Source organism: Hordeum vulgare, chromosome 1H (assembly GCF_904849725.1).
Source record: "Hordeum vulgare subsp. vulgare chromosome 1H, MorexV3_pseudomolecules_assembly, whole genome shotgun sequence".
Classification (NCBI taxonomy): Eukaryota; Viridiplantae; Streptophyta; class Magnoliopsida; order Poales; family Poaceae; genus Hordeum; species Hordeum vulgare.
The window spans coordinates 298,234,171-298,306,259 of NC_058518.1; the positions used below are offsets into that span (position 1 = coordinate 298,234,171).

At 48.0% G+C, this 72,089-nt stretch overlaps 2 protein-coding genes and 1 pseudogene across 2 annotated transcripts in view; all 3 read left to right on the plus strand.

The window, feature by feature from the left end:
* Positions 1 to 9,632: 9,632 nt before the first annotated feature.
* LOC123432058 (vacuolar protein sorting-associated protein 52 A-like) lies at positions 9,633 to 59,634 on the plus strand. Its single transcript, XM_045115366.1, has 21 exons — positions 9,633 to 9,993; positions 10,388 to 10,414; positions 10,563 to 10,651; positions 10,883 to 10,940; positions 11,365 to 11,460; positions 12,501 to 12,602; positions 34,607 to 34,690; positions 34,933 to 35,013; positions 44,921 to 45,064; positions 45,231 to 45,322; positions 51,671 to 51,752; positions 52,659 to 52,841; positions 53,025 to 53,140; positions 53,214 to 53,272; positions 55,211 to 55,311; positions 56,854 to 56,904; positions 56,988 to 57,167; positions 57,690 to 57,824; positions 57,909 to 57,983; positions 58,824 to 58,881; positions 58,966 to 59,634. Exons 2-21 carry the CDS (start codon positions 10,394 to 10,396, stop codon positions 59,265 to 59,267), a joined length of 2,109 nt encoding a protein of 702 aa, XP_044971301.1. The 5' UTR covers positions 9,633 to 9,993; positions 10,388 to 10,393; the 3' UTR covers positions 59,268 to 59,634.
* On the plus strand, positions 39,856 to 41,556 carry LOC123432042 (annotated as a pseudogene).
* An 11,467-nt stretch (positions 59,635 to 71,101) lies between the features above and the next one.
* Positions 71,102 to 72,089, plus strand: part of LOC123409891 — a 1,361-nt gene continuing 373 nt past the window's right edge. The window contains exon 1 of the mRNA XM_045102768.1: positions 71,102 to 72,089. This exon is cut by the window's right edge and continues 373 nt beyond it. Coding sequence (XP_044958703.1) covers positions 71,152 to 72,057 — 906 coding nt within the window. The 5' untranslated portion in view covers positions 71,102 to 71,151 and the 3' untranslated portion in view covers positions 72,058 to 72,089.

A 72,089-nucleotide genomic window follows, 5' to 3' on the forward strand; every position in this document is an offset into this window, starting at 1 on the left:
ATGATTAGCATAGAGATGCTTACCACTAAAACTATTCTCGACTCACGTGATGATCGGACTTGAGATAGTGGATTTGGATCATGTACCACTCAAATGACTAGAGAGATGTACTTTTTGAGTGGGAGTTCTTAAGTAATATGATTAATTGAACTAATTGTCATGAACATAGTCTAATGGTCTTTGCGAATTACGATGTAGCTTGCGCTATAGCTCTACTGTTTTTATATGTTCCTAGAGAAAATTTAGTTGAAAGTTGATAGTAGCAAACTTTGCAGTCTGAGTCTGTAAAACCGAGGATTGTCCTCGTTGCTGCACAGAAGGCTTATGTCCTTAAGGCACCACTCGGTGTGCTGCACCTCGAGCGTCGTCTGTAGATGTTGTGAGCATCCGACATACACGTTTATGATGACTACACGATAGTTCAGTACAAAATACTTAATGGCTTAGAAGCAAGGCGCCGAAGACGTTTTCAAACGTCACAGAACATAAGAGATATTCTAAAGAGATGAAATTGTGATTTCATGCTTGTGCCCTTGTTAAGAGGTATGAGACCTCCGACAAGATTCTTTGTCCACGAAGTAAAGGAGAAAAGCTCAATCCTTGAGCGTGTGCTCAGATTATCTGAGTACGACAATCACTTGAATCAAGTGGGAGTTGATCTTCGAGATAAGATAGTGATGGTTCTCCAAAGTCACTGCCACCAAGCTGTGAGAGCTTCGTGATGAACTATAACATATCAAGGATAGATACAATGATCCTTGAGCGATTCGCGATGTTTGACACTGCGAAAGTATAAATCAAGAAGGAGCATCAATAGTTGATGGTTAGTAAAACCACTAAGTTTTGAGAAAGGCAAGGGCTAGAAGGGATACTTCGTGAAATGGCAAAGCAGTTGCTGCACTAATGAAGAGACCCAGATTAAACCCAAGCCCGGGACTAAGTGCTTATGTTATGAGGGGAACGGTCACTGAGGCGGAGCAACTCTAGATACTTGGTAGATAAGAAGGCTGGCAAAAGTCGAAAGAAGTATATTTGATATACATGATGTTGATGTGTACTTTACTAGTACTCCTAGTAGCACGAGGGTATTGGATACCGGTTAGGTTGCTAAGTGATTAGTAACACGAAATGAAAGCTACGGCATAAATGGAGACTAGCTAAAGGCGAGGTGACGATACGTGTTGGAAGTGTTTCCAAGGTTGATATGATCAAACGTCGCACGCTCCCTCTACCATCGGGATTGGTGTTAAACCTAAATAATTGTTATTTGGTGCTTGCGTTAAGCATGAACATGATTGGATCGTGTTTATTGCAATACGATTATTCATTTAAAGAGAATAATGGTTACTTTATTTGCTTGAATAATCACCTTCAATGGTTTAGTGAATGTCGATCATAGTGTTACACATGTTCATGATATTGGTGCCAAAAGATACGAGGTAATGATGATAGTACCACTTACTTGTGGCACTGCCGCTTGAGTCATGTTGCTATAAATTGCATGAAGAGGCTCCATGCTGATGGATCTTTATACTCACTTGATTTTGAATCACTAGTGACATGCAAATCATACCACATGAGCAAGGCCTTGTTTTCATTGAGATGAAACAAGATAGTAACTTGTTGGAAGCGATACATTTTGATGTATGCAGTCCAATGGGTGCAGAGGCACGCAGTGGATATCATTATGTTCTTACTTCAATGACGATTTGAGTAGATACAAGAGTATTTACTTAATGAATCACAAGTCTGAAATATTGAAAAGTTCAATTCTGCTTCAGAGTGAAGTTCGTCGTAACAAGAGGATAAACTGTCTACGATATGATCATAGAAATGAATATCTGAGTTACGAGTTTTGGTACGTAGTTAAGACAATGTGGAAATTGTTTCACAGTTCATGCCACCTGGAACATCATAGTGTGATTATGTGTCTGAACGTCATAGCCACACACTATTTGGTATGGTGCATGCTATGATGTCTCTTATCGAATTACCACTATCGTTTATGGGTTATGCATTAGAGATAACCGCATTCACTTTAAATAGGGCACCGCGTATTTCCGTTGAGATGACACAGTATAGACTGAGGTTTAGAGAAATCTAAATTGTCGTTTCTTGAAAGTTTGGGGCTTCGACACTTATGTCAAAAAGTTTCAGTGTGATAAGCTCGAACCCAAAACAGATAAATGCATCTTCATAGGATATCCAAAACAGTTGGGTACATCTCCTATCTCAGATCCGGAAGCAAAGTGTTTGTTTCTAGAAACGGGTTCTTTCTTGAGGAAAGGTTTCTCTCGAAAGAATTGAGTGGGAGGGTGATAGAACTTGATGAGGTTATTGAACCATCACTTCGACTAGTGTGTAGCAGGGCACAAGAAGTTGTTCCTGTGGCGCCTACACCAATTGAAGTGGAAGCTGATGATGGTGATCATTGAGCTTCGGATCAAGTTACTACAAATCTCGTAGGTCGACAAGGTCGCGTACTACTACAGAGTGGTATGGTAACCCTGTCTTGGAGGTCATGTTGTTGAACAATAATGAACCTACGAGCTGTGGAGAAGTGATGGTGGGCCCGGATTCCGACAAATGGCTGGAGGCCATGAAATTCGAGAGAGGATCCATGTATGAAAACAAAGTGCAGACTTTGGAAGAACTACTTGATGGTCGTAGGACTATTGAGTAAAGATGGATCTTTAAAAGGAAGACAGACGACGATGGTGATAAGTCACTATTAAGAAAAGCTCGACTTGTCGCAAAGATGTTTCCGACATGATCAAGCAGTTGACTATGGTGAGACTTTCTCACTCGTAGCGATGCTAAAAGTCTGTTAGAATTATGTTAGTAGTTGTTGCATTATTTTTGAAATATTGTACATAGGATGTCAAAACATTGTTTCCTCGACGGTTTCCTTGAGCAAACATTGTATGTGATACAACCAGAAGGTTTTGTCGATCCTAAAGATACTAAAAAGTATGCAAGCTCCAGCGATCCTTCAATGGACTGGTGCAAGCATCTCGGAGTTGGAATATACACTTTGATTAGATGATCAAAGATTTTGGGTTTGTACAAGGTTTATGAGAAACTTGTATTTGCAAAGAAGTGAGTGGGAGCACTATAGAATTTCTGATAAGTATATGTGGTTGACATATTGTTAATCAGAAGTAATGTAGAATTTCTGTGAAGCATAAAAGGTTGTTCGAAAGGAGTTTTTCAAAGGAATACCTGGATTGAGCTACTTGAACGTTGAGCATCAAGATCTATGGAGATAGATCAAAACGCTTAATAGAAGTTTCAACTAGATGCATGCCTTGACAAGTTTTTGAAGGAATTCGAAATAGATCAGCAAAGAAGGAGTTCTTGACTGTGTTGTAAGGTGTGAATTTGAGTAAGACTCAAAACCCTACCACGGCAGAATAAAGAGAATAGACGAAGGTCGTCTTCTATGCCTTAGCCGTAGACTCTAAAGTATGCCATGCTGAGTACCGCACCTGATGTGTGCCTTGGAGCAAGTCTGTTAAGAGGTACACAGAGTGATCCAGGATTGAATCACTGATCAGCGGTCAAAGTTATCCTTAGTAACTAAATAGACTAAGAAATTTTTCTCGATTATGGAGGTGGTTAAAGAGTTCGTCGTAAAGGGTTACGTCGATGCAAGCTTTGACACTAATCCGAATAACTATGAGTAGTGAAACTGATTCGTATAGTAGAGTAGATATTTGGAGCATTTCCGAATAGCACGTAGTAGCAGCATCTATAAGATGACATAAAGATTTGTAAAGAACGCACGGATCTGAAAGTTTCAGAACCGTTGACTAAAACCTCTCTCACGAGCAAGACGTGATCAGACCCCATAACTATATGGGTGTTGGATTCGTTGAAATCACATGGTGATGTGAACTAGATTATTGACTCTAGTGCAAATAATAATTAGTTATTATTATATTTCTTTGTTCATGATAATCGTTTATTATCCATGCTATAATTGTATTCATTGGAAACACAATACTTGTGTGGATACATAGACAAAACACTGTCCCTAGTAAGCCTCTAGTTGACTAGCTCGTTGATCAAAGATGGTCAAGGTTTCCTGGCCATACGCAAGTGTTGTTACTTGATAACGGGATCACATCATTAGGAGAATCATGTGATGGACTAGACCCAAACTAATAGACGTAGCATGTTGATCGTATCATTTTGTTGCTACTGTTTTCTGCGTGTCAAGTATTTGTTCCTATGACCATGAGATCATATAACTCACTGACACCAGAGGAATGCTTTGTGTGTATCAAACGTCGCAACGTAACTGGGTGACTATAAAGATGCTCTATAGGTATCTCCGAAGGTGTTCGTTGAGTTAGTATGGATCGAGACTGGGATTTGTCACTCCGTGTGACGGAGAGGTATCTCGGGGCCCACTCGGTAATACAACATCACACACAAGCCTTGCAAGCATTGTGACTTAGTGTAAGTTGCGGGATCTTGTATTACGGAACGAGTAAAGAGACTTGCCGGTAAACGATATTGAAATAGGTATGCGGATACTGACGATCGAATCTCGGGCAAGTAACATACCGAAGGACAGAGGGAATGACATACGGGATTATATGAATCCTTGGCACTGAGGTTCAAACGATAAGATCTTCGTAGAATATGTAGGATCCAATATGGGCATCCAGGTCCCGCTATTGGATATTGACCGAGGAGTCTCTCGGGTCATGTCTACGTAGTTCTCGAACCCGCAGGGTCTGCACACTTAAGGTTCGACGTTGTTTTATGCGTATTTGAGTTATATGGTTGGTTACCGAATGTTGTTCGGAGTCCCGGATGAGATCACGGACGTCACGAGGGTTTCCGGAATGGTCCGGAAACGAAGATTGATATATAGGATGACCTCATTTGGTTACCGGAAGGTTTTCGTGCATTACCGGAAAAGTTTCGGGCTCATCGGTAGTGTACTGGGAGTGCCGGGAGGGGTGCCGGGGACCATCAGGAGGGGTGTCACGCCCCAAGGGGTCTCATGGGCTATGGTAAGAGATAAACCAGCCCCTAGTGGGCTGGAATAAGTTCCCACTAAGGCCCATAAGGTTTGAGAAGGATAAAACACAAGGTGGAAAGAGTTTCCAAGTGGGAAGGTGGAATCCTACTCCAAGTAGGATTGGAGTAGGACTCCTCCACCTCCAATTTCGGCCAAACCTTTAGGTTTTGAGGCTGCCTCCTCCCCTCCCTCCCTCCTATATATAGTGGGGTTTTAGGGCTGATTTGGGACAACTTTTGCCACGGCAGCCCGACCACATACCTCCACGGTTTTACCTCTAGATCGCGTTTCTGCGGAGCTCGGACGGAGCCCTGCTGAGATTAGATCACCACCAACCTCCGGAGCGCCGTCACGCTGCCGGAGAACTCATCTACCTCTCCGTCTCTCTTGTTGGATCAAGAAGGCCGAGATCATCGTCGAGCTGTACGTGTGCTGAACGCGGAGGTGCCGTCCGTTCGGCACTAGATCGGAGCGGATCGTGGGACGGATCGCGGGACGGTTCGTGGGACGGTTCGCGGGGCGGATCGAGGGACATGAGGACGTTCCACTACATCAACCGCGTTTCTTAACGCTTCTGCTGTGCGATCTACAAGGGTACGTAGATCGGAAATCCCCTCTCGTAGATGGACATCCCCATGATAGGTCTTCGTGCGCGTAGGAAATTTTTTGTTTCCCATGCGACGTTCTCCAACAACATCAACGTCCAATAGGTCTTGTTTATCCTTTGCCTATACCCGAGTGGAAATTTGATCATGTGGAGATGGATTTCGTAACTGGGTTTCCTAAGTCCAAGAGTGGCAACGATGCCATCTTTGTGGTCATAGACAAGTTGACTAAAGTTGCCCATTTCCTTCCGGTCAAAGCATCTATCTCGGCAGCTCAGCTGGTAGAGCTGTACACTTCCATTATAGTTTCTTTGCACATTATTTGTATGCTCGTTTCTCCAGTTCATGGAAGCATCTTCATTTCCAAGTTCTGGGATTGCTTTCAGACTGCGATGGGCACCAAGGTCCATTTCAATACAACTTTCCATCCTCAGACAAGTGGTCAAGTTGAGAGAGTCAAGTGGTCAAGTTGAAAGACAACTGGTCATTTCTTTTGGCATGAGTGGGAAGACTGCCTCCTATTTGCCGAGTTCTCATGCAACAACACTTATCAAGCAAGTTCAGGCAAGGCCCAGTTCGAGATTCTCTATGGTAGGAAGTGTCGTACCCGCTCAATTGGTCTGAAACTAGTGAGCGTCAAATTCTTGGGAATGACATGATCACTGAAGCAGAAGAAATGTGCCGTGTCATTTGGGATAATCTCAAAGTTGCTCAATCACGTCGGAAGAACTATTATGATAGCAAGCATCGTGACATGACTTTTCAGATTGACGATTTTGTCTATCTCAGAGTGTCTCCCATGAAGGGCACTCAGCGCTTTGGAATCAAAGGAAAGCTTGCTCCATGCTTTGTGGGTTCTTTCAATATTGTTGGCAAAAGAAGTGACCTTGCTTATCAGCTAGATCTTCCATCCAATTTCTCCAATGTGCATGATGTGTTTCACATCTCTCATCTCCCAAGGTGTTTCAAGACTCCCAAGCGCACAATTGACTGCCAAGACATTGATTTCGAGTCAAACATTTCCTATTATGAGCATCCAGTTGCCATTCTCGAAGAGACCAAGCACAAGACTCGCAGCAAGTCTATCAAATTTCTCAAAGTTAAATGGTCACACCATTCCGATAAAAAAGCCACTTGGAAACGCGAGGACCTTCCCCGTTCCGAATTTCCCAAGTTCTTTCAATCCTAGCACTCGGGTCGAGATCCTCTTGTAGTGCTGGAGAGTTGTAACAGCCCAAGTGCAATCCATGCCTTCCTTGTAATATTCCTTGTATGAACCTTCCATCATGTGTGTTGGGTTTAATAAAATTGCTTCATGACATTCATCATTCATCATGACATCATGGCATCATCACATAAATTATTTGTTGCATCATAAGCTTGTGTGCTTGTTGTGGTGTGCGTGTATGTGTGGATAGGTGTGCTTGCAAGTGAGCTTGTGTTTGTGGATCCTCTCCCAAACTATTTTACAAAACTATGCCTAAAAAAACCCTTTTAATTCCAATGCTAGATAGGTGGTGATTTACTTGCCCTTTTCCACTCAGGAAAATGTTGCACTTCCACCTAATAATCTGTAAGGTATTTTAAAATAGCTCTTAGCCATGTGTTGTTATTTTTCCTTTTGTGTCTTTTGCTAAAATAGCTTCCATACCAATTAATTAGGTGGATTAATTATTTTGCTCTAGAATACCCAAACTATTTTTCTTAAATAGTACTCCCTCCGTCCCAAAATAAGTGTCTTAAGTTTAGTACAATTTTGTACTAGAGCTAGTACAAAGTTGAGACAGTTATTTTGGGACAGAGGGAGTGCATAATTTTTGGAGTTCAAAACATGTTTTATTTTTCTCTAAACTTCTCCAAACCTCTTTGACATTTTAATTTGGTTGTTGTTTTATTTAAAAGGTGAAAACCTTATTTGTTTTCTGAGAGAGAGAGCTGAGTTGAGGCCAGCCGAGACGCCCTTCGCGGCCGAGCTAGCAGCTAGCAGCAGCAACACCTAGCGCGGCCCAGGTGATCCCCCAGCCCAGCCGAAGCAGCTTGTTGCGTATTTTTTTACAACAAAGGTTTGTTGCCTATTTTTTGTGCAACAAAGATTCTATTGCGTATTTTTTTGCAACAAAGATTGTGTTGCGGAATCTTTTTTGCAACAAAGGTCTTGTTGTAATATTTTTTGCAAGGAAGTTCTTGTTGTAGATATTTTTATAGCAGAGGTCTTGTTGAACATTTGATTTTTGCAACAACAATGATGTTGCAGAAGTGGACTGAGAGCTCCGGCGTGCACGCTCGAGCAGCCATGGTGACTGGTCGCAAGCGGACACATGAAGATGGGGAGAGGCGGCGGTCGAAGCAGCGCATGGAGGTATCAACTTGATGCGGAGCTCGGAAGAGCACAAGAAGTTCCAGATCTAGGTCCCGTAACATACCATTTATTGCGGTGGGAGGATTGCAACAATGGCTCGATTGCGAAAACTAGTCAAGTAATACGTAGCCCACGAGCCATCATTAAATCCGATACAAAGACCACGAAGTAGGTAGACGTAGATGAGTTATCTGTGGGATGCTTAAAATCATTTCCCTATGTTTTATGCCTTTTTTGATTAGTGATTTGAGTTTTCCAATTCATCCATTCCTTCGGGATCTCGTACATTCTTACTACCTCCAGCTCATCACCTTTTTTGAACTCCAACATTCACATGGTGTGCTTTGTCATCCTATGTGAGGCTTTTCTCTATTGCATGCACCTCTACCCGTGGCATAAATTCTTTTTTGCATCAGGCTGCAAACGAACGCCAATGAAACATGCGAATGCGGTGGTGCCAACATCGCCAACATTGTTAGGGTCGGCCTATCTAGAAGACAATTTTGTCGAACCAATAAAAACCGACAAGAAGAGTGGTTCTACATCCCCGACGTGCCGCTCCAGGACCCTCCTCGGACCGTCATAGTCACACCCTTCACGTCGACAGCTCCGAAGGTGCGATACTCCTTGATGCCAAAGAGTAATGCGCAGTTGAAATCCCCAACGGTAACTAGGCTAGTCAGGAAGGTGACCAACCTTTCCAAGCAAGGGCATGACCCTATTTCTCGAATTTCATGGATTGGTGGTGATGGACTCAAGTGTGTGTGTTCTTCGAGGTGAAAGCATCTACAACAGAAACTTGAAAATCCGGCTCTCAAACGTTTGTGGACGCGTTCGGTCAGTGATCGGGTGTGTCTTTTTTAAGCCCTTATTTTTTCATCTGTGCATCCACATCTTTTATATTTTTTCTCATATGTCCGGTCACTTGCACTTGATTGGGGAGAAGAAGAAAGAGAAAGAAAATAATGAATAAAGAAAAAGAAAAGATGGCTTGGAATGGGGTCGCGTCCTACGTGACGGATTGACGGGGCGTGTCCGAGCACGTTTACGAGCCCTCGTATCATCCTCATATTTGAGATGCATATGAGGGGTGCCGGACAGTCCAGGCGTTTGAAATGAATATGAGAGGTCCCATTGAATCGATTTTTTGTGACCGGTCATTGACCGGACGGGTTGTCCCGACATTTAAGACGGGTTTAAGGGGTCCGAGTGTAAATGTTTTGATGTCCCAACCGATATCCTTCAATGATTATTAAGATCTCGTATCTACTCCCTTCGTTTCATAAAACGTTTTTAACATTAATGATATTAAAAATATTTTTATATTATGAAACGGAGGGAGTAACATCGAGTTACTATGACCCGATTTCAGTGTATTTTTAAGCTCCAAGTACAATCTAATGACAAAGACAACCAAAATGATTTTCAATGTAATTTTAATTGCTGCTCATTTTGTGTCTTATTGTTCTTTTTAAGTATACATATCTACTCTACATCTGCAGAATGTATGAGGCTAGTAATAATCCCAAATAAAATGCAGAATAAATTGTCGTGGCAAATCTCTAAAGAGCGAATAAACAAAGCCATCAGTTTTCCCGCTGAAAAGTGCTACGGCCCTGCTCCCGGCGCTACGCGCTAATCGTGAAATGAAGCTCGTAATCGCGATTTTGCTCACCAGGGTCTTGCCGGGATCGTCGCGCGAGGGCTCCTTGGACCCCCCAGCGCCGCTCGGGATGGATTCCGCGGCGGAGCGAGGAACTCGGAGCGCGGGGGCAGGGCGAGGTCCTCAGCCTCACGTGTGGCGGGCTTCCCCGCCTGTTCGTCCGCCCCAAGTCTCTCGCCACCACGACCTCTTCTCGCCCGAGCCGCCCCTAGTTCCCTCCCACTAGCAACGCCAACGAGCTCTTCCTCGTAGGCGCCCTCCTCCCCGTCCCCGCCGCTGGATTGGCCCGGAGTGAAGTGGGGATCCATCGGGGCCGCGATTCCTTTTGTTGGTGAGGATGCCCTAACTCCGCTTGGGCTGTTGTTCGTTTTTCCATGCCGCCAACAATCGAATCCGATCAGACCCCCCCTCTTCGTGATCGGTCTCAGTTTACCCACTTTTGTTGTTGATCCACTCTTAATACTCCTTCCGTCCCATTATTCTTGTCTTAGGTTTGTCTAGGTATCTAAATACTAAACTGTGACTAAATACATTCATATCTAGACAATTTTAAGACAAGAATTTTGAGACGAAGGGAGTAGTAATTAGTGTATGAACTACTGCTGCTAAGAGCCATTTTTCTTTTCAGAAAACTACTAATAATTAGGGGCTCAACTGCTTTAAACCTTGTGTCTTCCACTACGTTTCAGCCTTGGGTGATTCTTCTGTATTTTTTGTTGATTCAGTTGACTATGCGGTGGACTGTTGATTCAGTTGAGTATGGGGTGGATTAGAGTGGACTCTCTCTCTCTTTTGGCTTTTACATCAGACGAGAAATGCAGTTTACCCCCCGTGACAGAATTTGCATCAGGTATTTATTCCCATTTCTTACAAGAACTAAAAGAAGGGTGATTATTGCAGGAATTGAAAAACAGCTGCATGGCGGGGGTCCAGGAGCAGCAATACGAAAAATTGTTTGGTGGGTTTTTCTTTGATGAAGACGTGTTAAGGTACCACCATCCTAGTAGCATTCATGAAAATGTGTACTGTATATCAAAGGCTTTGGGCTCCATGGATCAATGCCATTAGCCTATAATGCATGCTTGTAAGGAAAGTATAGGACACTGTTACCTTTGCTAAACATATTTGCTGTAGTGAGGGTGTTGCATTGCTTGTTTGTGCGAGAGAAGATTACTTTCTGCAGTCATGGAATCTTCATTGTTGGTTATTTGCTGGAACAGCAAGGATATATCATTGGATGGGCTGGATAAGGAACTTGAGGAGCACAAGAACTATGATGTGAGTCTAAAGCCCACTCATCTTCATTCTCCATTTCCGTATAACACTGGTCTGAATTAGCTGTTCTTACCATTGGAGTGTTGCACTTTAACGACTTTTAGTTATTAATGACTGCACAATTTGCAATTTTGACTTGTTGAAGTACTGATTGCATTGTCTTTATTTGTTATCGAATGGTTTTAACATGTATGCTATATTTTGGACCACCAAATGCCTGTTATCCGATTTCCTTACCATTCTGAAAGATGTCTGCTGTTCTTTTTCCGAAAAGAAAAGAAACAATTCCTGAAATAGTGAGATCTAGGCTATGCACCATTAATTAGCTTCCACTGCTACATACATCGCTCAGGTTATTAGAAGCACGATCTTTCTTTTCTCATGTGAACATATTAAAGGTCATATGGTTCTCTGTCTTGTTTCCCAGGTGCTAATAAGCATTCTAGCCAACGGTGAAAAACAGCGAGACATGGCAACCATAGTGGAAGGCAACCTAGGCCATATTGAACAGGATCTGATTCAAGTACGTGTTTCTGCAAGATTCAGCTATGTCATCAATATGCTGTTAAAACTATACGCACAATTGCTGCACATGCATGCCTTCCAAAGCGTTCAATATTGGCTTATTGTATGATACTGCCGACTGTCTCTTTAGAATAGAAAGATTCTACATTTTCCTTGCTGGAGCTATATTCCATGGAAAGAAAAAGGAATTTGAATGATTTAGTGGCTATGTCAGCAAACTGAGGAGAGGATTCAGGGCAAATATTATTTCTAATGATATGAATCTAGCCATTTTTTCTTTGAGCAGAGCATGATTAAACTTATTTCGAGTCTTTGTTGTCCTGTTTGCTTGCTATATATATGGTACAAGCTAGATCTATATTTATTCCTAGCTTCATTTACCCACATACTGTTTTGAACTTAAAAACATCGGACTGCTGTCTCATCTCTTCAAAAAGACTCATCTATTGATGCTTCCTTTTCTCTTACGTATGACTCTTATGTTACTCAACAACTCAACTCTAAGCTTTAGCAGGTAGACATTAGAGATGCAAGGCGGCGCCCGACCTGGCCCGCTTCATATTGAATATCAGGCAAAATTTAGTTCTAGCTAGCTGTGGTGGTGTTAGCTTAATTTGTGCTAACTCAACACTCTGGCGGGCTCTTGCGGGACCCCGCGCTGCACCCCTTGGTAGACATGGACATAGCAAAAGTCACAAATCAGTAGCGATAGGAAGTTTTGTGTAACAGACCTGGGGAAGTAGGATTTACAATTAGTGCTAGTGCTTAGACATGGCATGGTACCATTTTTAGAAGGTATTGGTTCTGATACTTATAATCTGGAGCCTGGGCCATCTGTTGTGCCTTGTATTCTCCTAACTTTTATGTGGTTCCTACAATGTATGAATAACCAAGGGAAGGTCCTTGCAGTGTTTCTTAATCTTCAACATAACTGCTCTGTGATATTTTGCATATTTCAGTCCATTCGTTTCTAAACTTTTACGTACAAAATTGCATGGAAATATCAAACTCTTAAGAGGATCTTCTTCATGTCTACAGGATTATATAAAAGATAATGACAGCCTAGTTCTGTTGCATGATCAGATTCATGACTGTGACATTGTTTTATCTCAAATTGGATCACTTCTTAGTGGATTTCAGGTATATTCTTGATTACCTGTTTACTACATGCAGGGTCCTTATTTATTTGATAACCTTTCTGTTGCAGTAGGTTACCTTTTTCTCCGAGGGAAAATATGTATGTTTTTTTATGTTATACTGCTTATGTGAACATTTAATTTTCAATTTTTCTTAAACTGATAGGCTGTCAGAATTTATTTGGTAATACACGAGACCTGTTACGTGTCAATGTAGCCCACTGCCCACCTGAACTCTATGTTGCTTAGGTAGGGTGTAGATGCCTTGCCACACTGCACGACTTACAATCAAGCCTTCTGCGGTCTGGATGCCACTCATCCAATGCCTTGTGGTAAGGAGAGGAACAGGAAAACAATGATAGAGAAAGAGGAGTTCAAAGGGGAGGGAGTGCATCTAGAACAATGGCCATCTGAACCCCTGCACGATGGGGCACTTTCGGCGCGTCCTCAACGACCTCGCGCTCAAAGAAGTTACCTCAACGGGCGCCGATACACTTGGTCGAATGAGCAATCACCCCCGACGCTTGTCGATCTTGACCGTGTCCTATGCACTCAGACTAGGAGGAGCTTCACGGGGAGTGCCATCTTCGATGTCTTGCCTCCGTCGTGTCTGACCACAACCCTCTGCTACTTGACTGCTCACAGATGCCACCTACCCATCGGTGGTTGCACTTTGAGGAATTCTGGACCCGGATGGACGAGTAACAAGACATCATCATGGCAGCTTGTCACTCCGTTCATGACGCCGACCCCTTCCGGCGGCTCATGCTCCGAATGCGGGCCACTGCACGCAAATTAACAAACTGGAGCTCACGAACAACTGGCAATGTACGGCTCAAGGTGCATTGCAAATTTTTATTGCTTCCTCTCTCCTTTTCCCCCTCCCGTGACCCGCCTCGCCACCGCGACGGCTGGGCCGCGCCCCCCGCCTCCCGCCTCCTTGCCCCCTTCCCTCTTCCCTCTTGCCGTCGCCGGTGTGTTGCGCCGTCCCTTGGCCGGACGGCCCTGATGGCGGCGGACCTCCGTCCCTCCCCCTCCTGGCTTGGGTGGTGCGAGGCAGCTCGAGGCCAGGTGGTGTTCCTTGGCGGCGACGACTTGGTGTGGCGTGGGTGGCCTAGGTGGTGTAGGTGCTGCCGTTGGTGGCTGGGCGGCGGTGGTAGCGCTCCGGCCCTGCAGGCCCAAATCTAGGCCCCTCAGGCCGGATCAGGGTCAGGACGGGCTTGCCTCGTTGCCTTCGGTGGCCTGCGGCGCGGCTCACGACGGAGATGACAATGTTGGCACCACACCGTTGCAGGGTGGCGATGGGAGCTTCACGGTCCTGTTTGTTTCCGGCTGAGCTTTTGGGCTGATCATGAGGGTAGCGGCGGTGGCAGCCTATGTGCAGCAGCACGACGGCGGGGACTTTACGAGCCCTGGGGCTCGGCGGGCCTGTTTGGCCTGGTGTGTCCCCGCTGCTGTGTTCGGTCGGCACACGCCGATGGTGGTGGAGGACGTTCTCCAGGTGGTTGCGCTGCTGCCGCCCTCCGGTTCCAATGGCTCGGTGTGCTCTTGTCGTGGTGTCCGGACGACGACCGTTTTGGACGGTGGAGGTGGTTCCCTCCTGCGTGGTTGTCCTCCTGTCGGACCTTGTTACGGTTAGTTCGCCTCAGGCTGACCGGCCTTGCTATGTTGGCCATGGTGAGACGTTGATGGTGACTGCAAGACCATAGAGGCGTATGTTGGTGGATGGCATGCTTGGTGGAGCACCGCTGATTGTCCGGTAGGTGGTGTTTTGGGGGTCGGGAGAAATCCTTGTTATTTGACACTGACATGGTGACGCTTGAGAGTGTCACCCTTCCTTCCTGAAGGGCGTCCAGTGTACCTCCCCACTCCTTGGAGCGTACCGAGGGAAACCCTAGGACCTGTCCGGGCAGCAGTGTCGTCGTCGTCGTCACTATCCTTCTTGGAGGTGTTGCTTGGTACGCGATGAATTAGAGTGCTAGGATCGTGGTGGGAATACTCAGGAGGGGACGCAGCAGTTGCGAGTCATTGTTGTTTTCGCTAATCCGCTGGTGTTGGCATTGTTTTCTCTTTCTTTTCTTTTGGGCATGGTTGTGCTGTTTGCCACATTAGTGGTTTCATGTTGTATCGTGTGGTTGCTAGATATATATAGCGGGGCGAAAGCCTATTTCGTGAATGTACGGTTCAAGCTCGCGATATCCAGAGAATTGCTCCTTTGGCTCCACACCGCGTAGGAACAACGCGACCTCTCCCCGCACGAAGACTGGTTGCGCCGGCCGATCAAGGCATCATATCTCGGCCTGGCTTCCCTTGAGCGCACCATCGCTCGACAACGCGCCCACCTCGCAAACCTCAAGGACGGCGACGCCAATACGCCGTTCTTTCATTGACAATGCACGTATTGGTGTCAAAAGAACAGTATCCACGCCTCCTAGTCGACGAGGCCGTGGTCACCGACTCCTCGGACATGGCTGCCGCGGCCTACGCGCATTTTGATGCACTGCTGGGTTCGGAGATGCCCCGTGATAGCACCTTCGACCTCTCGGAGCTCATCACTCTTGCCAGCCTGGAGGACCTGGATGCCGCCTTCGACGCCGAGGAAATTTGGCAGACGGTTAAATGGCTCCCCGCACGCAAAGCCCTCGGCCCGACGGCTTCACCGCGGAGTTCTTGCGCACGTGCTGGCCCACCGTCCTGCAGGACTTCGTCGACGTCTTCCGTCAGCTCTACGAGCTGCGTGGGCGCGGTTTCAGCTGCCTCAACCAGGCGCTACTCACCCTGCTCCCCAAGCGTGCAGATGCCTACGCCCTAGGAGACTACATGCCCATAAGCCTCATCCACTTGGTTGCCAAAATCTTCGCCAAGGTTCTGTCGCTATGCCACGCCCCCAAGCTCAACTCCCTCGTCAGCGTGAGTCAGAACGCCTTCATCCCAGGTCGCAGCCTATATGACAATTTCATCCTCGTACGCTAGTCTGCTCGCCTACTGCATCAGCTCGGCGCCCCACACGCGCTCCTGAAGCTGGACCTGGCACACGCCTTCGACTCGATCAAATGGCCATTCGTGTTTGATGCCCTTCGCCAATATGGCCTTGGCACCAGGTTCCTAGATTGGCTGCCCATCCTATTCTCGTCAGCAAGCACCAGAATGCTCGTCAATGGAGAACTAGGCCCAACAATTTGGCACAGATGTGGGTTTCGCCAGGGCGATCCGCTATCTCCCTAGCTCTTCGTGCTCGCGGTCGACACGCTAGGCCGTCTGCTCTGCCGCGCGACCGAGTTGGGCGTACAACAACAACTTCACCCACGACGCCAGATGCCATCGGTCTCCCTCTACGTGGATGACATGATCCTCTTCTGTCACACGACTTTGAGTGATATTTCCGCCATCAAAAGCATCGGGCCTCTAGGTCAACTTCTCGAAGAGCATGACCACCTTGATTCGCAGCGATGCGGATGCGCCCGCGCCCGTTGTAGAGTTGCTGGGCTGCCCCATCATCGAGCTCCCCATTACCTATTTGGCCACCCCTCTGACGTTGCGCTGGCCTTCAGCTGCCCAGCTACAACCCGCCGTCGACAAAACCACCCACATGCTCCCTTGCTGGAAGGCGCATCTCATGAACAAAGTCGGCCGCCTTGCGTTCGTGAAGGCCGTCCTCAGTGCGACCCCGATACATCAGCTGCTAGCCTTGGCACCCCCTAAGAAAACCAACAAGGCGCTCGAGAAGATCCAGCGAGGCTTCCTCTGGGCTGGGCGCACGGAGACAAACGGCAGGCACTGCCACGTCAACTGGCAATGGGTTGCCCGACCGATCTCTCTTGGCGGCCTTGGCGTTCGCAATCTCGCGCGCACCAGTCTCGTGCTGCGCACACGGTGGTTTTGGTTGAGCCGCACGGACACCACCGGAGCATGTGCGGGCCTAGACCTGCAATTCTCTGACAAAGAGCACGCATTCTCCTTCGCCTCCACCATCATGCAACTGGGAAATGGCACGAACGCCCTTTTTTGGGAGGATCGATGGATGGAGCACGCTCCATCCGTGAAATCGCTCTGCTCCTATACGCGTGCATACCTCGCAAGACCAGGACCGTCGCAGAGGGGTTAGAGGCCAACCACTGGGCGCAAGATATCCAGGGCATGGTGGGCATTAATGAAATCGGACAATACCTCCAACTTTGGCACATGATCGACGGCACGGCCCTCTCTGCCGAGCCAAATTGCCTTACCTGGAGATGAAGTGCAAATGGCGTCTACTCCGCCAATTCGGCCTACACAACCACTTTTCCTGGTTCCACAACTTGCGCCATGCACCTGGAAGCTCACTTGGAGAGACTGGGCGCTGCCGCGTGTCCTGTTCTTCCATTGGCTCACCCACCTCGACAGATGCTGGACCGTAGACCGGCTTGCCCGCCGTGGGCTACAGCACCCCGCGCGATGCCCCCTCTGCGACCAGGCACTTGAGGCCATGCACCACCTAATTCTCACCTGCCCCTTCGCCCGACAGATCTGGCATGAAGCGCTATGCTGGCTATGGATCCCATGCTCCCCACCAAACTACGAGCCCTTGCTTCATGACTGGTGGCATTCGGCACGACAATCTCCTCCTCGTCCCATGGATGATATGGAAACACTGCAATGACCGCGTCTTCAATGGAGGACGCTCATTGGTGAACACCCTACTTACGAAGATTAGGGATGAGGCCGCCCTTTGGGCAAGCGCTGGTGCTCTAGGGCTTAGAGCCATAATCCCCCAATCATGGGATGTTCATTGATTCGGAATCTGTAACCGCCTCCTAGGAGGAATGTAACCACAACTCTCTCTCTTTTCAATGCAATGAAACGTAATCTCTCTTGCGTTTTCTTGAAAAAAATAGAACTCGCTAACCCAGTCTTAGGGTACGATTGCCCATTCTAATGAACGCTCCTGCCATCCGTCCCACTACAACAAATGGTTGTGGTTATCGTCGCCCACCACATTTGTGGGTGTTGAACACGAACACGTCACGTGTACCCTCGACGCCGAGGGTGATGCACCGCAACTCACATCAAAGGAGATCCGACCTACAGCACGATAGCAAGACAGTCGGCGAATGCTTTTGAAGACCCGAAGCCACACACGCCTGGGAGGGACCCTATCAGGGAGTGCGGCGACTATGGGTTGTCCTAGGTCGGCCTGACCGCCCCTAGGGCCTCGTGGATCGCTGCCCTCCAAACGAAGAATGAACGAAGAACGAGAAAGAAGAAGAACAAGGGAGAGATATAAAAACTAGGGTAAAAAGTAGTAGATTGATTTGTTCGATTGTGTGTTGTTTCAATCGGCCGTCACCTCCACCATATATAAGAGGCGGCTGGACTCCCCGTACAAGCAAAGGACTCATCTAGTCCTTACAAGAAAAATACACCAAATCACGCCCTAGAGGGTCAAGCAGCTCGCGCGACCCATCAGACAACTTGTCTAATCCCTCGCGCGACCTCGCGCCATCCATCAGTCAACTTGTTTGATCCCTCGCGCCATATTTCGCCTTGTGGTAGGACCGTACTCCGATGGCTCTAACTCTTGCATACGATCCCGAATCGACATGATTTTTATATCAAAATCGATCATTTCGACGAGACGGAGACAATTCATGTTGAACATTTTTCCATATGAGGCTGTACTGTGGGCTTAATCGGCCGAACAGTACTCTGAATATGAAATCTCAGCACTTCGAACACAGTTTCGGCCTTCGAGATGAGATCGGACAACGATGGCCCAAACTTCAAAAATGTTCATGTCAACACCACAAAACTTTTTCATGTGGAGCACTTCTTCATTTGAATTCATCTTAATAAGATTTTCTTCCGTGTCAAAATCTGGTGTCAACACATACCCCCCTGTTTTTCGGCAAAGCTTGTGTGCCGAAAAATAACTTGCACACGCTTGGATGTCAACACTCCATCGTCCATTTACATGCTTAGGGCGCCCTAACCTTATATTGATCAGTTGCTTAGACTGTTTGTCATCTAGGTAGGGCCTCTTCAAATATTTGTTGTCTTGATAACACAAGTGCCTTGATGGATGCATCCCTTGGTGCAACCTATGTGATCTCTTAACTCGAATCGGAGCATCGGCTTTGAGGTATGAAATAAACCGTGAACAACGCCATCAACTAGATGCCAGCTTCGCCAACACGATGCATTCTCAGGACGATATGGAAATATCGACCGTGTGTCCTCATCTTAAAAGACCTGGAGAACCCGTCCACCAAAGTGTGAATGGGCGAAATAAATCAGATGTTTTGGCTCGAGATAAATTACAGAGCATCGGCTTTGATGGTACGGTTGAAGAACATGGATGATGCACCGCATGGAGTCTCCTATAGTGAGATGAAAATAGCTGGGTTTGCCCGTTGGCTTTCTACTTGTCCTCCTTTACTCCTGCCGGTTTTGCAAGAGAAGCTGGTGCACCCTTCTTGGCTTGAGAGTTTCGCTTGGGGATCCATGCCATGTTCCTCTTCTCCAACTCTCCGGCGCTTAGCCGCTTCAGCTTCCACAGTTGATAATGTGATAAGCCGAGTGGGCATCCCGACTGTGATCTTATTTTATACACTGGTAGCTCTTTCATAACTTTAGGCACTTCCGTCTTGACCTGCCCATACTCGACGACCGGGTCCTTGAAAGTTACCCGCTTCACTTTCTTTCCCTTTGTAGCCAACATGAACTTAGTTGGCTTTTGCTTACTTGGAGTTCCATCACTTTCGTCAACTTTAGCGTGCACTCGTTGGAACCAAGGGAAAGGGCAACTAAAGATGGAACATTCGTCTTTAGGATTGTCGTGTTGTATAATTTCTCCATGCGATAAACTACCCCCATCATCTTTAGCGTGCACTCGTTCGTCTTGGGAGGAGCCGACTTGCAGCCGGGTCAACACATGATCTTCATCAAGATTACTTATAGCCGGCTGGCCATCATCTTGTGTTCCATCACTTTCCAATCGTCCTTCGCCTTCCGATTATGTGGCTTGATGAAGCAGGTCGTGGTCTCTGATTTTCTGCTCGAACGAACTGGGCATTCACTCTTGTCTTGACGGCTCAATATGGTGATCTTCTATGATAATTGGATTAGCCGGCGATGCATCGACAATGTGATCACCTACGCCCAAACTGATGGGGCACTGTTCATCCATTGGCTGATATTGGGATACTGTATTTGGAATTAAGAAATCGAGTGGTGCCGGCTTAACATCATCCAACTCGGCTATGCATCGTTTTTTGTCCTCCTTTTCCGATTTTCCTGAACCGGCAATCTTGAAGGACTTTGAACCAGGCTTTATGTTTCTGCAACCAAAATAGTTACAAAATATATGTCTCATCTGAGACCAAATGTTAGCCTGGCATGAAACAATCAAAGTTGTCCATATGAAAATAAAGCTTAGCCGATATGACGGTGACAACTTTGGTTGGAACAGATTGCCACTATTAGCCTCTACAAATGGTACAACATGTTGACCGACATAATTAGTGACAAGATTATTCCTATCAAACAAATTACTTATCTCGACTGGTCTTTCAACATTAATTATAATTGTATTGGAAGATGCATCGGTAGTATAATTTTGACCGAATCGGAAGGCAAGTAAATTGTCGACTAGGCGAACATCTTCGAAGACGTCGGGAGAATGCGATGTCGGGACAACAGGTACAATGCTTTAACCTGCCTCTGGATAACTCTCCAACGCTTCAACTTCCTCTTCTGGCTGTCGTGCCGCATCACTTGGATGCTTCTTATTAACCGAACATTGTTCGGCTTTACTTTCTGGCTCTTGATGTTCATCTTTAACCGAATTTTGTTCGGCCACCTCTTCTTGTTCTTGGTGCTCATCATCTTTGGCACGGAACTCATCGGGCATGATGTAAGCTCCCTTACATCCAGAAAAATCGAGCACGTCCGGTTTGATATGTTTGTCGTTCCTTAGCTCGGTGAAGCTTGCATCTTCTATTTTGGTACACCTAGCAATAATTGGCTTGATGCACTCGGCATTAGCCGACGATGTAATCGGATGGATCCATGCACTCGGCTAATGCATGGATCCATCCGATTACACATCTGACTTGTTGCACTCGGCCTTAACTGGCTCGATGCACTCAGCTGACTTGTTGCACTCGGCCTTAACTGGCTCGATGCACTCGGTCTTGACTCTGTGCACTTGGCCTTAACCATCCCGGTGCTCAATTTGGTTTCATCTGAATCCTTCATTGTCTTGGCTTTAAAGGAATTGTTGGACTTGGCTATAGATGACTTAGTAATATTTGACTTGGTTTCAACTGGATCCACCGTACTAGCCGAGTGAATCTGTTTTTTCTGATTTGTTTGCAAAGTTTCTTTTTTATCTTGCCGTAACATCACAGAAGGGTCAACATGGTTGCTGCATGGAGGAAGGCACTTGACGTATTGTTGTAAATATTCCTCTTCATGCTTCTTGAGTGCTTCGTAAGCAAGTCGATATTCTGCTGGTAATTCCTCAAGAGTCGGTGTAGTAAAATTGTTGATGCAATCTCCTTTGAGCTTTGGCTTGATCTCATCCATTCGGGTCATATGTTTTCTTCAAATTCGTCTCTGCATGGATTGGCTTGCCCCCAATGCTTTTCGGATATTTCGGCAATGAATTGATGTTGCCGAAATTATGCAATTGTACAAGGGGTTTTGAATATCTCCTCTTGATAATTTGATCAACCGGCAACACTTCGTCTTCTTTCAAAACCCTAGCTCTTATTGCCTCATAATCAGGAACCAACCCCTTATCATGTTGCTCAAGGCAAATAGCGCTGATCTTCTTATTTTGGGCCAAACATTTTAATGCAGCCAGAGCCACCTCATCTCCTTCAATATCAGATGCTCTTGTAGAACCTCCATTCACTCGGCCATAACCATGAAGGTGGGCCGAATCATGAATATTTTTAGTCGCATATGTCGCTGGACAATTAATCTCATGAGGTATAGTATATGATGATTGGGGATAACCGGCCAAATAGCTAAGGGAAGCATGGCAGATTCTCCCATCCATCGGCATGTTTGGGGATGAACCCGCATATTGCTGAGCCGGCTGCTGATGGATAAAATTGTGGGACACACTCCTGTACACGAGGTGTCCTATATTGATCACTCGAACTCATTGTGTTGTTCACCGGCACATTGAAAGGTGTTGGCGATGCACGAAAGTTTGGATCCAAAAGTTGCATGTCGCGATTATGTAAATTCCAAGCTTCTCCAATAGAATAACCAGTCGGCCTTTGCTTGTTAGGGCTAGCCGACATGACATGTCCATTGAAAGATCTAGCAACATCAACATGATGGTTGTTTGCATCTATGTAAGGGGATTGATGATACTGTTAGAGTATATATAATATAGCTATGTACCCTTTTGTATTTATCTTATCCCAATATATAAGGGGTTTCCTGCATATAGTCCACCACCTGTATATATATCGGCCTATGGTCTCATGGGAATACAAGTTGCATATTCCTAACATGGTATTAGAGCATTAGGTTTTTTTTGCACGCACAACTCGTGCTCTCGATCCAATCTCCCTCCACCGCAACCACTGCTTTTCTTCTCGCCGACGCTGCTCTCGGGTGCCCACCCCGATTCCCGGCCCCTGGAGCTGTCTCTCGTCACCGCTGCCTCCAGTCTCGATCTCCAGGTCGAGATCCGCCGGCGCTTCGTGGCTCTGCTCTCGGCCTCCCATCCCGATCTACAGGCAGCGCTTTGACTGACATCCGTCGGATCCGCGGGTCCCTCCAGCTCCCGCTTTCCAGATCCGCCGGCCCGTCCCCTGCCGCGGATCGCCGGTCCAGCAACCGATCCGTCTCTAGCTCACGATCCAGCTCCAGCAACCGATTCGTCTCCAGCTCACGATCCAGCAGCCAAATCCCACCACCGCCTCTGCTGTTGCCTGATCAGCTCACGATCCAGCAGCCAGATCCCGCTGCTGCCTGATCCCACCACCGCCTTTGTTGTTGCCTGATCCCGTGGCCCTCTCTGCTGCCGGCTGGTCAACTGCTGGTGCCTCTGTTTACTGCCTATTTTTGTAAAAAATAATAATAATGTCTGCAGTATCTGGCTACGTTACTGTTCCTCGCTGTCCGGTGATTTTTGATGGCACCAACTACACCGAGTTCATTGGCTTTATGCGCATTCATATGCGTGGCATCCGTCTATGGGGTGTTCTTTCTGGCGAGGTCCGCTGTCTGCCACGTCCGGTTACTCCTATGGCCCCTACTCCGCCGTCGCCACCGGTTCTTCCTGCTGATGCTAATCAGGCCGCAAAGGATGCAGCTAAGCTTGCTGATGAGGCCGCTGTTCGTGCTTATGATGAGCAGGTTTTGACTTATGAGGAGGCTCTTCAGGCATATCATGGTGCTCTGTCTGTCTACACCCAATGGCTTGATGATGATGCTCGTGCTGCAGCTGTTCTCACTGCTAGTGTTCTGCCCCAGTTTGCCTATGAGTTTCTGGGTCTTCCTACTGTCTTTGAGATGTGGACCCGTCTTCGTTAGCGTTATGAGCCCTCTGGTGATGCCTTATACCTCTCTGTGGTACGTCAGGAGCATGCTCTTCAGCAGGGTGACTCCACTGTTGATGATTTCTATGCACAGAGTTCTGCCATCTTGCGCCAGCTTGATTCTCTCCGCAGTGCTGGTTGTCGTACTTGCCCATGTTGCCAGGCTGTTCAGGCCAATTTGGAGTTTCATCGTGTCTACGAGTTTTTGTCTCGGCTCCGTAAGGAGTTTGAGCCCCGGCGTGCTCAGTTGTTTGCTCGTGGCCGTATTTCTCTCATGGAGGCACTTTCTGAGATTCGTGCTGAGGAGACTCGCTTGCGTGGTGCTGGTTTACTAGAGATTCTCTTTGTGCTCGCTGCTCGAGCCCCTGCTACGCCACATGTTGCACCGACTTTGTCTCGCTCGAGTGCTCCGCCGCTCTTGTCCACTCCTCCTGGCGGCTCGGGTCGCTCTCGTCCACGTTGCGGCTACTCCAACCTGGATGGTCATGTTGAGTCTCAGTGCTATCGGAAAAAGAAACACCCGCGTCAGGCATGATCATCATCTTCAGGGACTTCGTCTACTACCTCGACATCTTCAGCCACCGCTTTGACTGAGCAGGAATTCTGAGACTTAAGCGTCTGCTTGCTGCTTCCGGTTCTTCCTCGACAGGTACTGCTGGTTCTGTGACTGATGCTTCTCGCACTAAGCAACCACCTTCTACACAGTCAGGTACATCCCCATGGGTTCTGGACTCTGGAGCTTCTTTTCATATGTCTTCTCATTCTTTCACTCTGTCCTCTCTTCGATCGCTTGATTCTCCTGTTCATGTCCTCACTACTGGTGGTACTCCTCTTTCTGTTGTTAGTCGAGGCAATCTTACCACTCCTTATTCTGTCCCTGATGTTGCTCATGTTCCTCGACTTACAATGAATCTGTTTTCTGCTGGTCAACTTACTGATTCTGGTTGTCGCGTCATCCTTGACGTTGACTCTTGTTCTGTCCAGGACCGTCGCACGCACACTCTGTTTGGGGCTGGCCCTCGCCGCCGTGATTCTCAGGGTCTTTGGGAGTTAGACTGGCTTCATGTTCCTTCCGCTGCCACCACTATCGCCAGTTCCTCCGCTTCGGTCGCCTCCGCTACTGGTTCCTTCCAGCAGTGGCATCATCGACTTGGTCATCTGTGTGGTTCTCGTTTGTCGTCTTTAGTTCGTCGAGGTCTTCTGGGGTCTGTCTCAGGAGATGTCTCTTTAGAGTGTCAGGGTTGTCGTCTTGGCAAGCGGATTCAGTTACCATATTCACATGGTGAGTCAGTGTCTAAGCGTCCTTTTGATTTAGTCCATTCTGATGTATGGGGTCCGGCTCCCTTTGCTTCGAAAGGGGGTCATAAATGATGGATAAGTCTATGTACTATGGTCTTTGTGGGGCTGCAGCACATAGTCCTTTGTGGGGCTGCAGCACATGGTCCTTGTGGCTGTTAGGATAGAATCCTTGACCATCAAGGACTGGCAGTTAGGATAGCATCTTGGACTAGCATCTTAGCAGCATCTTAGACTAGCATCTTAGACTAGCATCTTAGCATATGCTTGGCTGGCTAGCAGCCTATAAATATGTATCTCCAACCTCTCAGGTTGGCATGGCATTGTGTGAGAAATAAACCAACGAAAATTGTCCCAACTCTCCTAGTGTCATCCACAACTATCAATGCTCAGGCTGAAAGGTCTAACAAGTGGTATCAGAGCCTCGTTATCTTGCACCCTGAGCATTTCCTGCTCACCTCTCTCACCGGGAGCTGAGCAGCCTAAGCCGGTAGCAGCTGCTGCTCCGACTGCCCCTAGTTACCTCCCTCCCTCCGGACTGTCGAGCAGCAGCTCGTCAGCAACAGCCTCCTCTTCACGCAACAGCCCCCCTGCAGCGAGCCATGTCTGCAGGTCGCTCTCAGCACACGGCTACCTCGAGCATACGGCGCCGGCAGGAGGCCGAGCGCGCCGTGGCAGAGGAGCGTGAGCGAGCAGCTGTAGCAGCAGCTGCTGCGGCAGCAAGGGTGTCAAGGCTGGCTGCAGCGGAGCTGGCAGCAGCCAGAGCGGAGGTAGAAGCAGCCAGGGCGGAGGTAGAAGCAGCAGCAGCAGCGGAGGCAGCACGTGAGGCTACAGCGTGTGCCAAGGCACTCCGCGTCGGCTCCGGCAGCTCCAACGGCTCCGCGCCTGCGGACGACGGTGCCGACGCAGACCGTGCCAAAGTGGCGCAAGAGCGGACAGCGCAGTGGGCAGCCGAGCACGCCCGCGCTCCAGGTGCAGGTGCGCACGGCGACGGCGGCTACAACGACCAGGACCGCGGCCTCTACGAGGTCCGGACTGTGGTCAGGGATGTTGGTCCCAGTGTTGGGTGGCCTACCCTCACTAAAACCAACTACGTCGAGTGGGCCGCGATCATGAAGATCAGGCTCCAGGTGCGGCGGCTGTGGGAGGCAGTCCAGGACAGCAATGTCGACCACCAAGAAGATCGACGGGCGCTGGACGCCCTCATCGCCGCAGTCCCGCCCGAGATGCAGTTCTCGCTTTCCAACAAGCGGACTGCCAAGGAGGCTTGGGACGCCATCGCCGCGGCACGCATCGGCAGCGACCGTGCTCGCAAGTCCACACTGCAGGCACTTCGTAAGGAGTGGGAGAGCCTGGCTTTCAAGCCAGGTGAGGACGTTGATGACTTTGCTCTCCGTCTCAACACTCTACTGCAGAAGATGGTGAAGTTCGGCGATGCCACCTACACCGAGGAGAGAGCTGTCGAGAAGCTTTTCCGGTGCATTCCCGAGAAGTACAAGCAGATGGCTCGCTCGATCGAGTCTTTGCTGGACCTCTCCACGATGACGATCGAGGAGGCGATAGGTCGCCTCAAGGTCGTCGACACCGATGAGCCACAGCCTCCCTCGGGGCCCATCACCACCGGCGGGAAGCTGCTCCTAACTCGGGAGCAGTGGGATGCCAGCCTTGGTGACAAGAAGAAGGGGGAGCCTTCTTCCACGACGGGCGGCCGCAAGCGCGGCAAGCAGCGCAAGGCGCGAAGGGGCGGCAAGGCACAAGGACGTGCCGAAGGTGACGCCCGCGGAGGCACCAAGGACGGCGTCGCTGGCAAGCCCAAGCCGGCGCAGGACAACAGCTGCCACAACTGTGGCCGGCTTGGCCATTGGGCCAATGAGTGTCGCCAACCACGACAAGGCCAGGCTCACGTCGCACAGGCGGCGGAGGAGGAGACGGCTCTGTTCATGGCGCATGCAAGCATCGAGCTACCTTCAGCAACACCAGTCGCAAAGGCTCCCCTCCACCTCGACGAGCCAAAAGCACACGCTCTTCTCGGCGATGGCTCCGGGAAGGACAAGACTGCGGGGTGGTGCCTCGATACCGGCGCCACCCACCACATGACCGGTCAAAGGGAATTCTTCGCCGAGCTCGACTCCGACGCGCGAGGCTCCGTCAAGTTTGGGGATGCCTCAGCTGTGGAAATTAAGGGCGTCGGCTCCGTCATCTTCACCACCAAGACGGGAGAGCACCGGCTGCTCACCGGTGTCTACTACATCCCCGCGCTAAGGAACTCCATCATCAGCTTGGGACAGCTGGATGAGAACGGCTCACGCGTGCTGATTGAGCATGGGGTCCTACGCATCTGGGATCGCCAGCGTCGCCTTCTCGCCAAGGTACCCAGAGGTGAAAATCGACTCTACGTCCTTGATGTGCAGGTGGCACAACCGGTCTGTCTCGCTGTCCGTCGGGACGACGAGGCGTGGCAATGGCATGAGCGCTTTGGGCACCTTCATTTTGAGGCCCTGAAGCGTCTAAGTGCCAAGGAGATGGTGCGAGGCCTGCCATGCCTCGACCATGTGGAGCAGTTCTGCGACATCTGTGTGCTGACGAAGCAGAGACGACTCCCCTTTCCCCAGCAGGCGAGTTTTCGGGCCAAGGAGAGGCTGGAGCTCGTGCACGGAGATCTGTGCGGCCCGGTGACGCCAGCCACACCAGGAGGTCGACGCTACTTCCTGCTGCTCGTCGACGACCTCTCTCGCTACATGTGGGTGATGGTCCTCGGCAGTAAGGGAGAGGCGCCGGACGCCATCAGGCGTGCGCAGGTTGCTGTGGAGGCGGAGAGCGGCCGCAAACTGTGCGTGTTGCGCACTGACAACGGTGGCGAATTCACGGCGGCTGAATTCGCGTCGTACTGCGCTGATGAGGGCATCCAGCGCCACTACTCCGCGCCGTACAGCCCGCAGCAAAACGGCGTCGTCGAGCGGCGCAACCAGACGGTTGTGGGGATGGCTCGGGCTCTCCTCAAGCAGAGAGGGATGCCGGCTGTTTTCTGGGGAGAGGCGGTGCTAACGGCCGTCTACATCCTCAACCGCTCGCCTACTAAGGCACTCGACGGCAGGACGCCGTACGAGGCCTGGCATGGGCGGAAGCCGGCGGTCTCTCACTTGCGGGTCTTTGGCTGCCTTGCGTTCGCCAAAGAACTCGGCCACATCGGCAAGCTCGACGACAGGAGTACTCCGGGAGTCTTCATCGGCTATGCGGAGGGCTCAAAGGCCTACCGCATCCTCGACCCAAAGACACAGCGTGTGCGCACGGCGCGAGACGTCGTGTTCAACGAAGGGCGAGGGTGGAAATGGGACAAGGCGGTGGACGACGGCTCGACGCCGACATATGATGACTTCATTGTCGAGTACGTCCACTTCAAGGAAGCTGGGGGAGCAAGCAGCTCCTCTTCGCCGAGCACGTCTACCCCAGCCCCCAAAACTACATCGACTCCGGTGCCTGCTACGCCGACGGCACCACAACCGGCGACGCCGCATACTCCAGCCCCGACAGTCACCACTCCGGGCTCGTCTTCATCAGCACCAGCTCACGCAGAGCACAACCCGATGAAGTTCGCTTCCCCGCTCACTCACGACGAGGAGCGCATCGACGCTTATCATAGCGGCGAACCGCTACGGTATCGTACGATGGATAATCTACTCGGCGACCAGCCGGTGCCGGGACTGGTGCCACGCGACCTGGAGGCACAGCTACAACTCGCGTGTGAGGACGGCGAACCTCGGTCTTTTGCAGAGGCCGAGAAAGACGCGGCATGGCGCGCCGCGATGCAGTTGGAGATGGATGCGGTCGAGCAGAACCGCACCTGGGAGCTCGCTGATCTCCCTCGTGGTCACCGCGCAATCACCCTTAAGTGGGTGTTCAAGCTGAAGAGGGATGGAGCCGGCGCCATCATCAAGCACAAGGCTCGCTTGGTGGCTCGAGGCTTCTTGCAGCAGGAAGGAGTCGACTTCGACGACGCTTTCGCTCCTGTGGCACGGATGGAGTCCGTGCGACTTCTCCTTGCGCTAGCTGCCCAGGAGGGCTGGCGTGTCCATCACATGGATGTCAAGTCGGCATTCCTCAATGGCGACTTGAAGGAGGAAGTCTATGTGCATCAACCACCGGGATTTGCGATCCCTGGCCAGGAGGGCAAGGTACTCCGCCTGCGTAAGGCCCTCTACGGCCTACGGCAGGCACCTAGGGCGTGGAACGCCAAGCTGGACTCCACGCTAAAGAAGATGGGCTTCGAGCAAAGCCCGCATGAGGCGGCCGTCTACCGACGGGGCAGCGGAGGAAATGCCCTGCTGGTGGGCGTCTATGTTGACGACTTGGTGATCACCGGCATCAAAGATGCAGAGGTGGCGGCGTTCAAGGAAGACATGAAGGCCACCTTCCAGATGAGTGATCTGGGGCTCCTCTCCTTCTATCTAGGGATCGAGGTGCACCAGGATCACTCCGGGATCGCGCTTCGACAGTCCGCCTACGCCAAGCGCATCGTTGAGCTAGCTGGGCTCACCGACTGCCACCCAGCTCTCACTCCGATGGAGGAGAGGCTGAAACTGAGCCGCGACAGCACGACGGAGGAAGTGGACGCTACGCAGTACCGACGCCTTGTGGGGAGCCTTCGCTACCTTGCTCACACACGGCCGGACTTGGCATTCTCCGTCGGCTATGTCAGTCGGTTCATGGAGCGACCGACGTCGGAGCACCAGCAGGCAGTGAAGAGGATCGTCCGCTACGTGGCAGGGACCCTCGACCACGGCCTCCACTACCCTAGGTGTCCGGGGGCGGCACACTTCGTCGGGTACAGCGACAGCGACCACGCCGGCGACATCGACACCAGCAAGAGCACGAGCGGGATCCTCTTCTTCCTCGGCAAGTGTCTCGTGAGCTGGCAATCGGTCAAGCAGCAGGTGGTGGCCCTGTCCAGCTGTGAGGCCGAGTATATAGCGGCCTCCACCGCCTGCACTCAGGCGCTCTGGCTCGCTCGACTGCTTGGTGATCTCCTCGTCCGAGACACCAGAACGGTGCAGCTCCTGGTGGACAGCAAGTCCGCCCTGGCTCTGGCAAAGAACCCCGTTTTCCACGAACGGAGCAAGCACATCCGATTGAGGTATCACTTCATCCACAGCTGCTTGGAAGAAGGGAGCATCGAGGCGAGCTACATCAACACCACAGACCAGCTCGCAGACCTGCTCACCAAGCCTCTTGGGAGGATCAAGTTCCTCGAACTCTGCTCCAGGATTGGGATGATTCGACTCTCCCACAAGACGACGTACAAGACTTAGGGGGAGAATGATGGATAAGTCTATGTACTATGGTCTTTGTGGGGCTGCAGCACATAGTCCTTTGTGGGGCTGCAGCACATGGTCCTTGTGGCTGTTAGGATAGAATCCTTGACCATCAAGGACTGGCAGTTAGGATAGCATCTTGGACTAGCATCTTAGCAGCATCTTAGACTAGCATCTTAGCATATGCTTGGCTGGCTAGCAGCCTATAAATATGTATCTCCAACCTCTCAGGTTGGCATGGCATTGTGTGAGAAATAAACCAACGAAAATTGTCCCAACTCTCCTAGTGTCATCCACAACTATCAATGCTCAGGCTGAAAGGTCTAACAATAAATACTATATTATTTTCATAGATGATTTCTCTCGCTACACATGGCTTTATTTCATGACTTCTCGTAGTGAGGTGTTGTCTATTTATAAGTGTTTTGCTGCCATGGTTCACACTCAGTTCTCTTCGCCCATCGTGTGTTTCATGCTGACTCCGCTGGCGAGTATATCTCTAAGATGTTGCGTGGTGTTCTTGCTGAGCAAGGGACTCTCTCTCAATTCTCTTGTCCTGGTGCTCACGCTCAGAATGGCGTGGCTGAGCAAAAGCATCGTCATCTTCTTGAGACGGCTCGTGCATTGATGATTGCTGCCTCTCTCCCGCCTCATTTTTGGGCTGAGGCTGTCTCCACCTCCACCTAACTCATCAATCTACAGCCTTCTGCTGCTCTACATGGTGGTGTTCCTTTCGAGCGTCTTTTTGATCGTTCCCCCGATTATTCGATGCTTCGCTTGTTTGGTTGTATTTGCTATGTTTTTCTTGCCCCTCGCGAACGCACCAAACTGACTGCTCAGTCTGTTGAGTGTGTCTTCTTGGGCTATAGTGATGAGCATAAGGGCTATCGTTGTTGGGATCCTATCGATCGTCTGATGCGTATCTCTCGGGATGTGACTTTTGATGAGTCTCGTCCTTTCTACCCACGCCCATCTTCCTCGACCTTTTCAGTGGAGGATATCTCTTTCCTCACTTTTCCTGACACACCTATCATCCCCATCGACCCTTTGCCTATTCGCTCCGCTCCCTCTACTTCTCCACCTCTTGTCGATTTGCCGCCACCATCTTCCCCGGTCTCCTCGCCTAGCATGTCACCAGATTCTGCACTTTCATCTCCGGTGACTTCTTCGTCACCACCCCCCGATTCTACCTTGGCGATTCCTCCTTGCATTGTTCCATCTTTTCCACAGTGTTACACTCGTCATTCACGTCCTGTGGATGCCTCTGCGGATGTGTCGTCATCCTCGTCTCAGTCTACCTATGGCTTGCGTTCTCGTCCTCGTCCGCCTGTTGATCGCCTTGGATTTCCCACCGCTGGTGCTGCTGTTCTTGAGCCGACTTCTTATCGTCAGGCTGTTGTTCATCCTGAATGGTAGTTTGCGATGGCAGAGGAGATTGCTGCTCTTGAACGCACTGGTACATGGGATCTTGTTTCCCTTCCTCCCGGTGTCCGTCCCATCACTTGTAAGTGGGTCTACAAGGTCAAGACTCGCTCCGATGGTTCTCTTGAGCGTTACAAAGCTCGTCTTGTGGCTCGTGGTTTTCAGCAGGAACATGGTCGTGATTACGACGAGACTTTTGCTCCTGTGGCCCATATGACCACTGTTCATACACTTCTTGCCGTGGCCTCTGCACGCCACTGGTCTATATCTCAGGTGATGTTAAGAATGCCTTTCTTAATGGTGAGCTGCGTGAGGAGGTGTACATGCAGCCACCATCTGGGTATTCTGTTCCTGATGGCATGGTATGTCGTCTTCGTCGCTCTCTCTATGGACTTAAGCAAGCCCCCCGCGCTTGGTTTGAGCGTTTTGACTCTGTGGTCACTGTCGCTGGTTTTTCAGCAAGTGCTCATGATCCAGCATTGTTTGTTCACCTTTCTCCTCGTGGTCGGACTCTTCTTCTTCTCTATGTTGATGACATGATCGTCACTGGGGATGACCCTGAGTATATTGCCTTTGTAAAGGCTCGCCTTAGTGAGCAGTTTCTTATGTCTGATCTTGGACCTCTTCGCTACTTTCTTGGGATTGAAGTCTCTTCTACCTCCGATGACTTTTTTATACCCCAGGAAAAGTATATTCAGGATCTTCTTGCTTGTGCTGCTCTTACTGACGAGCGCATTGTTGAGACTCCCATGGAGCTCAATGTTCACCTCCGTGATACTGATGGTGATCCCCTGCCTGACCCGACGCGTTATCGTCATCTTGTTGGCAGTCTTGTCTATCTAGCTGTCACTCGTCCGGATATCTCTTATCCGGTTCATATTCTGAGTCAGTTCGTCTCTGCTCCCACCTCGGTTCACTATAGTCATCTTCTTCGTGTTCTCCGATATCTTCGGAGCACGATCTCTCACCGTCTATTCTTTCCTCGCTCCAGTTCTGTACAGCTTCAGGCCTATTCGGATGCTATGTGGGCTAGTGATCCTTCAGATCGCCGTTCACTTTCTGCTTACTGTGTTTTTCTTGGTGGTTCTCTCATTGCCTGGAAGACGAAGAAACAGATTGCAGTTTCCTGTTCGAGCGCAGAGGCTGAGTTGCGAGCGATGGCTCTTTTAACGGCAGAGGTGACTTGGTTACGATGATTACTTCAGGATTTTGATGTTTCTGTCACTACACCGACTATGCTCTTATCTGACAGTACAGGTGCTATTAGCATTGCGCGCGATCCTGTGAAGCATGAGCTCACCAAGCATATTGGTGTTGATGCTTTCTATGTGCGCGCTGGTGTGCATGATCAGGTTATTGCTCTTCAGTATGTGCCTTCCGAGTTACAGTTGGCGGATTTTCTGATGAAGGTCCAGACTAGAGCGCAGCATGGCTTCTATCTCTCCAAACTCAGTGTTGTTCATCCACCATGAGTTTGAGGGGGGTGTTAGAGTATATGTAATATAGCTGTGTACCCTTTTGTATTTATCTTATCCCAATATATAAGGGGTTTCCTGCATATAGTCCACCACCTGTACATGTATATATATCGACCTATGGTCTCATGGGAATACAAGTTGCATATTCCTAACGGATACATTTTACCTCGTAGATTGCAGCCGCTTGATGACGCCCTCCTCGTAGCAAGAACAGGCTGAAGACCCTTCGAAGCTTCGATCCCCAGCGGAGTCGCTAAAAAGTGTGTTGACACACGAACACGTCACGTCTACCCTCGACGTCGGGGGTGATGCACCGCAGCTCACGTCGAAGGAGATCCGACCGACAGCGCGATACGCAAGACAGTCGGCGGATGCTTTTGAAGACCCGAAGCCCCACACGCCCGGAAGGGACCCCGTCAGGGAGTGCGGCAGCTATGGGCTGCCCTAGGTCGGCCTTACCGCCCCTAGGGCCTCGTGGATCGCTGCCCTCCAAACGAAGAACGAACGGAGAACGAGAAAGAAGAAGAACAAGGGAGAGATATAAAAACTAGGGTAAAAAGTAGTAGATTGAATTGTTTGATTGTGTGTTGTTTCAGTCGACTGTCACCTCCACCATATATATAAGATTCGGCTGGACTTCCCGTACAAGCAAAGGACTCATCTAGGCTTTCCTTGCAAGAAAAATACACCAAATCACACCCTAGAGGGTCGAGCAGCTCGCGCGACCCATCAGACAGCTTGTCTGATCCCTCGCGCGACCTCGCGCCATCCATCAGACAGCTTGTCTGATCCCTCGCGCGACCTCGTGCCATCCATCAGACAGTTGTCTGACCCCTCGCGCCATATTTTGCCTTGTGGTAGGGCCGTACTCTGCTGGCTCTAACTTTTGCATACGATCCCGGATCGACATGATTTTTATATCAAAATCGATCGTTTCGACGAGAAGAAGACAATTCCTGTTGAACAATTTTCCATATGAGGCTGTATTGTGGGCTTAATTGGACGAACAATACTCTGAATATGAAATCTCAGCACTTCGAACACAGTTTCGGCCTTCGAGATGAGATCGGACAGCGATGGCCCGAACTTCAAAAATGTTCATGTCAACACCACAAAACTTTTTCACGTGGAGCACTTCTTCATTTAAATCCATCTTAATAAGATTTTCTTCCGTGCCAAAATCTGGTGTCAACAGTGGGACCTGAGAAGTTCATTCTCTCATGGTTCTTTTGCCATTATACGAGGCTTACCAGTTGTCATGCACTCTTTGCGATCTAGTTGCCACTCTTTCAGTGCCTCTGGAGTTGGGAGCAGAGGTCGCTGAACTCAGAACGAGCAATCACTAGTGGAAGAAGGCTGGATGTGGGGAATCTTGTTAACCTGGCTTTGGGTTGGTACTTGATCAGATAGTGCAGGACAAATCGGGTGTCATTGCCATACTACCAGCCAATCGATTAGACCATAACCGTCCCAAGCACACAGAGCACTGAAGTTTGAAAGCCTGAGAAAGTGAGATAGTGCTTGTTATGGATGTGGGATTAGTGAGGCAGTGCTAGGCAAGGTGAGTATAACACAGTAACTGTTGCCATCTGTCAGCACCGCCCCTGATCCGACATCCTTGCCCACACCGTAGGTGTTGGCTTGCAACGGTGACTGGAGGCGGAGGAATCCTTGCATTAACAAAGTAGACCTGAAATGGAGAGCGTAGGAGAGGCTTGGGTGGCCATACCTGATGGGGAAGTGTGTGCTCCGTAAAACTTTTAGTTTTGTGATATAATTTGCAAATAGATGTCCAACAGTAGCTCCCAGCTTGTGACCATAATCATATTACTCCCTCCGATCAATATTACTTGTCGCTCAAACGGATGTATCTAGCACTGAAATACGCCTAGATACATCCGTTTGAGAGACAAGTTATATGGATCGGAGGGAGTATTGAAATTATGTGTTGTTGGATGTCAGGTTCACATTGGTTCTTTAAGCTCGGAACTTAGAAGTCTCCATGAGAGATCCTTGGACTTGGGTGTGAGGCTGAAGAACCGGAAGGTAAGGACAATCCTGTTATGCTTTTACTGAGACTGCGATAATCTTATATAGGTACAAAAATTCTTCAGTTTAACAAAATACTTTACGAATAACAAGAGTTACTCGGAAGTTCAGTTTTGGCGATACAAAATTGAATGGTAAATTTTTAATTGGCACCAGTAGCATATTTGATGCACTGTTAATGTTTACTTTAATAGTTCAATAAATATTAATGGGCTGATACGGGAGCTTATGCTGTACAGTTGGCTGAGACAAAGCTTGCAGCATTTGTTGAAGAAATTGTCGCTCCTCCTGGTTTGGTGAATGTTATAATTGATGGAGAGGTAGGCATCTAACAAAAACTCTGCAATTTGATGCGTACTTTTTCCAGTATGATAGCTTACTTTTGAGTTCTTTTGTTCCACATGCAAGTCTTGACGGTTTTTAGTAGCTATGAGCCAGTGACTTCAATATATTTTTCTTCATGCACATCAGCACATGTAGATGAAACTATATGTTCGTTTTGGTTCCCTGACCCCTGTGTGGGCGTGCAGTAGTGCTCATGTGTGGAGCTGAACTTATGTTGCTCCCGTCAGTTCCGGTTTAGTGTGAGACTTTTTAGGTGTTGTCGGATTTTCACCCCACAGCAGGTGTCTTGCAGGCGAGTTCCTGTGGTGGGTTTCCCGGCGATGTGTTGAACTCGCTTTCCTCTTTCCCGTCCCCTTATCTCTGGTTTGGAAAAACTTTGTATTTCCGTTATGAGAGTAATGGAAAGGGGTTATTTTCGAGAAAACGCAGTGAGATACATGCGTTTCTTTGTATTGAAAAGGTAGAGTTTATGTTACAATCCTCCTAGGAGGGGCATTACTGGTAATGGAAAACCTATAGCTAGTGTACATCCCAGGTCTGGGGGAAGATGACGCGGAGACCAGCGCTCCTTCCTTGGTCCAGAGGGACGCTTCGTCTTTGATCCTCGTAACCAGGTCGTTCACCGAGGGTTGGGTGCCCTCGAACACACAGCTGTTGCGGTGCTTCCAAATCATCCATGGGGTCAGCAGGGTCACGGAGGCGAAGCCTTTGCGCATGGGCTGCGGCATACTCCACTTGGCGCGATGCCACCAGGCAAGAAGGGAAGGCTCGTGGCTGGGGGCGGTGCACGGCAAGCGGAGCCAGGCGATGACGTCTTGCCATACCTGCCTGGAGAAGGGGCAGCGGAGGAGCAAGTGGTCCATTGTCTCGGGGTCCTGGCAGCACAAGAGGCAAGGGTCGTGGTACTGCAGCCCACGACGAGCTAGGCGATCGGAGGTCCAACATCTATCTTGGTCAGCAAGCCAATGGAAGAAGCGCACCCGGGGTGGAGCCCAGCTCTTCCATATGAGCTTCCAGGAGGCGTTGGGGATGGATCCCTGGAAGGTAGCCTTATAGCAGGACTTGGCAGAGTACGATCCATTCCTGGTCCACTTCCAGGTGAGCTGGTCGGGCGTGTTGAGCAGGATGGTGTGCTCAATGGCGTTCCAGAGGTGGATGTACTGGCCAATCTCGTGGATTCCGAGAGCGCCCTCGATGTCGCGAGCCCAATCATTGGCATTGAGCCCCTCTGCAACGGTCCGCGCCTTCCTCTTGCGCGTGGGGATGCAGGCGAGGAGCCGCGGTGCTATCTCGCCAACGGATCGGCCGCCGATCCAGCGGCCGTCCCAGAAGAGGGCCGAGAGGCCGTTCCCCAGGGACATCGTGGTGCAGGCGAAGAACAGGGCACGTTCATCCGCCGAGAACTGCAGGTCGAGCCCACTCCATGCTCTGTTCTGGTCGGTGCGGCTGAGCCATAGCCATCGCAGGCGGAGAGCCGACCGGGAGCTCGGCGATGGGACAGCCGAGCAGCTGTACTGCAGCGGTTGCCGCATCCTCGTCGCAACGAATGAGGGTCGCCGTGCTCTTGGCGAAGTTGACGTGGAGTCCGGAGGCGCGGCCGAAGAGGTGCAGGATACCCTTGACTGCGGTGATCTCGGCCGGCGATGGACGGCAGAACAGCACGACGTCGTCTGCGTACAACGAGATCGCCGGTACCGCGCGCCGCGGGTGGAGCTGCTGCAAGATACCCAGCGAGGTGGCCCGGTTGACGAGCCGGCCGAGGACGTCGACGACGAGGACGAAGAGCTGCGGGGACAGCGGGTCGACCTGCCGGAAGCCTCGACGATGCCAAATGGGGGGGGGGTCGCCATTGAGCAGCACCCTAGTGCTTGCTGAAGATAGCAGGATGGCCATCCATGCTCGGAAGCGAGAACCAAAGCCGTAGCGCTGCAGCACCTTGAAGACGAAAGGTCAGGAGATCGAGTCAAATGCCTTCGTCAGGTCAAGCTTAAGGAGGGCACGTGGGGCTTTGAGCTGATGGAGTAGCCGCGCAGATTGCTTGACGAGGACGAAGTTGTCATGGAGGCTGCGCCCGGGGATGAATGCATTTTGGTTCGGGCTGACGAGGCGATCCAGCTCTGGGCCAAGGCAGAGTGGGAGCACTTTGGCGAACACCTTGGCGATGAGATGGATAAGGCTGATCGGCCTGTAGTCCCCGAAGGTGGCGGCGTCGGCACGCTTGGGGAGCAAGGTGAGCAGCGCCTGGTTAAGGCGGGCGAAACCTCGGCCGCGCATGTCGTATAGCTGCTGGAAGACATCCACCAAGTCTTGCCGCACCGTGGGCCAGCAAGCGCGCATAAATTCTGCAGTGAAGCCGTCGGGGCCCGGCGCCTTGTGCGCGGGCAGTCGCTGTATAGCGTGCCAGATTTCCTCGGCGGCGAACGGCTCCTAGAGGATGAGGAGGTCGTCGGCGGGCTCGATGAGCTCGTCAAGGTGGAGCGAGCACTCGCGGTCGACGGCGGTGCCAAGTAGGCCATCAAAGTGTGAGAAGGCCGCGTCCACCATGTCGTCGTGGCTAGAAATCGCGCAACCGTCGATGCTGATGTTGTAGATCATGTTCTTCTGCCTGCGGTAGGTGCTCTGGCGGTGGAAGAAGGAGGTGTTGGCGTCTCCGTCCTTCAGCGAGGTAACCCGTGCTCGCTGGCGGGCAATGGTGCGCTCGAGCGAGGCAAGCCCGAGGTAGGATATCTTCAATTGGGAGCGCAGCCAGCGCTCGTCGGGGGTGAGGGCCCGGTCCTCTTGCGCCTTGTCGAATTTGGAGATCAGCTCCCGCGCGATTGCGAGCTTGAGGCGGACGCCTCCGACCGAGCGAGCGCTCCAACTAGTAAGTGCGCTAGCAGTGGCCTGGAGGCGTAGCACCATGCGCTTGAAGGGATTGCCGTCAGTAACGGAGCTCCAAGCCATGGTCACCACGTCCTGGAAGCCATCCAGGCGGAGCCAGAACTGCTCGAAGTGGGATCGGCAGTGAGCGCGTGGCAGGGGGCAGCAGTCCGGTAGCAGAGGGCTATGGTCGGAGAAGACGGACGCGAGGCAGCGGAGGTGGCACTCCCCATGCAGCTCTTCCCAGTCCGAGGTGCATAGGACGCGGTCGAGGCACACGAGCGTTGGCGGCGATTGCTCGTTCGACCACGTGTAACGGCGGCCGTTAAGGTATACCTCTTTGAGCGCGAGGTCATCGATCAGGCGGCGAAACTTGCCCATCATGCGGTGGTTGAGGTTGCGGTTGTTCTTGTCCTCCTCGCGATAGATTAGGTTGAAGTCCCCGCATAGCATCCAAGGTCCAGGGCAGGCAGCGCGCACGTCGCGCAGCTCTTGCAGGAAGGCGATCTTCGCCGCGTCGGCCTGGGGTCCGTATACGACGGTAAGCCACCAGTGGGCGGCGCCGGGCATGGCAACTTTGGCTGAGAGCGTGTTCGTGGTGAACGACTGGTCGGAAAGGGCGATGGACCGACTCTTCCAAGCCAAGAGTATGCCACCGCGGGTGCCGACGGCCGGCAAATAAACGTATTCGTCGAACTCGGAACCAAGCGTCTCAAGGACTGTCGACGAGCAGATCAACTCCATCTTTGTTTCTTGAATGCATACAATGGAGGCCTCGGTGGTACAAATCAGCGAGCGAATGGCCGAACGACGAGCGCGCGTGTTCATGCCGCGGGCATTCCAGATTACAATTTTGAGGTCGTAATTCATGGGATCATGTTCGACAGGGGTGCTGCACACAGCGATTAGGCCGCAATGGGGCCGCCGTCCGCCATGGTCGTGGTCGGCGCCGATCCCGGGAGGGGAGGCAACTCGCGATCTACCAGTGTTGCGATCGCAGCGAGCACAGACCGGGGGATGGGTGCAGCGAAGATGCCGTCGTAGGCCCGCATCTCGGCAGTGGTGATCTGCTGGTTGACGCCCACGATGCCAAGTGTGTGGAGGACCTGCACCTGCGCCCGACGCTCAGCCGTGGGTGGTGCAGCGGTCTTGGAGGCAGCCCCCGCGGAGGAAGACGTGGAACGGCCCCGGCACGGGCGCTTTCCTAGGGTGGGGAGGACAGCGGCCGAGAGGAATTCTCCAAATGTCCACGTCGCAGCAGGTCTCCGATGGCGCGATCGTAGCATGGTGATCGGCGGGGAAGCGAAGCGGCCCGTGGGGGTATGGCCCAGGCAGGGCACAGCCTGAGGGCTGATCGGCGCATCTGCAAGGAGTGGGGCGGGCTCCGAATTGTTTTGGGGCCAAACCACTGGAGTGGTGGGCGCGCCCGCATCAGGCGAGGGTGGGGGGACGGGGCTGGCAGAGTCCGCCGTCATCGCGCCCTCCTTCGACCCGACCAGGGTCTCGTCATCTGCGTGTGGCGCAGAGAGCTCCGAACCAGTGCCAGGGGTGTACCGGTTGGAGGCAGGCCTTCGCGCAGAGGCCGGATCAGCTTCGGCAAGGGTGGGGTGCTGTGCGGCCTGGGAGTCAGGAATCTCTGAGTCCAAAGAGAGGGGCCCCACGAAAATCAGCCGATCTGGTTGGGCAGAGGGTGTTGGTGCGGCGCGAAGCGGTGTCCCGATGCCATCCACGACCGCGTCGGGCGACGGCGGGTTAGGATTCGTGTTGGGGCCGCGCCAGTGACAGGAGCCTGCGAGCTATCCTGGGCCACGAGGGTGGGCTCCCCCTCTGCAGCTTCTGATCCTGTCGGCCTGGGGATTAGGGACAAATCAGCCTTGACTGCTTTGCCCTGCGCTTTTTCAGGGGGATGGCGTGGTCGACAGGTGCCATGGGCCCCGCGCAGGCTAGGCCATGGCCGGATGATACGAAACGGGCGGAGCGCCGGCGGCTGCGTGACCGTACGCCGCACTCACAGGCCGAGGCCCATCCAGCAACTATGGCGATGCCGTCAGCGCGCTGCGGGTTGCGCGGCCAGGGGAGGTCGTCCATCTGCATGCCGTCGGCGCGACCAGCAGGGTTGGAACCGGTGCGGCGCCTCTTGCGGCCACGACGGCGCTGTCGAGCGCGCCTGGCAGGGTCGTCATCGCGGCGCCCCTGGTCACCGCCCTGGCCGTCGTCGGGATCGACCGCAGGGGCGGGGATGCTCGGCACTGGGGTGTCGAGCTCGGCGCGGGCGAGCGTGATGGACACCGGGTACGTGAGGGTGGAGATGGCAGGGGCGTCCGGCTGGTGGCGCGAGGGATGCGACTCGACGATCTCCAAGGTGGCATGGCGGCGAATGCGGGCCGGGTCTGCGGTGCGGGCAGAGAGCCGGAACGTGGCGAGGTCGACGCGGGAGCGCGTGCTCGGATGCAGCCTCTCAATCCAGCAGCTACTGCCCAGGATGTGCTCCGCCGTGGAAAGATGCCAGGCCTGGACGGGGATCCCGCGGAGCTCGAGCTCGACGCGGTAGTCCAGCCTGCCGGAGCCAGCATGCGCGAGCTTGCACCATGGACGCAGCGAAAGGGAGAAGCTTGGGCCGGAGATGAAGTGGTCGCCTGCGAGGCGGTCCTTGAGCTCACGGGAGGCGATGACGATGAGGAAGTCCTACGGGCGGTGAAGGTGCATGAAAAAGTCACCGGGGCGCAGGGCGAGGGAGGTGTGCAGCAGCTCGGACACCTCTTCCGCGGAGACGACGGGTCGCGTCCCAGTGATGGTGGCCACCATGGCCCGGCGCAGGACGCCTTCCGTCTCCTCGATCTCGATGGAGCGGGCGAGGATGACACGCACCGGAGCGGGCGGGCCATCGATGTGTTCCTGGGCCTCCATGGGGGGCAGCAACAGGAGTGTGCGGGGCGCCGCGGGGCGCGGTGCCGTCGGCGGCGCGGTCCTCGTCGCAGGCGCGCGCGGGGAGTGGGCGCGTGTGCCGGGGCGGCGGCGGTCCGGGCATTCCCAGGACTTGTGGCCAGACATGAGGCAGCGGCGGCAGCGGACGTCGCCAGTGCAGTCGCGCACCCGGTGGCGCGAGTCCAGGCAGCGGAAGCAGAGGCCCGCCGCCTCCTCGGCCGATGGGCTGCGGCGACAAGGCGGTGCAGGGCCAGGCGCAGCGGCACGCCGGGGATGGCGAGGTCGGTCCCTGCGCCGAGGGAGCTCGAACCCCTCCTGGTCGACCTCGGCCGCGACTCCTTCGCGCTCCACCTGGTGCACCTCCGAACGTGGCCCCAGGTGAGCCGTGGCCGGCACCCGGCGCACACCAGCCGCAGGGGGGCGGGTGGGTCGGCACGGGGCGGCGTAGCAGCCTGCTGGCGCGCCGTCGGCACCGGGGAGCGTGGGGAGGCGGCGACCTCGCTGTAGGAGCGCGTGGAGGACGAGCCGTCGAGGGAGACCTGCCAGCGGCGCGCGTGGCCTGAGGAGCTCGCCTCGCTGGAGCAGGAGAAGGCCATGGCGAAGGGAGGGTGCCGGCAGAGCTCGACGGCGGCGGGAGGAGGCTGGGCTAGGCTAGGCTAGGGGCTGGGGAGCGGAGCGGGGTGGAGGGGAGACATCCTTCTGGAAAGGGGTTATGTCCGGTTCAAAAAAAAAAAGATGAAACTATATGTGTGCATCAGTGCATATGATAAACAGTTGCTGTACTATTTACTCTCTATGTTAATGTGCTGTCTAATACTCCCTCCATTCCTAAATATAAGGTGTATTATTATTTCAAAAAGTCAAACTTGTCTAACTTTGACCGAGTTTGTACACCAAAATATCAAGGTCTAGAATACCAAATCATAATCACTACATTCATCATGAAATATATTTTTGTATTTTATATATTTGGTATTGTAAAACATTATATATTTTACTATAAAGTTGGTCAAATGTAAACAAGGTTTGACTTTTTTTAAAACTAATACACCTTACATTTAGGAATGGAGGGAGTATTGTTTATCGTTTTAGTTAGACATGATTGTTCAAGCGCGAAGTGCACTAAAAACAGCGATTTCTAAATGCTCAGTTGAGCACCATCCCAGTAGGCCATGGCTGTCATCTTCAATAGTTAGGACGATCCAGTACATCTTATTCTTATCCTGTCCTCAGTTTCTATCAATTATGGATATTCATATGGATTTTTGTTTTGGTTTTCTCATCTATTTTGTCCCGTTTAGATTAGTAATGAATGCCAAGCTGCGCAGAAAGTTGTGATCTCATGGATCCACAGACATGCATTGTTTCTTACCGCAGTGAAGACGGCTAGACAACATGGTTGAAGGGGGGTTAGGTAGACATATGTTGGGATGAGTGAACTAGAGGATCAAATGATAGCATACAGAGATTTGTTTCTTACTGCTTGTGTCAAAAGAATATGAGCATTCTCATATGCTGGATGCTTAGGTCTTGACATTTCCTACACATGACTCAATTCATTAGATCTTTCCTAGTACAACTGGGCTCCCTAATATATCTTTCCCTACCACCTGGTACACTCTTTCTTAGTATTTCTGGACTATCTGAATCCTGTTATTTCCTGATTCTCCTTCTATTCCCGAGTGTCCAACTTGGCTCTGTAGCTCCAACACAACCTATCCAATCTGCTGATGCTGCTATCCTCGTCCAATACGTGAACAACATTGCACTCCTCCTGGACAGCAAATTGTCCTCAAGCTGGCTTCCAATATGCACATATTTTCATTAAAAATTGAACCCCGGTATGCTGGTATCCTTTTGAAGGAATTAGCAGGAGTTCTTCTGTATGTTTTGGTTAATGGTTTTTAGTTGTGTTAGAAAGTATTAGTATTAGTCTAGGAGTCCTTATTAGTCTATGTTTACTTTCCTTGCATCTTAAGTCATGTGTAATATATATATGTCCCTTGAGCCTTCAATAAAGATAAGTTGCTTTCCTAACATGGTATTAGAGCTTTAGGTTATTTTTTCGCACGTGCAACTCGTGCTGATCCAATCTCGCACCGCCACCAACCTCCTCTCGGCCGGACGCTCCCTCCCCTCGCGATGCCGCCATCGTCCTCTGGCCGTCTCGCGCTGCTGCTCCCGATCTCCTCCAGCTGCAGCTCTCGTTCTCGACCTGCTGCTGCAGCCGCTGCTTCTCCAGATCCCGCTGGAACGAGGCTGCTCCCGCTGGAACGAGGCTCCTCCCGTCAAACTCCCCGCTCCCGATCCGTTTTGGCCTCCAGCCGCCGCCACCCCATCTCGCCAGTTCCTCGGATCCAGATCGAGGCGCCACCCCTGCTGTGGATCGATCCCCAGGGTGCTGCTCTCGTTCCCTGCCGGCTTGGTGCTCCTGACGCGCAACTCCGTCGCCGCCTGCCGGATTCGTTGCTGGCCTCCACCTTGTCTCATCCCGTTGGATCCAGCCGCCGTTGCCTCCAGCCGGCATCCGCCTCCAGCCGCCAGATCCCGTCGGATCCTGCTGTCCACGCGCGATCTCGCGCCGGATCCCGCTTGCGACTCGGGCCGCATTGCTCACGGCCGCCACCTCTGGCCGGATCTCCTCCGCTCCCGATTCGCTGCTGGTGCTCGTCAGCTCCCGTCTCGCTGGTGCTCGTCTTGTCAAGTACTCGTCTCGTCAGCTCTCGTCCGCGCTGGTGTTGGTGCTCCTCTCGTCCGCACTGGTCCTGCAGCTGGTGCTCGTCAGGCCCTCGTCCGTTGCTGGTGCTCGTCAGGATGGATCTCGTCTGCTTCGGGTTCTGTCAAATCTCGTGGTATAAAAAAAGTACAATGTCTTCTGCATATACGATGGATTTTGCATCTTTGTGTCGTGTATGCTTCCTAGCTTTTAGCTTCCTTGTTTTCCGCTGCGTCCACCAAATCCGTTGATATTTTGTGTTTTCTCATGCCATGCGAGTCCACCATACCTTAGTCCGTCAGCCTTTCTCCGGTCTTGATCCTTTCTATGCAACTTTTGTGGCCTACTTGTTGTTTTCTATAGGATTTTCTGGACTTCTTTTGCATTGTCGATCTACGCCCATCGTGCAGTATATGTGGATTGCACTAGCCCTTTCCATCAGTTCGGACTTTTGGTTGCGTTGGCTAGTGCATGAAGCTTAACATGGTATCGGAGCTAAGGTCTTGAGTTCAAGTCCTGGCCTTCGCAATTTATTAAAAATTGCTGGTAGCCCCCCTTTGTGTCCACGTAGAGGCCTCTTGAGTCATACGTGAGTTCCGCACGCCGTCGCTCTCTTCCGGTTGCACGTGTTGACTTGTCTTCCCCGTCACACGTGAGAGGGGGTGTTACAGTATATGTGGATTGCACTAGCCCTTTCCATCAGTTCGGACTTTTGGTTGCGTTGGTTAGTGCATGAAGCTTAACAAGTTGCAGCCTTTTTGTAATTGTTGGCCAACATTACCTAGTAGTTGTATTTTAAGGTTTGATTGTGGCAGCTGAACTCTGTTGCGCTGAACTTACTCTATAATCTGCTGTAGAAAAATAGGCACAAAAGTAGGAAAAGTTGGTTATTTAAATGGTAAATGGGATCATCATAATCTACCACAATACGCCATTTGCCAACCAGCTTTTGCCTGTTTTATTGGTTGGCTAACCACCCTTTCCTGCTTCTGTGCCTATTCTTCTACAGAAGATTATAAATAAATTCAGCACATTATATTTGAGCAACCACAAACTGTGCCTAAGTTGGCAATTCCAATGTTTTGTTTACACACTGAAAGTTCTGTTGAACATCTGTAAGTCGCTGTTTAAGCTTTCTATAGATGTGGTGTTGGCCCTTTTCCAAAGAAAACAACATAGAACTTTATATGTTTTTCCTTTTGAAAGAAAACATCATGTATCTAGTAGCATACTGGAACCAGCAATCCACCCAATAGATGGAGCTTAAGATGTTTCTCTTTTTCAAAGAAACATCTTTCTCCTTTTGTTTTCCTAAATCACATATTTGCTGATGCATGAATATAATAAGTTCAATGACTTGCTATTCCAGTTTCTTTTGGCAGGTAAATGATGATTATATCAAAAGTCTAAACATGTTGAGCAAAAAGTTGAAATTTGCTCAAGTTGATCCATTGCTTAATGCATCAAAAGCTCTGAAAGATATTAAGCAAGAACTGGAAAGGCTTCGGAAAAAGGCACTATCAAAGGTTACCTAAGAATGCACTCATATAGATTAACAACTGCTTTATGTCCTGGTTTTCAAGCTAACAGAAATCTGTTTGTGTTACATTTTGTTTACCTCCGTTAATTACTGTAAAATATTTACTACTGGTGTGATGCTTATCATTTATTTTCCACTATTTACTTTGTCAGGTGTCCGCCTATGTCATTGGGATATTCTCTTCCATGAGAAAGCCTGGAACTAATATCCAGATACTTCAACAAAATTTGCTTCAGAAGTATAGGTATACATGGTGGAAAATTAAATGTCTATGGAATATCTAGCCGTTGTGTCCTCTCTGTACAATAGTTATCTTCATGGTATTAAATCTCATGTTCCTGGTTGTATGAAGAATCGTACCTATACTCTTCTCATTCTGTAATTTACTTGTGCCGCCTTTTACGTTAGACTATATGTGCCTGAAAGCTGTATGCATTTGTAGAATCGGGAGAAAGAGAGGAGTACCTCCAGCCTGTGTGTATGTGTGTGGCGGCTCTGGCTGGAGCTGGATGGCTGGATGCCTCCTTATTAGGTCAGTCCCTCTACATGGGCTTGGGCCCTAAGGAAGAAAGAGGCTGGGCTGGGCCCATACCGGTTCAACACTCCCCCTCAGGATGGGTGGTAGATATCTATCATTCCCATCTTGTCACATGCCAAGTTACACTCCTTTGTTCCCAGTCCCTTTGTCAAACAATCTGCAAACTACTGCCCAGAGCTGACATGGGTAAGGCTGATGATCCCGGCATCAAGTTTCTCCTTAATGAAAAAGCGATCAGTTTCCACATGCTTTGTCCTATCATGTTGAACTGGGTTATTAGCGATAACTATAGCTGACTGATTGTCACACCACACCTTCAAGGGTCCCTTCCTCAGAAGTTTCTGTTAGGAAGTATTAGTATTAGTCTAGGAGTCCTTATTAGTCTATGTTTACTTTCCTTGCATCTCAAGTCATGTGTAATATATATATGCCCCTTGGGCCTTCAATAAAGATAAGTTGCTTTCCTAACATGGTATTAGAGCCTAGGTTTAGGTCTCCGGACGCCGCAACTCATCCTCACGATCCAATTTTTTTCCCCCGTTCCTGCTCCAGCTGCCGTTCCCGTCGCTGGATCTCGCTACCGCTCCTGATCTGCTCCTGGCCGAAGTATCCGCTACAGGCCGAAGTCCCTCTGGTGCTGGATCTGCTCCTGGCCGAAGTATCCGCTACAGGCCGAAGTCCCTCTGGTGCTGGATCTGCACCTGGCCGAAGTATCTCGCCACCTCTTCTGGCTGCCTGGATCTGCAACTCCCCCTGATCTGCTCCTGGCTGAAGTCGCTGCTGCTGCTGGATCCCACCTGCCGCTGCTGGATCGTTGGGATCCGGATCCGATCTAGCTGCCTCCAGCCTCCACCAGCGTTACAGGTCCACAACGGCTGGTCTGGTTCTCACGTGTTGTTGACCCTGATGCTTCCAGATCGGATCAACCAGCCACTGTTGGGATCCCGCTGCTTCCACCACCTGCCGCTGGATCTCGCCGCCTCCAGCCTCCCGTCCCGATCCCACCTGCCGCTGCTTGGGTCGTGTTCCAAAAAAAAATACTGCTGCTACATGATGCTATTGGCCACCGCTGCCTCTGCTACACACGTGCTGCTTGCTGCTGCATGCTACCTTGTCGTGGCGTGTACTGCTTAGCTCCTGATTGCATGTTCTGCTCCCGCACGTCCAGCTTGCGTGCTACTGCTATTCCCTTCGCCATGATATTTTTTTTTTCTCTTCCGCTGCCATCATCCCTAATCTAGTGTGTGTTTTCTAGTTTTCTTTGTTTTCCGCTGCGTCCACCAAATCCGTTGATATTTTGTGTTTTCTCATGCCATGCGAGTCCACCATACCTTAGTCCGTCAGCCTTTTTCCGGTCCTGATCCTTTCTATACAACTTTTGTGGCCTACTTGCCCTTGTTGTTATCTATAGGATTTTCTGAATTTTTTTTTGCATTGTCAATCTATGTTCATCGTGCCTTAACCGCCGAGCTTCTTTCGCTGTCGGTTGTCGTGGACTATGATTTTCTGCACAATGCTTTATTCCTCTTGATGTGCCATCTTCTTTTGACAACCCATCTTCTCTTGATACTTATGTTGTATCTTCAAGTGATGCGGTGTCTTCCTCTGATGTGCCATCTTCTTTTGACCCATCTTCTCTTGATACTTATCTTGTATCTTCAAGTGATGCGGTGTCTACCTCTGATGTACCATCTCTTCGTTATCTCCTTCGGCGACTCGACAAGTTTTGAAGACTCTTCATGCTACGACGACACTCTCAAGACGCGGATTTGGATTATCATTTTTTTTTAGTATTACACTTCTTCAAATGCAATGCTATTACATACGCTTTGCATTTGAGGGGGGGTGTTAGGAAGTATTAGTATTAGTCTAGGAGTCCTTATTAGTCTATGTTTACTTTCCTTGCATCTCAAGTCATGTGTAATATATATATGCCCCTTGGGCCTTCAATAAAGATAAGTTGCTTTCCTAACAGTTTCAACTCATTCAGCAGGTATTTCACCCAGAGCATCTCACACAACCCTTGAGATAATGCTCTATACTCAGCTTCTGCTGTTGATCTAGACACAACCAATTGTTTCTTGCTTCTCCATGACACCAAATTTCCTCCCACAAACACGCAGTAGCCAGAAGTTGATCTTCTATCATCTTGACAACTGGCCCAGTCAGAATCACTATAGCCATCCACCTCAAGATGTCCACTCTTCCCAAACCACAACCCTTTACCCGGAGCCCCCTTCAAGTATCTCAGGATTCTGTGCACAATATCAAGATGCCCACTCCTTGGTTCATGCATGTATCTGCTCACCACCCCCATAGCATACGTAATGTCAGGCCTGGTATGACACAAGTACAATAACAACCAATTTTTGATAATCTTCCTTATTCACTAGCTCTCCTGATTGTCCTGTCACTTGATGATTTTGTTCAATCGGAATAGGGGCAGTACGACATCCCATCATGCCCATGTCACTCAAGAGATCCAAGGTGTATTTTCGTTGGCACAAAGAGATTTCCTTCTCTGTCCGAGCCACTTCAATGCCAAGGAAGTATTTTAGGTTACCCAAATCCTTTACCTCAAACTCCTTGCTCAAACAGCCTTTCAATCTCTCTATTTCCTCGTTATCATCTCCAGTGATGATAATGTCATCCACATAAACAGCAAGAATGGTGATCTTCCGATCAGAGTGCTTGTAGAACATCGTGTGGTCACCATTACACTGACCATACGCCATACCACGGACAACACGTCTGAACCTATCAAACCATGCCATTGGTGATTGCTTCAGTCCATACAAGGATTTCTTCAGCCTGCATACCTTCCCCGTAGTCTCTGAAGTACCAAAACCTGGTGGTATCTCCATGTACACTTCTTCCTGCAACTCACCATGCAAAAAGGCATTCTTGACATCTAATTGATGCAACTTCCACCCAAAGTTTGCAGCACAAGAGACCAATATAATTACTGTGCTCATCTTTGTCACGGGAGCAAATGTCTCATCATAATCAATTCCATAAGTTTGACTATATCCTCTCGCAACCAATCTGGCCTTATACCGTTCCACCTTCCCTTGAGGATTCTGCTTCACTGTATAGATCCATTTACAACTCACCGCTTTCTTTTCTGCCGGCAATGTGGTGAGCACCCATGTCTTGTTTTTTCTCAATGCTTCCAACTCTTCTATCATCGCTTCACGCCACTTTGGATCTTGCTTTGCAGCCTTCCAATCCTTTGGAATTGACACAATTTGGAGGGAGGCAACAAACCCCTTATATGAGGGTGACAAAGCCTTATAAGACACAAAATTGCCAATATCAAGATCATCACAAGCATCACATGTCAACTTGCCCTTGCCTATGCCACACATAACATCCGGAAATATTCTACTCATCTTATCAAAAGATACATGCCCCATCCTACAGTGGTGAATCATCGCCTGCTTCTCCTTATCCTCCATGGTCACAGCACACACCAAGTCCGACTGCACCTCCTGGTCCATATACCAGAGCCCCCTACGCCTGGTGCCAGTCCCAACCGTCTGCCTCGTCTGTCTCTCTTCAATCAAGCAACCAAACTTATCAAGAATCACACGACAATCTATTTGATCAATGAGGGCACTCATCGAGACCAAGTTGACAGGAAAAGCTGGCACATGTAAAACTGAGGATAGGGAGATGCTCGAAGTACATTGTACTGTGCCAACCCCTATAACAGGTTGCTTTGTACCATTGGCCATTTGTATAGTGCCCTTGTGAGTAAGAGGATGCTTATTATAAGACTCAAACACACTGGATTTACCCGCAACATGCTTAGATGCTCCAGAGTCTAGAACCCATTCTGGACCATTCTCATTAGTGGCAAGAGATGCCTTTTCTATATTATCTTCATCAGTGGAGGCCCAGTGAGCACAATCTCCATAGGCAGCATCAGTGAATATGCTAAACACACAAGAGCCTCCTATGTCAGTAAGGGACTTAGCAGCATATCTCCTTTTATGCTTGTTCATTCGGATGTATGGAAAAGCCCAGTTGTCTCAATGCATGGAATAAAGTACTTTGTTACCTTTATCGACTGCTATACTCGTATGACTTGGATCTATTTGATGCGTCACAAGGATGAGGTGTTTAGCTGTTTTCAGGATTTCCATGCCTTGGTGAAGAATCAGTTTAAGGTGTAGGTGCAGGTGATCAGGACTGACAATGGCACAGAGTATGTGAACAATACCTTTGGGGCCTTCTTGTCTGATCAAGGGATTCTTCATCAAACTTCCTATCCAGACACCCCCCTCAGAATGGAGTGGCAGAAAGGAAGAATCGACATATCCTTGAGGTTGCTCGGTCATTGATGTTTACCATGAATGTGCCCAAGTTCTTGTGGAATGAAGCAGTTATGACAGCCACATACCTAATCAACCGGACACCTTCAAGGATACTCGACATGAAATCTCCGTGTGAGCTGCTGCTTGGAGAAAATAAGTTTGTTGTTCCCCCAAAGTTGTTTGGAAGTACCTGCTTTGTTCGTGATCACCGACCTTCTGTTGGGAAGCTAGATCCTCGGGCAGTGAAGTGTGTCTTTCTTGGATACTCTTCTAGTCAGCAGGGGTATAAATGTTGGTGTCCCTCTAAAAAACGCAGGTTTGTGAGTATGGATGTTACCTTCAGGGAGTCTGAGCCATTCTATGGTGTGCCGACTGATCTCAGTCTGCTGTTTGCAGAGCTTGACCACCTACATCATGTGCAAGATGGTCAAGAGGGGGAGAAGGATGTGTCTCATACTCAGGGTGATTCTGTGGGCAATAACACTGATAATGATATGCAAGTTCAGGTCCAATCAATAGTGGGAACAATTCCAGTTAGTACTCTCACCGATGATGGTATGCAGGTTCATGTTGAGCCAACTGTTGATACACTTAAGATTGGTGCTCTTCGGGTTCCTGTTCGGGATCGATGGCAGACGAACACCCTGGTGTACTCTCGACAGCAACCACACGTGCAAGGGGAGCAGCAAGGCAGTGAGGCAAGAGTGCAGGGGGAGCAACAAGGCAGTGATGCAAGAGTGCGGGGGGGCAGCAAGGCAGTGATACAAGCTCATCTGACACAGTGGAACTGCCCATTGCATTGCGAAAGGCTACACGTGAAGCGGCAATAAAGGGTGAAGTAGCAAAGAAGGCTCTACCAAAGGATGATGCTTGTGTGATGGCTTCCATTGCAGCTTTGTCCTTGGGATTTGGAATATGATTGGGAAACAAACCATCAGGCTCCAGGAATTGGCTCCCATCAGTAACAGCTCCTAATGGTTTTAGTACCTTGTCCTCCAGCAGCAGCACCCAGCTCCCTGTAGTGCACACCACCAGCAGCAACAGCAACTGCAACCTCCTTCTCGGGCAAACAGCAGCAGCCGCAACCCCAGATGCAGCCACAACAGCAGACTCCAGCAGCTGCCCTTCTTTCTCTTCCTCCTCTCTCCTTCTCCCTTCCACCTCCAGAAACACAGCAGAACAGAGAGAGATAAGAGAGCCGGGGCAGGAAGGAACCAGCACCAGCCGTTGCACTGTCGCCCGCGCAGCCGCTTCTCCTCCTCGCGCGCACGCACAGCCCGCGCACAGCCGCCTCCTCTCCAGCTTGCAGGGCCGCCGTTGATCCCCACCGGAGCCCGCAGCCACGCTGTCCGGCGCCGTCGTCCGTCAGGCCCTGCCAGACCTGGCTCTGATACCATGTAGAATCGGGAGAAAGAGAGGAGTACCTCCAGCTGTGTGCATCTGTGTGGCGGCTCTGGCTGGAGCTGGATGGCTGGATGCCTCCTTATTAGGTCAGTCCCTCTACATGGGCTTGGGCCCTAAGGAAGAAAGAGGCTGGGCTGGGCCCATACCGGTTCAACAGCATTTTTGGTTTTCTTAAAAGTCAATTCATGCTTGATTTTCTAACTAAGTGGATAGGGGTAAGGAAAACCATTTGAGGTTGGAATAATTAAAGACACTGTTGCATATGAAAGATACCGTAAGCATTCTGATAATTTCCTACAGGAGCTAATTATTGCTTGCATGGTTCTCTCAGGTATCTTCTTCTCTTTCTTAAAGAGCATGGAATCGAGACATATAATGATGTCTGTGCAGCATATGTTGATAAAATGAACAAGGTAAAGCTGTGTGAAATTATTTCCACTTCTTTTCTGAGAGAAAATATGTTTTCCCATGCCTGTCCATGACTACATGATTGGGTATGAAGAGAGTTTTCAAGACATATCACTTGTGCCATGCCTGAGCCATTAGGTACTGGGAGATCAACATACATGTTGAACAGATGACTTTTGGCTGGTGATGGAATATGACAGGCCTCATGGTTGGAATTCTGGTGGAAATAGATGGCAGTAGGCCGAGGCTCCGCTTGCTTTTGATTGTCTGTCTTTTGACGAATGAATTTTAATTTAGTGAAATATCAACATTCAGATGAAAATTTGCATGCTAAGAACTGCATGTAGTCGCGGCTCTGGCAATATGGATTATGCCTCCTTTCATTTGGCATCAACATTCATCAATTCCTCGTCCTTGACTTACCTCTTACATTTTTTTCTCTATGGTGTCGATCGAATTGTCTTTTTCAGACATCTGAATTACATTGTCACGTAACCTACTAATACAATGACTATCTACTGTGATGTCGATACATTTTTCCTTCTAAATAGTCACCTGAACTCACATAGTGCAATGATGATGTCTGCTTGTATGGTCTTTTATCTTGTTCGCCATGGTCACAGTATAAATGCAACTGTGCCCACATTACACATTAGACGTAATAAGATTCTTGCTTCTTAAATTATAGACCACCATTTGATGTTCATTGCTCAGTTATAAAAGCACGATCATGATTTCATAGTATGATACATGAATATTATGACAATTGCTATCTATGGAAGCTTCATGGTGTGTTTTGTTGTCTTGCTTTGTGGAATCTATGGTGATCTGTCACCAGAATTGTGCTATATCAGCTACTGTGCTGTATATGTTGCTTAAGATTTTAACTTAGTTTATTCTTTTCTGATTAGGTGCTGAGTGAAGATTTTCGTGTGTACTTAGAAGCATTGGAGAGTTTGAAGCTAGATATTGGTGTATCCACTGATGTGATTGGATATGACGCCAATATCGGAGACCTTATACCAAGGGGGAGAGAGCAACTGAGAAATCATCGTTTCATGTTTTCTTTAGGTGAACGATCAAATATTTTGAAGGTACATAAATAATTATTGTTAACTACCACCTCTGTTTCTAAATATAAGACGTTTTAGCAGTTTAAATTGAACTGCCAAAACATCTTATATTTAGGAACAGAGGGTGTAGTTGAGTATTCAGAATTGCACATTTGTTTTGTATTTGCAGCAGATTCATGGCCATATTGTTACCTCACTTCGCAGGAGATTGATCAGCCTGGCTTGGTACCTCGTATATCTGAAGCTAATTCCTTGAAATACCCATATGAAGTTATTTTTAGGAGCCTACAAAAGCTTCTGATGGACACTGCTAGCTCTGAGTATGTGAATATCCATCTATTTAATGTGAGTACAGTAATGATGCTGATGGTTCCTGTAAAACATACTTTTCAGGTATATTTTTATCAAAGCATTCTTTCGTGAAGAGTCAATGTTTTATCAAGTTTTTGAAGGTGCAGTCTTTTGTTTTCTTTTTTTTACTTATTTGTCTCATGTTTCCTCTTTTTAGTGGCTATATATGTCTATGCCAATACTGAACATCCTGTAAATACCTTCGCAACACACAATGGTTACTTTATGTTGGGATGAGAGAGAGACATACCAGCAGCAGCAGCGCATGCTTTCTCTCGTATTGCGGTGCTCGGGGACAACAGGGATGAATACGCCCCCTTTAGGTCTGTCACGGATGGGCCACACTTACAACACCCCCCCTCAAGAGGGGATAGATATCTATCATTCCCATCTTGTCACATGATGGACTGCATTCTCTAGTTCCCAGTCCTTTAGTCAAGTAATCTGCAATTTGTTGTCCTGAACCCATATACTCTTATCTTGATAATCCCAGCATCCAGTTTTTCGTTGATAAAGAATCAGTCAATCTCCAGATGTTTGGTTCTATCATGTTGAACTGGGTTGTTTGCTATGTTAATTGCCGACTTGTCACACCATACATTCATACAACTGGTCTTCAATATCATCAACTCTTCTAATAGATTTATTGTCCATAACAACCCACTCAATCCCTACGAATGGCTCTGTATTCAGCCTCTGCAGTTGATTTGGAAACAACAGGTTGTTTCTTGCTTTCCCAAGACACTAGTTTTCCTCCTACAAAAACACAATGGCCTGAAGTTGATCTCCTGTCATCCAGGCAGCTAGCCCAATCAGCATCACAATAACCATCCACGACAAGATGTCCATGACTCTTGTATATTAGTCCTTTCGTAGGAGAACCCTTCAAGTATCTCATGATTCTATATGCTGCCTCGAGAGGTTCACTTTTAGGTTCATGCATATGTCTGTTCACAACACTTACTGCAAATGCAGTGTCTGGTCGTGTATGACACAAGGATAACAATCTTCCCACCAATCGCTGATATTTTTCTTTATCCACCAGATCATCACCTGATTGGGCAGTCACTTTATGCTTTTGATCAATTGGGGTTGGAACAGCTCGACAACCCAACATGCCAACATCACAGAGGAGCTCAGGGTATTCTTTCTTTGAGAAAGAGCTATTCCTTTTCCAGACCTTGCCACTTCTATACCAAGGAAGTGCTTGAGTCGACCAAGATCTTTAACTTTAAATGCCTTACTCAGACACCCCTTTAACCTTGCTATCTCTATGTCATCATCGCCGGTGATAATGATATCATCAACACAAACTGCAAGGTTCCCTTTAGAGTGTCTATAAAACAATATGGCCACCATTGCATTGTCCATACCCCATCTCACACACAACCCGTCTAAACTTATCAAACCAAGCACTTGGAGACTGCTTCAGTCCATAAAGAGTTTTCTTAGCCTGCATACCTTGCCAACAGTCTCAGAAATCGAGAACCCAGGTGGAATCTCCATGTATATATCCTCCTGGAAGTACCCATGCAAGAAGGCATTCTTCACATTGAGTTGGTGTAAAGGCCACCCGAAATTTGCTGCACAGGAGGTCAGAATCCTCAGTGATCACCTTTGCAGCTAGAGCAAAGGTCTCATCGTAGTCAGTGCCGTATGTCTGGCTGTACCCCCTCGCCACAAGCCTTGCTTTGTACCTTTCAACCTTTCCTTCTGCATTCTGCCTCACATTGTATACCCACTTGCAGTTGAATGCCTTCTTTCCTGCTGGAGTCAGACTACTGCACCTTTGTGGGTCTAGAATAAAGTTCTAATACAGGCATTTGCATTTATTTTGACCACACACAAGCATGAAGTTAATTAAACTAGCTACAGAAATGATATTACCTCCTTCAGTGACCACTTTAAGCTATATTTGGTTCTCATATTTTAATTTCGTATACAGCCCAAATTTAACGTGGAGCATCATAATTCATAAGGCATATGCTTCAGTTGATGCGGCAAAACCTCACAACCTTCTTTATCCTTGTAATTTTCAGGACCTTTTGCAGTAATTGATGAAAACATGAAGCTTACTCTTGCAAATAGTCATGATGCAATATGCCTGATGCTCATGATCTGCATAACTAAAAAGCACCAGGTAGGAAGGTATTTGCTATTTTCCCTTTGCTGGGGAGGAAAACTGAACTTATGTCCCCATTCCCCCCCGCGCACAATACGGACAAGGAGTGAGTAAAACAAAATAAATTGACCAATCACATACGTCCAATAGCACAAGGCAAGTCACATGTATACTCGGTGTAATGATGATGTATCTCTGGCGACATCCATATTTTCATATTTCATTATTTGTTCAGAACTATTTTCGCTAAAGCGAACCACTTTGGAATCAATTAAATAAATAACAGAACCCTTACATTTGTTTTTCCATACCAACTATCAGACACCAAATTCCTAGATGACACTGGTGGGGGCACGAAGCAATGCCTTCACATATGAAAATTTGGTTAACACAAAACCTGGAGTCCAGACTATTGAATTCATGCTCCAGCCAGTTGCTCCAAAAGTCCGAACTGATGGAGATAGGCGGACAATATATTTCAACACTTCCCCTCACGTCTAGGCTATTTTAGTCCTTCGACGTGGGATCAATGGGCCGCAGAATCTGTTTATTTTTAATACTACGTTGGCAGGGTCTTGAACTGAAGACCTCTTGGCTCAGATACCATATTGAATTCATGCTCCAGCCAGTTGCTCAAAAAGTCCGGACTGATGGAGGGAGGCGGACAATACATTTCAACACAGACAACCCCCAGCACTATTCAATCTAAAGATGACAGAAAAATCGACGAATACATTATACTCCCTCCGGTCGTTTTTACTCCACGACCACTTATTAGATTTGTGTCAAGTTAAACTTTGTAAAGTTTGACCAAATTTGTACTAAAAAATATCAACATCTACAATACCAAATACATATATTATGAAACTACAGTTCATAATGAATCTAATCTAACATCGTGAATGTTGATACTTTTTTCTGTAAGCTTAGTCAAAGTAGAGATACTTTGACTTCGGACAAAACTTATATGCAGACTAAAAAGGACCGGAGGGAGTACGTAAATAAAGGGTGCTAATAGGTACTTGAGTGTTTTTTCACCTTGAGAGTACTTGAATATCCATCCACATAATTTTCCTGTTAAACCTGGAGTTAATAGGAGATCATTTTTTTTTTCTCGAAAAGGTTAATAGGAGATCATGGAGATCTCATGGCTAAGAAAAAAAAAACTCAAGTACAACCTAGACACTCATAAATAAATGCATAACTGGTAGTAATTTCAGCATTATTGTTCTTACCAGAAATATAAACTTTGCTTTCTTTGGTGATATGAAACCAACTTTTGTCAAAGTTGAGATATTTAACGATTAACGAAGTATACTATTCTGCTATCCTTGAGAATTTAATGTAGACCTATACTCTCCAGAGTGAAAGTAGTCATTTCAAGTAAGAAACAATAACAACAGACATCCTAGCTATAATAGCACAAACTAGGTGCTTAAAAAATTACATCAGTGGTGCTTCTGTTGCAGGTTTGTTCTTCTCAATGCAATAGATTTTGTCTGTTAATCTACTGTGTCGTAAGATAACAAGAGTTGTTTTCCCTTTATTTTGTCATTTCAGCTGGTTATGTCTAACAGGCGGCTTCCTTGTCTAGATACATATTTGGATAAGGTTTGTGATGAGGCATCAATTTATTGTGAATGCCCCGTTAACTCTGTTCTTAATAAATTGCATCCCTGTCCTTTTCTCTTCAGTCTCTCATCTATCTCTGGCCACGTTTCAAGACAGTGTTTGACATGTATATTCAAAACTTGTACCAATGTGATGCGAAAATGTTATGGGTGGATGGGACTCATCCACACCACATTGTAAGGTGCTACATGGAGTTCACAGCATCTCTTGTTCAACTTAATGCTGAATGTGGAGATGGTCAGGTTAGTTCAGTTACATAAATAGCCAGCATCAGATTCTGCTAGCATCAGCTTATTTCTTTTTTGAATGCAAATCTGCTGTGTTTCTAAACAAATAAATGTTTCGATTTTTATTGGAAATCACTATATCTATATTCTACAGTATGTTTGTAATCAATGGCTTTGATCACCTATTTGCACTTATTTAATCTTCATGTTGTCCATTTAACCATCTCATGCACTTGTGTCCTGTTCTATTGAATTTTGGATTAACTAAGTAGCGTCATTCAAAATATATATTTCATGAACTTCTCATGATTGTTGGTGCATATGATGTACTTAAGTACATGCATTTCATTCCAATAAAATCAATTTTATACCATGGAAGACATCTTTAAGGGAAAGCAGCATTTCTATTCCTCCTTTAGCAATATCATTTTATCTTGCCAGTGTCTGTTTTTTCTTCCAATAGCTTTGTTGGTTCGGTAATATACCCTGATTTGTCTTAATGTTTTTCTTATAGTATACCTAATATCATTCATGTAGCTTGATATGAGCTTGAAGCGGTTGAGGTTAGCTGTTGATGATCTACTTGTTAGATTTGCCGAAAAGTTTGCAACTCAGAAACTGCAACACCTGTTTCTTTTGAATAATTGTGACATGGCCATCTCTATCCTGAAGGTTAGGTTCTTGCTTTGATGCAAATAACTATTCATCTTGTGCTCCTTTCAGCCTATTGGGGTTTTCCATGCCTATTTATTTCAGGAAGCTGGTGAAGAAGCAAAAGAACTGCGAAGATATTTTGAAGAGAAGCTGGAAAGTAACCTGGTGTTGTTTGTGGTAAAATGTCCTATCACCCCATGCTAACCGCGGTGCAGGATTAAATGTTAGAGCATTTCCTGACTTCTGGCAGGATCTCATTTAGACATGATTTTAGGGAACTACAGTGGAACTTGGCTCGAGTCTGAATTACAGTGGGATCTCATTTAGACATGATTTCAGTGTCAATCACTAAATGACTGATTGTAGCCTTTATGATATAATCAGATAAAATTCTGCAAAATTAAATTAATAGTGTCATCAAAAGGTTATGCACATAATATGGCATAGAACTAATCTCAGTGTCTTCATGACTTCTGCTTTTGATGCATCGGTGGTAACTGTTGTTACAGTATACGTGGCTTGCACTAGCCCTTTTCATCAGTTCGGACTTTTGGTTGCGTTGGCTAGTGCATGAAGCTTAACATGGTATCGGAGCTAAGGTCTTGAGTTCAAGTCCTGGTTTTCGCAATTTATTAAAAAATTGCTGGTAGCCCCCCCCCCCCTTTGTGCCGTCGTGAGAGGGGTGTTACAGTATATGTGGATTGCACTAGCCCTTTTCATCAGTTCAGACTTTTGGTTGCGTTGGCTAGTGCATGAAGCTTAACAACTGTGAAGTAACTGCCCGTCCGCTAAGTTCCGATCAATGATATGGAAGGCTGCAATTGCATATCATATGCCTAATTATTTAAATTTTGTCGCTGGCTTAGCAGATGGCAGGTGAATATGGTTAGGCCGTTAGTTTCCTTATGAAGCTAAAGACAGCAGATTTATAATGCTTCTTTTCTCAAATGGAAATGAATCGACTGACTTTACACCCATGGATAGCTTTTGACTTTCTCGACCTTTGCTGGTTTACAGGATGAATTGCTCATGGAGTATTTTGGCGATTTAATTAAATTTGTGAAGAACCACATTTGTAAGTTGGACAAAACAATATTGCTGAAGTATGTTATTGTTGTTACTCACGGGGATATGCAGAAAATGACTATCACTTTTGTAGCCGAAGACCTAATTTCTTACACTGAGTGCCCAAACATCGCTGATGTTGAGCCAGTTGTGAAGAACTTTGCCGTGAAATGGAGAACTGCTCTAGAACTCATGCACAATGAAGTTGTAACTTGTTGCAGTAACTTTGTGTCTGGCATGGCGATTCTAAAAGCAGCAATGGCTCAGTTGCTTAATGACTACAATAGACTCTCAGAATGTGTGAAGATGATCCCAGGTGGATCTTCTTTGAACAGGAATCTGGTTTCTATCACCTCGCTTTCATACGAAATCAGGAAATATTCAAGAACACTCTAGTTACTTGAATAGCATGGTAGCCGCGCACATATCCTACGCCTCTGCAATCGAGGCTCAAATAAATGATTGCGGATGGACTCTCAAGATCAAGGCTGGAGAGAAACTTGTGCTCTGTCCAAGCAATAGTAGAAGAGCTGAAAAATGCATCAGTGTTGATATTTTTTAATCCCTCTCTACCAAATAATGTCATTTGTAGTTAGATTTCAAAATTAGGCAATAGTGCAAATTTGAATATTATGTATTTTTTTATAGCTTATTGTATTGGATATACTATTGCAGAAAGTTGTGGAGAAAATGATACTCCTTCTGTAAAGAAATATAAGAGCATTTAGATCACTACTTTTGTGGAGGGAGTACTAGTCAATGATGTCCTCGTCTCAGTTTATTTCTGAATTTGTTTCACTTACTGGGGCTGTACTTATATTAGTTTTTGATTAAGGGAAATCATTCCTGTTGGTACAGACCAAAGTTAAAATGACGGGTAAGATTTTATTATTATTAAATTTGCTCTTCTAATTCGTTAATAGCATAATATATCCTCCTTCTCTAATTATGAATTTATTCTTTTATGAATCACGGGAAAATGTAAAACAAAATCAAGCTTATATACAGCCTTCTGATATATACTTCTCATTACTTGAAGCTTGCTTGTATGATCGAACTAGCATACTGATAGTACGGGTTCCATCAATTCCTCCTGGCTCCAGCTATCATAGGGGACAAGGTGTTTGGTGGATACCCTTGGGCCTACATTTCGACCAAGTAGTTTCGGTTGACATATCACTGTCGATTGGTGAAGGTAAGAATGCCTTAGCTTATCTTTTCCCTACTTTTCCTCAGGATTTTACATTTTATTTTTTGGATTTAGATAATGCTATAATGGAACAGGTATAGGTCTGTAGCTGCCTAGCTGGTGGTTCAATGGAAATTCAACATGCTCGTGTGGAAGTCTTTTTAAAACCATTTTTATTGGCTTATGTTAACTAAATGTAATAAATTCATTATTTTCAATAAGATTGCTTGCAAATTGGCAGAAATCGATTGCATGCTATTTCTTCTGATTTTCAATGTTTATCTTATAATTATGTGTGGTAGACTATATAATTGCGCATTTGGACTAAATAAATCATAACATAACCAAGAAGCGCTGCTGCTATGTTTTTCACCAATATGTGTGCGACGAACAATTGAAGGGTTGAAGTTTGTTATGATTATAAAGTATGAAAGATTAAAGCATGATGTTACAGCAAGCAATGTGACTTATGATTCCATATTGTAGGGTTTTTAAGTTTCCACCTTATTACTTTCTGTCGTTCATCCATTATCAAACTTCTGCCTGGCCTGCGTTACGTATCATTTTTTGCTTGATCAGAGCAAACAATTGCTAGGATTTCTTAGTTTCTACTCCCTCCGTTTCATAATATAAAAGTATTTTTGACACTACACTAGTATAAAAAAAACGCTCTTATATTATGGGACGCAGGGAGTAAGATTGAAGCTGTTTCCATGGTTAGACATCATATGTTTCTCGAATGTTGAGCTCTATGCACGGATACTAGACGGATGCCCTAGTTGCATAGCACAAAAGCCTATACTAGCTCAAGTGTCTACGAAAGATTACCAACCCTTTATGTCTTCTCTAGTTCTATGGGTGTGTGGTGGGCTTCCACCACAATTTAGCCGAGAATTGAAGAAAAGAAAGGTATGACAGGTAGATTTTTTATGGCTAGGAAACTCTGATAGTGAACCAAACGCATGCTGTGAGAAGTTAAATTTGGCAGTGAATCAAACAGGCTCCAGTAGCATGACAAATCTGCACCAAACTGGCACTGTAACTGTGTAACAGGGTCGTTAACAGTCACTGTTGACAGCGCTAGTGTAGGCCGACGAAGTTGTGGATCAGAGCCGGGACCGAAATTTATTCAGCCTTTGAGCACCGTTCCGATTAATGTCCTAGCTAAGGGAAAAAAGAAAATCCACCTTATGGAAGTGGTTAGAAACCATCCTTCATGTCCCCATCTTGATCGTCCAATCCATGTTATCCGTTTGATCTCATGCGATCCTCCAAGATCTCTTTTGGATCAAAAGCTGGACATGACCATTCTATTCTTATGCTACGGCGATATCAGATTGTTGTGGACGGTACAGTGGCGATTGTACGATTCATGCAGAATCAGGAGGAACATAGTGGACTGGGCACGGATAGACAGCTACGTGCAGCCAGTGCCATCTTTTTTTTTTTTTGAACGAGTGCAGCCAGTGCCATCTTGACTTGACGTGAGCTGCATTGTCCGTGTCCACCTACCTGCAAAGCTGCAGCTCGGCGGTTCAGTTCAGTAGCTGGAAAATCCACATGAAACAGGATACGTTTTTTTTTACTTCTTACCACGCATCCTTAATGTTTTTCCGTTTTGGTTAAAGCAAAAAAAAAAAAAAAAAAAAGGAGACAAACATGCATCGTGCGCTTGTCCGTGCGGACTACCGATCTGTCCTCCGCATACAGCAAGTCAGCAATTCAGCTGTTCTGCCTTCGTTTACGGGAACTGTTTTGCTTTTTGTTTACTTGAGCCATCGTCACATCTTTCAGAAAGTGAGGTGCCGGTGTTGTGCATTGCAACTTTGCAAGCAACGAAAGAGTAAGGTGGTGTTTCTTTACCCAGAGACTAGACTAAAAAGTCTTTTTTAATACCTAAGTAAAGAAATAGGAAGGATTTTTTTTAAGGGACTATAAAAAGACTTCATTAAAGGGATTTTTTTCTTTAGTTTCTGGGACTAAAAAAAGTCTAGTTCCTTAAAAAGAAACACCACCTAAGACCCACCGCTCCTTCCATTGGGGTAGGGAGGGGCGGCCGGGGCATGATCTTTTCCTCGCCGTTCGTCCGTCCATCCATCCATCACACAGCCGGTATGATGGTGGCAGTTGTTGGTGATCGGCCATCGCCGATTGACGCCTGTCTCTTTTGGTTCTGGTGCCTAGCTTAGCTTTCATCAGATCAGAGCTACATCTCCGTCTTCTCCTTTCCATGAACAGGAATACGTCATCCAGTACGTACGTACGGGTGCCTTCCTAAGTCCTAACGACATGTATGTATACTAGTATAGCAAACGCCCAAGATTTCCCTTGCAAGCAAGTTCATGCATGCTTGTGTAAGCAAACTCAATGGTGGTACTGTATACAGTACTCAGTACTTCCTCCGTTCATAAATAAGTGTACATATAAATTAGTACTTAGTTAAATTTTTTGAAATTTGACCAACTTTATAAAAAATAGTAGCAACATATATGACATGAAAATGATATATTTGGAAAACTCATGTAAAGACAAATCTATTAATACTAATTTGATGTCATAAATATTAGCACTTTTCTTAATAAAGTTAGTCAAAATTTAACTAGTTTGACTGATAGAAAAGGAAAAAATACACGTATTAGCGGACGGAGGGAATATATGCTAAAGAGTCTGGGCGGCAGAAAATAGTTTAGAGGGTGGTTGGATCCAAGAGACTAAAACTAGTCTGACTAAAAATAGTTTTATTAAGAGGCTAAAGTTTCAAGCGCCCCTGACTAAAGAGAGGCTAAAACTAGTCTTGAGGCTAAATTTTTTTAGTCAGGGTACCCCTATTAAAATGTGGATTAGTCATCTCTCTCCTCATTTAACTCTTCTCCTTTAACACATGCGAGTTTTGGATTGAAGGGTTTGAAGGATAATAAATGCTCATTAACTTGATTTTAGTCTTTTTAGTATTTGAATCCAAACATGAGTGATGCTAGCAAATTTTAGTCCCACTATTTTTAGTATCAAGCACCCCCTTAGCATCCGGGCGCTGAGCCTCTATCTAGTTGGATACTCCTACTGCAACTATTGCTTTCTTTCTGGCTTTGTGACTGTGCTTGTGCATACCCATGCAAGCAAAATCGATGCGCTGGATTACGGAGTGCGACATGCCTCGTCTGTTAGCGGGAGAGGTGGGTCGAGCCATGTGCGCCCAACTGCCCCGACCAATGGATCGCGAGGCCGTGGCGGTCGAGGTCGCCGTCTCGTCGGAGGAATATGTGTGTGGACTCGGCCGGTCGGCCAGGAAGAACCGTTTTCCTATGGTCTACTGCGGTTGCATGCGCTTTTCTTTACAAAAAAATGCGCTTTAGTTTGCTTCCTTTTTTTCTTCTGGATAGACTAGACTAGACTAGATAGACAAGGGGGTAGTGGGTGCTTGGGGAGCACGGGCGGGCCCCGCCCTCCGCGCCGGCATACGGATAAGCAGCGAGCTGACCTAGACTCGCAAACCGATCGTTGATAGTAAGAAGATTAAGATAAGCAAGCAACGACGACGACGACGCAGGCATTGTCTGTCCGGTGTATGTGTGTGTGCGCTTTGGGGGCTCCATTGACTGGCTGACCCATTGATTGGCTAGGAGGATCGGACAAGGCATGTTTTTTTTTTATACTTTTTTTTAGCAACCGATAGGAGCACTGCCTTTTTTATACATATCGGACAAGGCATGTTGGTGGGTGCATAAAAGGCAGGTACGTACCGTGGAATAAACCCCCGCTGTTATTCCGCTGAAACTACTGTTAGCGTGTTGCGACTTCTTCGGTTCAGTTTGCGGTTGCCGAACCGTGCTGCCTCCTGCTTATTTGACAGTTTTTCTTTGCAGTTGTATTTTACAAAAATTTTTACCACCACATTAGAAACAGCTTGGTTGACTAAACTGAACACACACTGAAATAGAAACAAAAACTGGTTTTGGGTAATATATATATATATAATGGTTGGATACACTGGATCATCATAGTCTACTTTCCATTTTAATTCAGTGCCTTCTTCGTAGCACTTACTTAGGGAATTATTACTAGCTTTCTTCCTTGGTGTGGGTGATAGCCGATAGAAGGACACGGTGTGTAGGATGCTGACGCTAAAGGGAGCCTCTCCGATCGAATAAAGCACCTTTGTTTAGGGTAAGTCATGGGATTCTTTTGTGCTAACCATCATACATACACAGTACTACTACTTGATTGTGTTAGAATGAATCCTCTCCTCTTTCAGTAGATGAATATGGATATATATACAAGGAGAAGAGATGCAATGAAGAGGCATCTATTCGGGAGAGATGACAGTTACAAGGGGAGATTACCCCATAATTAACACATGTTAATTAAACTCTAACACTCCCCCTAATCTATCCTTGTCCATCCAGAATCATCATCTTGATTAGAGGCTCCTTCAAAAACCCTGTGGAAAAAATATAAGGAGTATAGTGTTTGATATGTTGCCAAAACTCCTTCAAAACCTAGTGAGAAAAATAAGGAGAAAATGTCGCAACATATATGGTTATTGTCTCCTTTAACTCAATACGAGAAAACTCATAGAATCAAGAGAACAATAAATATGTCGTATATACTTTTCTAAAAACCCCGGTGGGGAAAACTGAAAGTATGATATATGATCTTGTGTTTGATATTACCTCGTTAAAAACCTTCATGAGAACCTATATAGTAAACTCATGGAGGGAAAAAGAGTATAATATGATGCATTGAACAGGAACAATTCAGGAAGATACTTCCCCTGATTCTTGCAAATTTCAAAGCCGGTCGTCACATACCAATTCCATGAACATGTTTCTGGAATGTAAAAGTTGGTAGAGATTCTGTGACCAAATCAGTCACATGATTTGATTTGCAAGAAATGCAATATAGCGATATTGTTTATTACGTAACCTGTTTGCATCCGGGCAACACAAGCAACATTATTTTTGAGATAATGGTTGGTGGATGTAGCCATGAGGTCTGTTTTTAAGACTCTTCATGAGAGGGCTACCACACCTAGTATGAACACTAAGCTTGTCTACGATCTGACATAGTGGGAATCTGATCGATGTATCCAATAATATCGGTGCTCACATTTCTGTGAAACTGGAAAACCCAGGACAGGATGTTTGATGCCTTGGAGATATCGAAAGATATTCTTGAGTACCAACCAATTGTGTTTGGTGGATCCAATGACATTATGGAACGTTGAGTCTCAATATCTCATTTCCATCATCTCTTGGTCTATGTCTAGAGAATGAACTACCATGAGAGCTATGGATGGATAATATTTGTCCATAATGAATTTCCCTAATATATTATGGATATAGACAACATTGTATACCATAGTGTATAAATGAAGGTGCTCAAGTTGTAGCAACGAGCGGTATTTTGGTTTTCCCAAATCCTTCATTTTAAACTCCGTCATTTAGATGATTACATGTGTCGTCATTGCACACATACAAACATGGATAATCATCATTGTACGAGTAATCCTTATGCATAAGGAACTCACTACGTCGGTTGTACCATATGTACCGACAACAATAAGTCGTATGGTGACTTACTGATTTTTACACAATGTATGTTGCATTTATCTAGTGAACCACATGGATATGTGATCACTACATCTATCAACTGCAAAGATAGATGATTATGTACTGCCAATGACATAAATTATCGGAAAGAGATTCCACCTCTGGAGAATAGTTGGGTATCTGCGTGAACCCTTGTGCTACAATACTTGCTCTATGTTTCACCACCTCGTTGTTCTCAATTATGTTTCCAGAAGAAAACTGGTGTAGGTATTTCTTATGAATACCTTCTCACTACTGAGAAAGATCATTTCTACCTAGATTATACCCTTTGCTTGAGTTCAGTCCGAGTGTTGTTCACACTTTGCCATGGCCATGGTCTTTGGATCTGGATCATTTGCAAGGTTTTGCAATCTAGTTGAGAAATGTATGTCGACAATTGTAGACTCTCGATTATATGTTTCTTCAGAATCTATATATCAATATATAGTTGATGGAAATATCGTTACCCATGGTGACTGCTCGCGATTTCCCAATGCGATTGAGTTGGGTATTCCGATGTCCAAGTCATTATGTGCACTATGACCTGGGTTGGTGGAGGTTTCCCATCCACTGGGTATACCACCCATAAGGTGTCTGTCAATGTGAAGTTGACTTGCATTTACCGATTCATAGGCCTTGATATCCTTGCTTGCAAGAAGCTTAATCCTAATGTACTTTTGCCATACATCTCCCCCTGTTGCATCGAATGGGGAGTGGAGTGGTTTTTGTTGGTACCTCCACTCTTTCAGGCGTACTTTTGAAAGGATCGTAGGATTGTGTGACACCTTTATATCGAGTAAATGAATCTGGCAGGTTATTTGCAATAAGCTACAAATCTTCTGAACGCATGGTTCAGATCTTTGAATACGTGAATTTGAGGCAGAAATGTGTTGAACATTCCACTAATTTCCTGGCATTCTTTATGGTACTTGAATTCTCCCCCTAATGCCTGGAAATATTCCTCATTGAATCAGCATACTGGCCTTGAATAACTCCCCATGTGAGGGGTTTGAGGTATTGACGGTAATACAGTTATTCCTCACATAGATCCCAACTATATGTTGAGTGGCCAATGATGTATGCCGGATGGTGATATCGGTATGCAACCGAATTATCGCAGATGGGAAATACTTGGTAGATTTCCACGTATCAAAGATAGAGGGGAATAATATTATGCAGTTCTCTCATGAGCGTGTAAAACTGCATGACTCCAACGTAAAGTTGGTAAGTTGCAATTCCAAAGTAAAGATCATGCAATGAGCTTAATTCTTTGGATAAGATTCTACCAAACCATTTTGAGTCTAGACAAATAGGACAAATTGCTAACCTTCAATCCATGGATCATAGAGAAGGCACTCAAGGAGAATTCTGCAATGTTATCCATTCGATTTGCTTGAAATCGATGTCAGGATAATGAGCCAATGGTTTCATGTGGATAAATCACACTTGAGACAATCATATTAGATATGTCTTTTAAAACCATGGAATACCTGAATGGTCTAGTCAATGGATGGGAAGAGCCACTCACCTCGACTTGATGCGTTCAAGGAGTCTGGGTGGTTCAGCGTAGATTTTGAGGTGCGTGAGCCTTAAAATTAGCTTCCCTGTGTCACTTGTAGTACACATAAAATCCAATATTGTTAGAATTTAGCATCATAATAATCATAAACTATTGAAATTGCCGATAGTTCCGGTTTCAACCCAATATCTCGATGACCAAGGCGAGTATGCCAAGTTTGTCATGTACAAGACATTTTGGGGAACCGTCTTGGGCGCAACATGTGCTACGGGCTGTGTAGTATGTGTAGTACAATCCAGATGATACATAGAGAATGTGCTTGCCATATCCGTTGCATATGGTAAAGAGAAGTCATTTCTCTTTATTGTCATCATAAGTTTCTCTATGGAAACTGTTTTGACGGATATCTCTATAGTTTAGTAGGGCACGAGTTAAACCAAGAAGCAATAAAGCATCCTGACATTACTCGAGTACCCACAGGGATAGTAAATATGATTTGAGTTGAGCCAACAAATACCTTATCGCGTCTAGCAATTTTAAAGTATTTCCTTTCTCTCAACGAGAGTGAAAAACATTGGACTTAACATTGGACTTCCCTGAGTATAGAGTTTGTGGTGCATATGTCCACAAGGCACATATCATTTTTCATTGGATTAACGCCCGTAGAAATCTATATATAGACATGAAGATTCTCAATATGAAAATCACAGTTAGATATATATAATACATATAAATGTATTTGTACCAAAGTGCTGATACAATATATTGTGATATACAATATATGATGACAACAATACTTATGTTGTTGATACAACATCATAAATGGACATAAATAAATATTGAGCACTCAAGAGATTGAGAGACTACTCATAGTCTCCAAACATGTCAGTTGAGGCATAATCAACCACACGTTCTCCATGCCCATAGGGTCCCGTCATCATTAGTGATGTCAGGTTGAAGGTTGAAGTGAGCTTCAAGCCTTTTCCCTTGAGTTCATTTTATCCCAGGAACTGCTAATACATAATACCCAGATGCTAAGATCTGAATCTAATGCCTTATGATATATAAGACATCATTTTTCTGTTAGCGGTGTGATCCTTACCGGAGGCCTGGATTGCACACTTTATCCTACGAGAGACAAGAGCGATCATGATGTCTATGGCCCAGATAGGGCAATGGTGGCCATTGAGGGCAAGTGCCTCAAATTCTATAGCCATATTTTACCGCTATGGGTAAACCAGGGATAATCAATTTATGGTTAGTAAATTAAAGACCATCATGGTTGATGTTGTAATGAACTTAACAAAATCAATGGGTATTCCAAGAAATTATCTTGAAACCATTAGTGTGAATCTCAAATTGCTAAATATGACACCTTGAAGATAATCTCCAAAATGGAGTAGATCTCGCAGCAGTGAGAGTATAATCTGATGAAATCAGTAGATACTTACTCGTAATGCCTTATGCCATGAATTAGTAAAATGTGTGGGAGAGCACTTTGTAAAGAAAACATAATATCGAAACGACAAAATGTAGGCTTTATCAGTAGTGGTGATAATCTGCAAAGCAATAGATCTACACACTACCTTATGGTCCCAAAAACATCAATTTGAAAAACAACACTTGGGATTTTGCACATCAATTCTTGCTTGTATCAAGCCAAAGGCTCAATGAAGATGAATTGATTCTATTTGCAAGAAATTGAAAATCTCAATTGCAAAAAAGACGTATTAATCTCAACATGTGTTTAACATGAAATTAGATACATCATAGAAATATTCCAGAATATCTCGTATTCAACGAAATAATAGTACTGCATAGGTACTCATATTATCTTTGCAAGAGATTAAAATTTCAATTGCAAATGGACGTAATTAATCTCGACACGTGATAAACGTGAACATATATTACGTCAACTTGAGATCTGGAATACATTAATACTCAACAGAAAACAATACTAAAATAAATGTACCGAATTTAAGAAGTCTAAAACAGGAATAAATCACTGCTAGAAGTGCTGCTAGAACACTGATTTGCTAAAAGATGGAATATTCCAAGCAATTAAGCAAATAAACGGAGTGTTGGTGGCATAGTACCCTTGCTTGCACATGGGCCAATTAAGGCACCATCGATAGCACTAGCCTGGTCAACAAGTCAGGTAAGAGAGAGAGAGAGAGAGAGCGACCAGAGAAATCACCAGTAGCATCCATCCCCGGGAATGCGATGCGGCCGAGACCAACACACGCGGAGGCCGTCATGGCAGATGCTTTACCAACCACAGCCGCCCATGGCTTCGATCTGAACCTCCCCCGTCTGCTTCTGTCGGACGACATGGGAGTGCTCGAAGCGCCGCTGCTCCGTCCTGACCCTATCAAGGCAGGTGCTTCACCGGCGACGGGGGGAGGGACCCTCGTCTTCCTCTAAGGAGGAACCACCGAGAAGGCCAGGCGGCCACGGCGTGGTCCTGCGCGACCACGACCAAGGGCGGGCAGCGAGGCCATGGCGGGGCGGGCGGGGCTGACCACGGCTTGGCGCGAGCGGGCGTGGTCAAGCGCGAGCGAATGCAGCCACGTCCTGGCGCGGGCGGCGGTCGGGCGTGGGGCGCGGCACAGGGAGGCGACCGGGCGAGGAGCGCGGCGCAGGGAGGCGGCCGGGCGGACGGGCGCTCGGCGCGGCGCAGGTGGCCGCGTCCTGCGGCGCGAAGGCCGCATCCAGCGCCATCGGTAGCCACACCGCAGGAGTGGCTTCGTCCGGGAAGGAGAGGCTTCTGCGGGCCAGCCACACGGAGGCGACGCCCGTGTCCGCGATGTGGGAGGCCTCGATCCAAACGTAGCGATCCCTTGTAGCCATGGGCTTGCTCGGGCGTCGGCGACTGGTTTTCTTTTTACTTTTAACTGTTTCTTCCCTCGTGTTCTTCTCGATCTCGAAATCGCTCAGATGAAGAGCGTGCTGATAACGTGTTAGAATGAATCCTCTCTTCTTTCATTAGATGAATATGGATATATGTACAAGGAAAAGAGATGCAATGAAGAGGCATCTATTCGGAAGAAATGACAGTTACAAGGGAAGATTACCCCATAATTAACACATGTTAATTAAACTCTAACAGATTGACAGGGGCCGCCACCTCTAAACAAGCAGTGATAATGCGGTCTCAACTCTCGACCAACCAAAACCCTAGTGGGTATTCACACGTCGTCATGCAGCTGACGTACGTATGGCGCCCTATTTCCAGCTCCACCCTGTGCCGAATCACGCGTGCTTCCATTTCGTATCCTCCGTAGAAGTAGAGAAAATACAGTTATACGAAGCGATCGACGACTGGTTCACCGCTAATAACTCAATAACTAATGGTGCCCAACTTCTCGGCCGGAGGCGATCGCTAGTCTTTGAGCAGTTCACAGGTAAAACACGGCATTCGTCCGTGTATTGTATTCATCCACTATGCAGTATGCACTAGGCCAGACTTGATATATGAAGTGTTTGATTGACTGACCTAACGACGCGACCGGACTCCACGCCCTGCTATCAACTGCGGTTAAAACTGCTAATTGTTTCTCTCTTCCTTCTTAATCAAACCATATATGCCTGCATTATGTGGGCCACTTTCAAGTTACTATCTTAAGCTGTATATATGTAGCTTGTTGCACTCAGTTAAGTTAAGCACGGTCGTAGCACGAGCGGAGCGCATTCACACGGGGTGCAAGTGCAACATTGGATATTCCTTATTTTGTTCTTTCCTCGAAACTCATTTATTTTTGAAATTAATTACTCTACCAGCTGAGGCTAAGAAGATGAAAATATCTTGAGCCTGCGCTTTATGCTTTTGAGAGAGATCACCCCGCGCGTCAGTACCGACCGACTCGTCTCCTCTCCTCTCCTCTCCTCTCCCGGCTATATAAGGCGACTCGACCCACACATCCATCCCTCCCCCCCTTCCCTCCTCCCACAGCTAGCCTCGCCCCTCTCGCGGCCTAGCACGAGATGAACTGCTCCTTGCTCAAGGCGGCGGCGGTCGCCGTGGTCGTGGCCGTCCTGGCGGCCACGGCCGGCGCAAACTCCTTCGTCTCCGCCCCGCCTCTCCCCTCAGTTCTCTCGTCCCCTCCCTGCGTCCTGTGGATCGCCGCCAACGTCATCGTCGTCTGGCTCTGGCTCGTCCCCTCCTACCGCCACCGCGGAGCCGCCGTCGCGGCTGTACTCTCGTCCACGGCCAGCGACGTGTCCGCCCTCATGGGCGGCATGCTCTTCCCTTCGTCCGAACCCGACGTCTTCGCTGCCGCTCCTGACGCCGTCGTCGCGCCGCCAGCGCCGGTCTGGACGAGCAGGCCGCGGGACGCGAGAACGGCAAAGATCAGGCCGGTCGACCGCGCCCGCGTGCGCAAGAAGCCCGCTGGCGAGGGCAAGGCCGGAGGCGCCGCCGCGGAGGCCAAGAAGGAACGCAGCCAGGAGGAGAAGCCGAGGCCCTCTGCCGCCGCGACCGAGGCCGTTGGCGTCGACGACATGTCGATGGACTCGGCGTGGCAGTCCATCGTGAGGAGCGGCGCGGCGCGGCCGGTGGCCGTGCGGAAGAGCGAGACGTGGGGCGGCGAGGAGCTGCCGCGGATGCGGCGCGCGGCCGACAAGGCGGTGGTCGCGCGGAGGGAGATGCGCAAGTCGGCCACGATGGTCCCGCCCTCCCCGCCGCACCCGGCCTCCGCGTCGTCCCCAGTGGCGGCGAGGCAGGGGTGGCGCACCAGGGACGTGCTGGGGATGGCGCAGGACGAGCTCCTCCGCCGCGCCGAGAGCTTCATCCGGAGGCAGCACGAGCACCTGCGCATCCAGCGCCAGGAGTCCGAGCAGCGCCAGGCCGTCGAGCACGACCGCCGCCGCCCTGCTCCTATCCGCGTCTAGTGGCCGGCCAGCTCCACGCCGCCACATGCATC

Bases quoted from the DNA above. Each gene is read 5' to 3' on its own strand.
- LOC123432058 (XM_045115366.1), top strand. From the start codon at position 10,394: ATGCGGTGGACTGTTGATTCA. The intron at 10,652-10,882 runs GTACCACCATCC...TTGCTGGAACAG, and splicing joins TTTGATGAAGACGTGTTAAG to CAAGGATATATCATTGGATG. The intron at 12,603-34,606 runs GTATATTCTTGA...GTTGGATGTCAG, and splicing joins CACTTCTTAGTGGATTTCAG to GTTCACATTGGTTCTTTAAG.